Source organism: Lygodium microphyllum, chromosome 21 (assembly GCF_053477565.2).
Source record: "Lygodium microphyllum isolate KBCC chromosome 21, Lygodium_microphyllum_v1.1.10, whole genome shotgun sequence".
NCBI classification, from domain to species: domain Eukaryota; kingdom Viridiplantae; phylum Streptophyta; class Polypodiopsida; order Schizaeales; family Lygodiaceae; genus Lygodium; species Lygodium microphyllum.
The window spans coordinates 38,029,408-38,101,496 of NC_141155.1; the positions used below are offsets into that span (position 1 = coordinate 38,029,408).

Sequence of the window (72,089 nt, forward strand, 5' to 3'; positions counted from 1 at the left end):
ACCTCAATACCAAGGAAGTATCTCAGCTCACCCAAATCTTTCATCTCAAACTTCTTCTTCAAGAAGTCCTTAACTTCAGCAATCCCATTGTCACTGTCACCTGTAATAATCAAGTCATCCACATAGATAACTATGATGACTAAATATGCATCTCCCTTTCTCAGATAAAGTAAGTGATCAGCATCAGAAATACAAAATCCAATATTGACAAGATACTCTCCAATCTTGTCAGACCATGCTCTAGGTGCTTGTTTCAGCCCATAGAGCACCTTCTTTAACCTCCACACATATGTAGGATGCTCTAAATCCTCATAACATGCTGGTTGCTCCATATGCATTTCTTCTTGCAATTCACCATGCAAGAAGGCATTCTTAACATCCATTTGCTGCAAACTCCAACCTTTGACTGCTGCTAAGGCAATCACACACCTAACAGTTGCCATCCTAGCAACTGGACTGAATGTCTCTTCATAATCTATGCCATATGTTTGAGCATAGCCTTTTGCAACTAGTCTAGCCTTATACCTGCTAATGGAGCCATCTGCATTATGCTTGACTTTGTAAACCCACTTACAACCAATAGCTTTCTTATCCTTAGGCAAGGGTACCAAATCCCAAGTCTTGTTGGCCTCTAATGTAGCCATCTCCTCATCCATTGTTGCATCCCAATGAGCATGACCAACAGCATCATCAAAACAAATGGGCTCACCATCCTCAACTAGTTTCACCATGTAAGCATAGTGGTGAGCTGCATAGCCTTCAAAACCAAATCTTTTAAAAGGGTATCTAACCCTGCTAGATTTACGTACCACCGGATCACTCAATGGAGCCTTTACATTACTATGAGCTCTCTGTACACCTGGCGTCCTGACTAAAGCTCATCATCCAAACTCTCCGAACCACTAGAATGTCCATCAAATCCCAAATGACTGGTAGATGCATTATTACCATCCAATACTTTCTGCTTTCCTTTGTCCTTCCCTGCAACACTTATAGATCCACCTGAAGGTGTGGGGCTACTCCTTAGTCTCCCAGACCAAGGGCTCACTGTAGGTGTAGTACCAAATGATGTTTCTGGTTCACTAAGACTTTGTGATTCTTGTTTATCTTTCTGCACATAACTGTCGTGATCATTATAATCATCCCAAACATCACTAGCAAGTGTACACCAACTTCCCATCTCATCAAAGATAACATCCCTACTCACTCTGGACTCACCTATGATAGGGTTATAACAGCGATACCCTTTCTTCTCTAAAGAGTATACAATAAAAACACATTTTTTTGCCTTTGGATCAAGCTTTTTCCGTAGCTCATCTGGCACATGAACGTATACAACACAGCCAAATACCTTCAAGTGCAATACATCAGGCTTCTTGCTAGTAAAGCATTCTTCAGGAGTCATCCCACGAACTACAGATGTGGGAGTTCTGTTCATAATGTAAACAATAGTATGAACAACCTTAGACCAAATTTTTTTGGGCATATTCTTTTCAGTTAATGCCCATGGAGCTTCTGCAATACGCGTGTTTTTTCTTTCTGCAACACCATTTTGCTGTGGGATATACCTGCAAGTAAATTGCCTCTTTATCCCATGAGTCCTCAAGAAGCCACTGAACTCATTAGAGAGGTACTCTTCCCCTCCATCTGATCTCAAGCACTTCACTTTTAAGCTTGCTTCTGTTTCAACAGCTGCCTTAAAAGATTTGAAGTGCTCAAACACATCACTCTTTTCCTTCATGAAGTATATCCATAGCTTCCTTGGATAGTCATCAATAAATGTGACAAAGTATTTGTTGCCACCAAGAGATACATTCTGTGTAGGCCCCCAAATATATGTATGTACTACATCAAGTATATTTCTGCTCACTTCTCTATCATGCGAGAAGGATTGTCTTGCCTGCTTACCAAACTGACATGCTTCACAGACTTTATGCAATTCTATAACTCTAAAAGAAGGCAACCCTGTAACCAATCCTCTGGACTGCATTAATTTCAGCCTTTGTACATTTGCATGTCCAATGCGTTTATGCCGAATTTCAATATCTGCAACAATACCTTTTCCTTTAGCATACATAGCAGCATTCATAGTAGAAATTCTAACATCCAAAGTAAACATATGTCCAACTCTACTTCCCTTTTACAACCAACCTGCACTTGTCATTGAAGGCTTCTACAAAGCAGCCCTTTGTATTAAATCTGACTTGCAGCCCTTGATCTACCATCTGACCAACTGACACTAAGTTCTTTGTAATAGATGGCACATGTAATACATCTGGAAGAATCTTTGTTTTACCATCATGCAAGGACAAGGGAACTTTTTCAATGTGTGAAATTGGGAGGCATGAAACATCACCCGTCTGCACATAACCTGTATTTTGCAAATCATGCATCTCTCCAAACCATTCTGCATGGCTGGTCATATGATTGGATGCACCTGAATCAACATACCAAACATCATCATGTGTTCCCTTTCCTATAACAGCATTCATCATATGCTGCATAACAAACAAACGTTCATTTTTGTCTTCATTCTGTTGTGAAGATGATGCATAGTTTCCTTGTTGCAACTTACCACTGCGAATATAATCTTTCTTAGCATAACATTGAGCTGCAATATGACCTGTTTTACCACAGTAGTGACACACAATACTAGAGTTGTTAGAGCCTCTGTTCTGCCATCCACCTCTTCCTCTAAAGCTCCCCTTGCCTCTAAAGTTTCCTCTGCCTCCAGAAACCTGCATTTCACCAAACTGTTGATTGAACCTGTTTTGTTGGTTATCGCCAGCATGTCCCATACCACGGCCTCTCAAAGAGAATCTTCCACGTCCCCTTCCTAAACTCGAGTAAAATTCTTAGACCTGTTCACCATTTCTTTCTGACAAATCACCCTGCATATTAATCTCTTCAGTAATCATGAGAGAGATCAGCTTATCAAAATCTAGAAATGGCTTCCGTACATATACTGAAGTAATAAATTATTTCCATGCCTTCTCATTGTTAAGGCTACTCAAAGTGGATGAAACCAAATCATCATCATCGGGCATTGCATCAATTGCTGCTAAGACATCTGCAATGCTCCTCCCCTTCAAAACATACTCATTGATAGAAATTTTTCCTTTCTTGAAGGCATTCAACTGTTGCTTGAGTTGAATCTTTTGTGCCTTTGTATTTACTGAAAACATGCTCTCAAAAATTGTCCAAGCTGCATGTGAAGTTTCTGCATTCCTGATATGTCCCAGCATAGTATTATCAATTACTGTAGATAGCCAGTACATCATCTTTTTGTTTTTCGCATTCCACTCTTTTCATACTTTTAACTCATCTACAGTCAGAGGGATACCCAGCTCTGGCTCCTTTTCTTCATCTGAGACAAACTCATAAAGGCCCTTTCTAATGAGGAAGTTCGTCACACGGAACTTCCATGAAGGGTAGTTGTTCTTGTCGAGCTTCTCAATAATGGGATTCTCACTATTCTCTGCCATTATCACAAACAAGGATATAACACAGCAAGCTAGTCTTCTTCAATCTTCCACAACACGTGCACAGTAATACACCAAGCAATCGTTTTCACTGATTGCTCAATAGTTTATGTAATTTGCAACATGTTTGCAGATAAACCTTATGTTTTCTTCCTACAAACACATCAAAAATTACAGATTCACAATCTGCAACATGTGCACCCACTTTCGATCAAAACAGTCGAAATTATAATGTACCCTAAAACTACTGTCCACAACCTTGCGGCTCTAAACCGGGGCCTTGAAATGGCCTCAGATGCCCAAAATATCTGCAAAATGTACATTGATCTGCTTGCACACTAAGTCTCACAACAATCTGAGATTTTTGCTTGACCCTGCTTCCAGTGCCTCCACAGACACTATCTAAGAGAGAGAGTGAAAGAATGGGAGAGCTTCTTACCCGTGGCTTGCTTACTTGAACCTTGCTTCTTCTCCTTCACTTCAGCCTTCAAAATCAACCTCTCTCAGTGGTGCGGTTCTGATACCATGTCAAGAATCGCATGGTGGGGAGACTTGCTTGAGTTGCGGCGTGAAACACACACTATGTACACAAGAGGAAGCTCACTCAAGAACACAAGAAGAGAGATGGAGGCCAAAACATTTTCTTGCTGATTTCTTCTTCTTCTTCCACACACTATACAATGTACACAAATTATAGATAAGATACAACATAAAGAAAAGTAGCCTACTAAGTCAAACAACACATAGCTGACTATACTAGTCGACTGGTGCTATAACTATACCAGCTATAAATAGGTGTAATAACCTGAATATAATAAGTAATGAGTCAGTGGCCATGTGAGAGTCATAATGACCACGGACGTGCTAAGTATAAACGTGTGGACCCATCTAGCCAGGCGGTCCATCATCAATGTCTGCACATGTTGAGCTTGCCATCTCAACACAAACTAGGGGTTAGACATGAAGTCACATTGATCAGGGTATATAAGATGTAAGAGTCCCAGATTAGGGCAACCAATTATTATCAAGAACATACTCTTCACCTTCATCCTCAACTTCCATGGCTTCCTCATCCCTTCTCCTCCCTTTTTTGTCTTTATCTCTCCTTTTCCAGTCTTCTTTCCTCTTCTTCTTGCTCTCTCTCTCTCTTCAGCTCCTCTCCTCTCTCCTCTCAGCTTCATTCAGTAAAAGTGGTATTAGAGCTTCAAGATTTGGTCATTTTCTTATTTCCCCTTTCTTCCTTCTCAAGTCCCAAAAACCCTAGTTACACAGCTTATAGGCACAGGTACAACGGGAAGGACTACAATTAACTTCAGCTTTTTGGAGCAAGCAAGAGTTATGACTAGAGATTAAAGATTACATAGGCTTAGTAGTTCAATCCCTCTTGTATGCGTGCATTATAACTTATACTAAAATTCGTTGTATTGGCTAGCATTAACTCCATCTTGTCTGGTGACCTTAGATAAGCCTCAAGTGAGTAATAGTAATTGTAATTGGGTAAGTAGTAGCCAAAGAGTCATTGGACTACTAAGGTAACCCCTACCCCAACCCTTGTTTATTCTTGGTATCTCATGAAAAGACCCAATATCTTTTTTCCAATTCGTCTCATGCTAATTGCTTAATAAAAATGTCTGCCATGTATACTCCTGTTGAGGAAAAAGGTAGATGCTAGGCGAGGTAGTAAGACAAAAGAGAGGTGACCCTCCCTTACCACTTAAGACCCTGAAGGGGTGCAAAACCTGGCCTAGGGAGAGATTTTTCCAGCTCTGGGTGATCCAAATCTTGAAACTTTTAAGGAGGCATAGGTACATCTCCATGATCACCACCTCCCCTAATTAAATCATCCCCTTTGGACACCCCCTCAATGCTAATGGCACCCATATATGACACTTGAATTGCATGGAGTGAGAAGAGATGTATGGAAATAAATTCACTTATGCATTGATGATAGAGCAAATGGATATGAAATGTTGCTTGGGATAATGCTCAGTATGCCATGCTATTCATGTTACTGATCACATCTCTCAACATATGCTCTATCCATATAAGGCTTTTTGCAATAAGAGACACACACTATTTTTTGTCACAATCCTGTAGGACACTCATGAATATCATATTATAGACAATTCTATATTCAATCTAGGATTATACCCTATAGCTCACCTTGAAGAGGTATTTGTCCCCTCTAATTTGAATAAAAAATATCCCCAATCTAAACTACAATTTGGAAGTTATGCCCATTTTTGTGCACTAGGGTCACTGTGGACAGGGTACAAACCACTCCAGGACAGACACAGTGATTCCATTGCAAAAAATTATGGTCATTTTATATCACAAAGATTTATAACTCATCTCGAAGAAGACCTTGTTTTCTCTGGCTTGCATAAAAAATCTCACCAATCGAAGTTACCTACAAAAAGTTACGTTGCATTTACTAACAATAGGTCCTGGATTGCATCCCAATGGCTAGCCAAAAAGGCAAAAGCAAGGCCCATGAGAAACTATAGAGGGAGAGTAGAGACTCCCAAACCTCCATGAATGATGAAACAAGCTCGACACAAGATTACTATGGTCATATGTAGGAGGAAATGCCCCACGGATACACCCTACTCAATCACACCCTATGTTAGCATGAGCTTCGTCACATGGAATGATATAATAATATGGTCACCAACCTCCACCAAATGATGTCCAAGTTTGATAAAATATACTGCACCTTTCCTTCATAAAATATACCCACATATTTCTTGAACAATCATTAATAAATGTGATTAAATATTTGCTATCACCAAGATATATGTTTTGTGTAGGCCCCCAAACATCTATATATACAACATCAAGTATCTCTCACATCTCTATCATGCAAAGAAGCTTGTCTTGCCTACTTACCAAATTGACATACTTCACACAATTTATGAAATTCTCCAACTCTAAAAGCAAGCAACCCTATAACCAATCCTTTGGATTGTATTAATCTTAGCATTTATACATTTGCATGTCCAATACGTTTGTGCCATATTTCAATGTCTGCAACCAAGCTTCTTTACCTTTAGCATATATAGAAATATTCACAATAGGAGTTCCAGCATCTAAGATAAATATGTGGCCAACTATGCTTTCTTTTGCAATCAACCTACACTTAGCATTAAAATCTTTCACAAAGTAGCCTTTTCGATTAAATTGAACCTGCAATCCTTGCTGTACCATTTGACTAGTAGACACTAAATTCTTTGTGATGGATGGTACATGTAATATATTTGACAGACTCTTTGTCTAGCCATCATGCAAGGACAAGGAAACTTTTTCAATGTGTGAAATTAGACGGCATGAGACATCACCCATCTACACATAATCGAGATTTTGTAAATCCTACATCTTTCGAAACCATTCAGCAAGATTGGTTATATAATTAGATGCATCTAAATCATTATACCATACAACATAATGCGTTTACTTTTCTATAACATCATTCATCATATGTTACATAGCAAATAGACGCTCATTTTGTCTTCATTTTTTCATGAAGATGATGCATAGTTTCCTTGCTATAATTTACCATTTTCGATATCATCCTTCTTAGCATAACAATGGAATACAATATGACCTATTTTGCTACATTAATGACAAGCAATAGAAAATTTTCTAGAACCTTTGTTCTGCCATCCACATTTTTCTTTTAGAGCTCCCCTACCTCAAAAGAATCTATAGCCTTTTGAAACTCACATTTCACCAAATTGTTAATTAAACCTATTTTTCTAGTTATCACCAAAACGTCCCATACCATAGTCTCATGAAGAGGATCTGCCATGTCTCCTTCTCGAACTTAAGTAAATGGACCTATTCATCACTTCTTTTAGATAATTCACCATACACATTGATCTCTTCAGTGATCTTGAGAGAGATCAAGTCATAAAAAAATGGAAATGGCTTCAATACATATATAAAAGTAACAAATGATGTCTAGGCCTTCTCATTATTGAGGCTATCTAAAGTAGATGAAACTTAATCATCATCATTAGGTTTTGCATCAATAGTTGGTAAGACATTTGTAATACTTTTTACTTTCAAAGCATACTCATTTACAAACATATTTTCTTTATTTAAAGAATTCAACTCTTATTTCAGTTGAATCTTTTGTGCCTTTGTATTTACTGAAAACATATTCTTTTGTGCCTTTGTATTATCCTCCACTCGCAAGCCTATACCCTTTTTCCCAATTGGCCCCGGCTAATCGAGTACAAGGCATGGAAGTATTGTGAAAATCTAGAGGAGACGAATATTGAGAATGGCCTCTAAGCGGAAAATGTCACGTGCGGATGACAACCTCACAATGAACAATGAAGCCTCAGGCAAAGACATCACTGCTAATCCAATTGCAGTACCGGTTGTAAGTAATTTATTTCCAAATTGACGAATGCTTGCTTTGATTCCCGCATAAGATGCATTAGACCCGTACTATGCCACATGAGAATGGTTTAACTGAAAGGATAAAGTTCATCCCAAATATTCAAAAGATGAAGTTTGCAAAATACTTGTATCAACAGAAGTAAAAGTGCAACTAGATGCCACGCGATAAAATTCATGCATAGCATAAACAACATGTAAATTTCCAATTAGTAGTAATTTTTTTCACCCCACTGAAGGTATGTTGTAGCTTGCATGCTTAATGGATTGCATGGTAGGCAGTCCAGTCTAAAGGAAATACATTCCCAAAAACTCTAAGTTCTTTGCCCAAGCTCTTGCTCATATCATGAGATGATAGCTCATGTTTGATAGATTGGGATCTTGACGATGTGCATAGTAGTACAAGAAATTAATCATAAATATTAAAACCAAGGTGTCTGGAGATTTGTTTGATAACTACTTCTTCCATCAAGCTAATTTGGGGTTACAGCAGATACGAACAACAACTCCAGGTCTCAACGGCAAGTGGAGAGCTCAAGAATTAGGAAACCTCGAGATAAAGTAAAGACCGATACTTTTTTACTTGTTGGAAAGAAGGTTGGGTTATCGACCAATGTAAGTGATTAATAAAACTTATGCCTTATACAAGGTTTGAAACCTTAACATATGCCTTACTTGAAAGAAGGGAGTGTTAAGTGTATTTTAGATAAAATTGCAATTTGATTCCAAGGGGGAGAGTAGATATGCCATGGAAATGTTATCACATCTATTCTTACATTGTTTGGAAATATAATTGGTTTTGTTGGTTGTTCAAACATGCTTTTACATTTAGCAGTTTGATGGATTGTCATTTGGATGATTATTCCAAGTGCCTGTGATTGTTGGAAAATGCATGGTAGGGGTCTCTAAGAAAATGATATGAGGGATGATTGCATTGATTGTGCTTGATTCTTCATTGGATTAATTAAGGAAAGGATATTTTGCATGTGTGGATCATCTCAAGGGTCACACCATGCTTCAACCCAAGAGGGCACTGCTCGATTCAGGGGTCGATGGTCGAGTGGTGAAAAGGCCAACCATGAAAATTGTGGTTCACTCCTAGGTTGCTTAGGGAGCTCTAAACACCTCTTGCCTACTTTGGAACGGAGTTGAAGATTGCCGTGAGCCCAAAGTTCCTGGCATTGGAAGATCCTATTCTAGATAATGGATGGAAATTATGGTGCCATGTGATTTGGACTTGATGCTTCTGCAGGGTAGAAGGGATATATAATTTCTCTTGTATGGGGCAAGAGACAAAGATTAAATTGAAGATAAGTTAAGCAATTTGTTTTATCAAGAGGAGTGCTTGCTCTATTTTCATGTCTGTACTGTAAATTACGCTAACAAACGCCGTTCCCTAAAAGGTTTACTTAAGGAAGATGATTTTGAATGTCACACATAAATGTGATAGGACCTAATTAGAAAACTAAATCTATCAAGGAAAGTGGGTGGGCAGAACCCCTAACGGGTCTGTCCTACAGGCAAGGTGGTCCTAGAGAGCTGGAAGGCTTCTCAGAAGGTTTTACCATAATTCTGACCTTTAGGCATTGCTAGGTTAGAACCTAATTCATCCTGTTTTAGGGGACCGAAATGGGATTAGGCCCGGCGGGCAAAGAGGTTGAGTAGTGCATCCCTCTCATTTTCCATTCTCTTTGAACCACGGTATAGATCTGCTTCGGCTTGGGTATCTCTGCGTAAAGTAGGATATCTTGGACCCAACGGTAGAATGCTGTTAGGAGACCTTGACCACTAGGAACCTAAGTTTCAGGTCGATCCTAGTTGGTTTGGTCACGAATGTTCTATTGCGAGGTGGAATCAAGAAACACTAGGCAATAGACCCCGTAACATTCCCTGGAGTGCCAGGTGATGTTGCTTAGATGTGTTTGGACAACCGATAGACATGCATGTTACACAAATCATCATTCTTTTGAGTTTGATACTTATCCTCCTTACTATAGTATACTCCTTGTTGCACCCTTGTAAGCCTATCCTTGGACAATGTGGGATTGCCATTGAGTTGGCTTACCAATGTAGACTTAAAAAGAAACCTACTATCCTGAAGCTCCACTATTGGGCTCACTTCATTCATTTCATCCAACATAAAGTCTACCACATGTCTTATCTCACTTGTAGACACCTCATCCTTTGAATCCACTCCATCATCGACAAGAACTAAAGATTCCTCTTTTGTATCAAAATCTTGTAGATCTGAATTGGCATAAGCCTCAAATAAGCCTTCAAACCAAGGCTCTGGCCACCATTTCTTATCCTCTTTACCTTTTGGCTTCATTTGCAAATCTTCACAAATGTGTTGAGCACTTTGTAGTCCCATTTTCAAGGCATCAATGATCTTTTCATCAGTCAAGACACATTTGTAATCACCTAAATCTGCTTTCTTCATGGTCTCTTTGAGATTTAACTCTCTCCATACATGTTCTGACTTCTTATGGGCCCATCAAAATTTCACACCATCCTCCTTGCATTCAAAATGTGAAATCCTATTTAAGATCCCTATACTGTGCAACATGTCCATCGAGTCATTAGTACGCTCTTGCCCAACCATGCTGCCAACCTTACTGAAATATATTTTATGAGCAATACAATGAAGTGACATGAGAGCTGCACATCTAAGAATGCCTCCTTACCGATAAAAATCTTTCCTAGTGTATAGGAGACGTGTTTTATAATTCAAGATCTCCATATTTGGAAGAAGAATGCCACTTTTGTTGCTAAATGGATTCTCTCCACCAAGCTCAAGTGCAAGGACAAGAAAATATCAATGTAGTCTCCAGTACTTTCAAGATAAGCCTTTGTTCCTATCATGCCCCACTCTTTTCTATGTTTTCCATTGCTTGTTAACTCTCCAAAACACCATTGGACTTGCCTACTACATATCCTTTGTGCTACAACCCAATTTTGATTATCATATCATCTGATATCTCCTTCCTTAAGAAAAAGAATCATATACAATGGTAACATGATTCAAAGTAACCTAGACATCACCAATCACCAAGAGACAATTGATGCTTTGGTTTGTCAAGAATGTTGACTAGCTTTTTTCCATTGTGTATAAAATCTTGATCATATAGGCCTGAAACCTCTCCATTTGACAAGCTAGTTGAAAGAGGCCATCTATCCCATGTTAACTTGTATCTATTACCATGATTATTTACATAATCAGTCAACATCAATTTTCTTTGTCAACTATCTCCATTTGATGCATGTCCAATAATCGTACCTACTATCCGTTTGAGCTACTCATTCCACAATGCCAAAATTTCAATCCATTATTTTTGAACAAAACTTGCATCAAATCAATTACAAGTGCAATGAGAAACCATGACTAAGCATGAAAGTTTTTCATGAAGTGGATTTTCAACAAAGACTATTGCATAACCACCAATGATACAAGTGTCAAATGCTTCAGTAATCACATCATATGTAACTTTTCCTTCTTTGACTTTTATCATGGATGAAGTCCCACACTTATGGCTTGAAGACTTGTATCCATAAAGCAATAAGAGTATCATCTTTCGGGTTCCACCTACAATGAAAATAGTAAATTTAAATTTTATAAAATATAAAAGTTAATCGATAATACTTTTTACGTGCCAAAAGAGAAAATATTATACATTTACCTTATTCGCTTCTTTATGGTTGTCTCGTCTTCCACTATAATAAATGGAATACTTTCTATGATGCCATGTTTTTCTTTCTCCTTTTGATATATTTGAGCAATGGCATCAAATATATATCCATGTATCCTTGGTATAATGTAGGTGCCTTGTCTATGGCCCCTCTTTATTGTTAAGAGTGAAGGGCCATTTACGTTATTACCAAGGAACTCATGCAGCCTTGGTCCACCCCACATCTTCGTAACCTCAAACAAAGCCTATGTATTTGCACTGTATCGTTGACCTTCCTTTGATTGTACCATGTTTGTAGATATATCTTGTAAAAAGTCCAACAAAGCAAGCTTTCCACTGAAATTTCCCAATCTATAGGCTTTTATTATATTGTTACAAAATCTTTGGACATCTTTTCCAGTTAAAGTCTCCATGTTGGCCTCACATAGGCTTCTCATTTTCACTTAAAGAACTACAATCTAAGACTTACTCATCCATAAATTTAGAGTAAGCTCTTTTATATGTTTTTTGGCATCAATTGTTGTATTCCTAAGCTCTTGTCTAGTGAGATAGTCTAATCTTCTACCAAATCATGTTCCCTTATTTCCTCTCTTCTGTTGTACTAGTTTCTCCATGTATACTCTCATCCTAAAGTCATCAAGCCTAGATATACATTTGCAATGGCTACAAGAGAAGTCTATAAATGGTTTCCCATTATTTGAAACTCGTAGACACTCAGTATGCTAAAATCAACCATCTATTTGGAAGCATGTTTTTCCATCCTCTAGATTTGCCCTAGTAAAAGGCTCTTAAAAACAAAGCTTACCACTGCATTGATCATCTAATAAAGGTTTCACATTCATTTTCTTGTTGTTCACTACAATAATTGGACTCCATAAACCCCAACATAACAAGCTTAAACTTATTAATGGATTTCCATTGTCTTCATGGTTATTAAGAGAGTCCAATGGTGGGCTTCCCACCTTTGTAGAGAACACAAATTTGCTAAGAGGTGTTTGGTTTGGGTCATGTACTAGTCCCTTTCGAGGATGTCCATGTGACCCTGTAACTAATGTCTTGGATTTTTCCACCTCCTTTGAAATGCCTTTGTGTGTAAAATTGACTTTGTGTGTTCAGTCAAAATAGTATATAAATCAGACCTTGGAGGGCTCAGATGCAACCATGTATCATCATACTTGCACCTTACACTAGAAAATATTTTGCCTTTAAAGCTGTGAAATGTAGCTACAATCACCTCGAAATTCCAACCTACATTTATTAAAAACTTATATTACGTAACAAGTCTAGTATTATAGAGCCTCTATCCCAAGCCTCTATCCCTTTCCTATCATCTGATTCTTGCTCAATCATTGTAAATTCTATATTCATCTTTTTAAGCCCTCAAAACATAAGATAGTTTTTTTCATGCCGTTTACCATCCAAAATGTGTGTTCTCATGAAGTTAGATAAACAAATATATGCGGCATTCTTCCCTCCTGGTGTGCCCTTTCCATAAAATGACTTACACTCGTTACACCATATTCAAACTTGAGGTTCTCCATCAACATCTTCATTGTGTAATTCAAACGTATCATCCCTTGAGATTGTGGATTGTTTTAATTTTAGCCATACTCTACAAAATTCTTATTTCCAAGTCTCAAGAATGCTTGGACTTAGCAATTTACTTCCTAGCTTTGATGTGAGATGTCTTGGAGTATCATTTTGTTCCTCATCAACATTGTCGCTTATTTGAAGAAGGAAGTTCATTTATGATAGTATAACTCCTCTCGATATGAACTTGATGATGGTCACCAAGAGTCCATCGCTCCTCTTGTTGTTTCTTAACTAGATAGTTATCCTCGATGAAGTCAAAAGATCCATGTATAAGCTCGTCACCCTCAATTTGTTTATGGATTTGAGAAAACATAGGTTTAGGTCCATCTTTTCTTAGTTCACAAGACTTAGATCTTTCTCACTTTCATCGAGGATCACTTGAATCTTGTGAAAAGACCCCATGAAGCCCAATTACCAAGTCTATTATTCCTTAAGTAGGAATTGCATTCAACATTCAAAGGATATTATAAAAAGAGGAGTTCATTAGATGAGAAAACTTGATATTCCTAAGTGTCATGTTTACTTGATACATTATACTAAACACTCCTAAGTCTATGATGTAATATCATGACATGATTAGTAATTCTTTTGTACATGCACTAGGGTTATTAATAGTGTTTTGAATTACTAACACTCTTGTATATCGTGACATGGAATCTCAAAGTGATTTCTCTTAAAATTTATAAACACACAATTAACTTAACCTTGAAGCTAAAAAAGCACACTTGAGTACATAGTCTAATGATACTCAACCAAACAATCCATGATGATCAAAGTGAAATAAGAAATTCAAGCTATCTACACAAATTCAAATAAAGATAGTCCCACTAAAGAGAAACTTGGCTTAGAAGAGATATAATACCATCATTTTAAAATGATACATAAAAAATAAAGAGCACACTTTCTAACATATGAAAATTTCCAAAAGGATCTGTATCTCTGGACAATAAAGTAAAACTAGTTACAAGTCATGCTATATGGTATTGATAATGTAAAATAATATTTAGATAAAACTTGGCTCCATTTCTTCCAAGGAAAGCATAGCCAATTCACCATTCATACGAAGGCACTCATTTATCTTGTTAAATGAAACCCTTTTGGATGGATCTACATTCATCATTTTATCTCCAAAAACATCAAACAAGTGTCTAATCATTATTAAGGATAGAGAGATAACTTTTGTTACATCAAAGTAATCAAAAGCATCCTCATAGAAATAACAAAGCTCCCATAATATCCAGTCAAGGGCATAAACATTAGTCTATGGGCTATAACAACCCTTTAATGTAGTGCCTTTCAACTCAGGCGCGCTGTCGTATTGCTGCGCATTCGAGATGTGAAAACCACCTGAAAGTTGTGTGTGCGATTTAATACTTTATGCACACTTAGTTGTTGTGATTACATTTATTCTCTGCGTATGAGTATAGATGCTCACATGAAGGGCTTCACTTCAGATGTTTTTGTTAATAGCACACTTATTAATATTTATGGAAAATGTGGCAGCATTTTAGAGACAGAGGCGCATTGCAGATCGTTTGAGGAAAGAGAGGTTTCTTAGAGTTTGGAGAGACTAGCAAACCGTTCTATCGTCAATTCGGCCTCGGACAACCATACCAAGTCAACCTTTGGTGGGAATTTTGCAGCCAAAAACCCCCCAAGAAGCAAAAGTTGCACCTTTACTTGCAAGAAGTGATATTATAGTTACACGAAATATTGAGTGGGTCAATCTTTTGGTTGGTTTTGAACAAGCAAATCGATATGTTATCATGGACCCTCGAGAAGGATTAATGATGGTTGGGTACATAATTGAATCAAGCCATTGGCTGCTTCGTTAATTTCTACACCGAAGGCGGCCATTCACTGCTTCTATTATGGATGCATCAGGCAATGTCCTATTTACTGTGAGGAGATCGCCATGGTTCATTAACAGCATGATTTATGCTGAGATAGATGGAGGAGTTGTGGGCTTTGCCAAAAGGAGATGGTATCTCTGGAAACGTATCTATGACCTTTACTTGGGCAAGAGGCAGTTTGCAGTTGTAGAGAATCCTGGTTTTTGGAATTGGACTTTCACTTTGAAAGACGAAAATGGAAAAGTTCTTGGTGAAATTGATCGACATTTTCAGGGCTTTGGTTATGAGATGCTTACAGATGCTGGCCAGTATGCAATTCGATTTGGTGATATTGCCCCTGCTTATCACTCGAAATCTGCAGTAGATGCAATGTCTGCAGACAAATCTGTTCTGCCACAAGGAATTAATGTGAATCATGAATATGAGGCTGAAACATTCAAAGTAGATCGCCCATTATCTCTGTCAGAAAGAGCGGTGGCACTTGCACTTGCAATCTCTCTTGATAATGACCATTTCTCAAGGCATAGTGGATGGTTCTTTCCTATACCATTTATAGGAGGTGAAGAGTAGAAGCTGAGAACTCCTAAAGCCTGACGGGAGAAATTTTGACCTGCCAGTTGAAGCAAAAGCACTCGAACTAATATGGTTACATACGCGTGGCAGTGTGGAAATCTTAAAATAATACATGGATCTGGCATACGATTTTTTTTGGATGAGGAATCAGAAGGCGGAAAAAGAGAGGAGTAAACGACAAAAAAGCTGGAGAAAGCTCTAAATCTGGAACCGAGTGCGAAAGTCTTGCGAAGGGGGAGAGACAGACGGAAAGGGGAAAAGAAACTTGAAGAAAGGGAGTGCTGGTATGCTGGATTTTGAGACCGAGAGAGGTCTGTGTGGTGGTGTGTTTGCTACAGAGACTTTGTGTGCCAAGAGAAGTAGAAAGAGAGAGTGCATGTTGTGAGAAATATCAAGAGACTGTGTGGTGAGGGAGATAGATAGTAGGCTATACGTTGTGAGAGATACCGGGAAACTCTGTGTGTGTGTGTGTCTGCGGCCTCGAAGGAAACAGGAGAGACAGAGGGAGCGAGAGAGCGATGTCTCTAACGGGTGCAACAACAGCTTTAAGGTTCCCTCGTAGTGGTTGAACAAGCGGAGCAGCAAGGCAAATCCATGTTATTGGAGGTAGGGCCTTCTTCACGGAGAGAGAGGCATGCATTCTGCACTGCTCAGCAGGTCGCAGTCTCTAAAATTGAAGCACACAGTCACCAAAGATTCCTTGTGGATTGATGGCTGTTGCATCACACATAGGATTCGCAAAGTGCTTGTTCCCAAAGGGCTTGAACCAGCAGTGAAATCAGATTGATGACGCTGTGGTTATCGCGTGGATTCTAGAAGCTGTATTGGTGGTTCCAATTCTGCAAGTGAATTAAGTACTGGCAGATTTCTGGCTACACTTGGTGAATCTTTTTCTTTAGGATTTGATGAAGCTGTTGCGCTCTCTGCTGAAACAGGAGAAGGCCTGACAAATCTTTATGAAGGGTTAATGCCTTTGTTTATAAAAGCCCAAGAAGACATAAATGCTGCCCAAGAACTGAATTCTGAGGATGAATCTGGAGGTCCTTTGGTAATGCAGCTGGTCACCCTAATGTTGGCAAATCAACAATACTGAATTCCCTACTTTGACAGGAACGTGTGCTAACTGAGTCAGAACCAGGTCTAATTCAAGACGCTGTTTGTGTGAAATTCTGTTATAACAACAAAACTGTTTACCTTATGGATACTGCAGGTTGGATGTAGAAGGCACAGCTTAAACAAGGTCCATCTGCTCTTAATGCTATTCATGCAAGCTTTGTATCTATGATAATGAAGACATTAAAACAATCTATAATTGAGGAAACAGAGTTGTGACCTTATGAGGATGTTTGTGATAAACACGAAGGATTGAATTCATAAGAGATCATTGACAATTCAGAGATTGATCCATCGAACCACTGTAATTAAAACTTGTGGAAAAAGCAACTCTCCTTTTGTTCTTATAGACTTTATTGAAGCAACTATGGAGCTGAACAAGAGGGTGGAATCCCTTTTAAATACTCAAAAGAATGTAGGGTGTCCTGAAATTATAACAGATTTTACTTCATTTTTCTTGCTGGATCTTCTAACCTGAAATTATCAAGGACTTCTGAAGTTGCGACATTGCTTTCCAAACTCTTCGACATCTTTGGTGAACCCGACGTGAAAGCGTCGCAGAAATTTCGGGATGGGAGACACTTCAGCCTCTATTTCAGCTTCTTCTACAGTTCTAGCTGCCTCTACTTCAGCTCCATCAATGACTGCTGCGTCAAGTACTTCAACGGAGGATCTAAAACAGATTTTGCAGAATATGTCCATGTATATGCAGCTCCAAAATCAGCAAACACAATTGTATATGCAGCAGCAACAACAATTGCATCAACAGCAGTTGTCTCAGCAAAGACAACTCTATTCAGAGCAGGAGAATGCAAACAGCGTGACTAAGGCTATTGAAGCACTTGAGAGTGAGAAGAAGCTATTTGATGGGCGTAATGTTTCGGCATATTTGAAGACATATGAGATCAAGATGGGGTTTTTTGGAGTTCCTGCTGGACTTATGAGTAAGTACTTCCTTCGTCTTGTCACACCTGCTTTGAGGACAAAAGTGACTGATCTTTTTATTCAAAATACACACTGGTAAGATTTTAAGGAGGCCTTGAAAGAAGAATACTTCCTTGAGGACTTTGGTATGGCTACTCGGCGGTCATTCCGGGAGTGGGTCTACATGCCAAACAAAGGTCTTGCTGCTTCAGAGTTGATTCGAGAATTCGAAGAGAGGTACAGTCAGCTTGATGCTATTGAACAAAGAGCATTGGATGTTGAAAAAGTTGAACTTTTCTTGCAAGCTGCAGATCCTGCTCTTCAAGAAGAATTGGGTGAGCTTCTTGAAGATCGCACGAAGCCTATGGGTCTTAAAACTGATTGGCAGGATGCTCAGGATGCAGTCTCGACTTTGACCAAGAGGAGGATATGGAAGACTCGCCTACAGAATGGTTCCATGACACCTACACAATCATCTGCTCCTATGCCTACTTCTATCCCTGTTATTTCTTCTCCTCCACAGCCAGTTTCTTGGCCTATGCCAGTGCCTACTGTTTCTACTCCACCTATTCCTCCTGTTCCACGACCGATGCCTACACCTTCTGCTCCAAAACCATCCGCTCCATCGGTGCCTACCTCTATTGATGATATAATCAAAGGCATCACAGATTTGACACCTGAGTCAGTCAAAGCGGAGTTAGTGGGAAAGTTGAAGGAGCAGTTTGCTTCAACTGTGCCTACTACTTCTTCTAGTGCTCCTACTGCACCTAGGAGTGCTCCTAGTGCACCTAGGAGAGATCGGCGGAGATATATTTGGTGTGATAGTACGGAGCATCAGCATTGCAGGGATTGTGACTCTTTCCAGGATGCAAGGAGGCAGAATTTGGTATATTGGGAGCAAGATGGTAAGATTTGGTTGACTGAGACAGGAGCTCCACTTGCTACTAACTTTGGTAAAGGTGGAATGAAGAAGTTAGTGGAGGATATGGCTGCACGTACTTCTTATGTGACAGCTAGAGGTGATGCTTCTGCATATGGAGTACAGATTGAGAAGGGATCGGAGACTCAGTCCGCACTATGGACTTATGCTATGGAGACTGCAAACAAGGGGAAAATTCAGCAAACTGTTTTGACTAGTTCAGGCTCTAGCATCAGATCAGAGATAGGTTGGGACTCGCCTGTTGACAGGTATTCTATTTATGCTTATTTGGCTAAATCTCATGGTGCAGATGTACTTGTTGAGGAGAAACGTAAAAGGGATGAAGAAAATCCAAGTGCAGCTAAGAAGACTAGAGGGGGTGAGTTTGTTTCTCCACCTACTGCAGGACCGTCTTCAAGACTAGGGCCAGATCGACAGATGGAGGATGCTCAAAAGAGAGAAAAGAGGCAAGAGCCTAGAGAGAGAAAGTAGCCAGGATTCAGATTGAGGTCCGATATTGAGACATCTACAGATATGAAGAAAATCTTTAATGATAAGATACTTGGCAGTGAGGTGACTTTCACTATTTCTGAGATTTTGGGCATCTCAAAAAGAGAGTTTCAGGATCAGTTTCAGGAGGTCCCGAAGAGGAAGAGACATGCATTGGCTACCACTGACACACAGGGAGTTTTGATTGGAGAGTTGGATGAGGATGATGATGAGGTTATGGTTGATAATGCTTCTGTTTTTCTGCAGGTAGAGAAGAGGGTTCAGCCTATGCATTATGTTGAAATTGATGAGCCTGTCATGATACCGCGTAGTCACTTTTCGCGGAGCCATTGGGCTAGGGCAACTACAGAGACGATGGTAAAGATTGGAGAGAAACAGGTGCCTTATGTTGCATTGGTTGATCATGGTTCAGAGATGGCCTATGGATGTAGAGCATGGGTGGCGTATGAGAGCCGCCAATAATACTGCAGGTGATTTATATGCTGCTTGCCCTAGTGTCAGGGTTTCTATTGGTGATGTAGAGGAGGATTTTCATTTTTTTGTGCAGGATTCATGCTCTTATCCCATAATTCTTGGTCAGCCATTCATTACAGAGATGCGCATGGAGACAAAGGTCATGGATGATGGATCTGCTTATGCACGGATTCGCAGTAAAGATGGTATGAGAGCAGTTCAGTTTATGACTGTATGTGTGAACCATGTTAGAAACAGAGATACTCTCAGAGATGCACCCTTGCCCACTGTGAGGGATTCGGGTTTTCATATCCGAAGAAAAGAGGCGGATTACCTTTGCGAGTTGTCTGCGATAGAGAGACACAGTTACAGGTGATGAGGGAGTTTCATGAGAGTCCTTGGGCTGGTCATAGAGGAGTATGGGCTACTTATGAGAAAATCAAGGAGAAATATTGGTGGAAAGGCATGTACAGAGATGTTTCTCACTTTGTTGAGACTTGCAGAGACTGCCAGATGTATTCAGTAGTGCGTCATAGAGATGAGCTTCATCGGACCTATCCACTATGCATTCATTATAAGTGGGTAGTTGATTTGGTTACCATGCCTATGGGTCTATGGCAGATGAGATACATTGTTTTGGCTAGAGAGGATCTTACTAATCATGTTGAGGGCAGATCTTTGAGAACAAAGACCACTAGTGCAGTGTGTAAGTTCTTATTGGAGGAAATTTTCTGCAGGTATGGTTGTGTGGGTAAGATCACTGCGGATCGTGGTGAATTGGATGCAGATGAAGCTAGGGAGTTTTTCTCTTAGCTAGGAATCAAATTGGCTCTAACCACAGCATACAATCCAGAGGGAAATGGGAAGAGTGAAAGAGGGCATCCGCCGATAGTGAAAGCGTTAGCCAAAGCATGCAGAGGACGGATTGGAGAATGGCCGAGACTTCTACCATTTGCTTTATGGGCTGATCGTACGACTCATAGTGTTACCACAGGATATATGCCTGCAGAGTTGATGTATGGTCAGAAACCTGTTATGCCGATTGAGACTTGTGCTTTGACTTGGTCAGTTTTACCTTGGCAGGAGGATTTGACGAGAGAGGAGCTCTTAGCTCTTCGGATTCGATAGTTGGAGAGGAGACCTGAGGATATTCAGCTAGCTATTGACAAGTTGAAGGTTGCTAGACTAAGAAATAAGGACAGGTTTGACAGCAGGCATTTCTTACGGCCAAGAACAATAGAAGAGGGAGATTGGGTATTGGTCTTTGATAGCAGTCTTGAAAATCAGCATACTGCACTTCGGAAGATGGTGAAAAGATGGTTTGGGCCATACATAGTCAGACATGTCTTTGATAATGCAACATATGAGCTGACAGAATTGGATGGAACAGTGCTTAGAGTGCGTATTGCTGGAAAAAGAATCAAGATTTTCAAGAAAAGAGATGATGAGGATTATGCATTGGAAGAATTTTCAAGAGAAGAGCAACGACAAGAAACTCCAATGGAAGAGACAGACGATATAGCTGATAACCTTGTTGATCTACCGGAAATGCATAACGAAGAGATTGATTTGTTTGTGGATCTTGATGATAATGATCATGGGTAGTTGGCCCATCCGGAGGATGCACAGGATTAGAGGGGGTGGATGTCGTATTGCTGCGCATTCGAGATGTGAAAACCACCTGAAAGTTGTGTGCGATTTAATACTTTATGCACACTTAGTTGTTGTGATTACATTTATTCTCTGCGTATGAGTATAGATGCTCACATGAAGGGCTTCACTTTAGATGTTTTTGTTAATAGCACACTTATTAATATTTATGGCAAATGTGGCAGCATTTTAGAGACAGAGGCGCATTGCAGATCGTTTGAGGAAAGAGAGGTTTCTTAGAGTTTGGAGAGACTAGCAAACCGTTCTATCGTCAATTCGGCCTGGGACAACCATACCAAGTCAACCTTTGGTGGGAATTTTGCAGCCAAAAACCCCCAAGAAGCAAAAGTTGCACCTTTACTTGCAAGAAGTGATATTATAGTTACACAAAATATTGAGTGGGTCAATCTTTTGGTTGGTTTTGAACAAGCAAATCGATATGTTATCATGGACCCTCGAGAAGGATTAATGATGGTTGGGTACATAATTGAATCAAGCCATTGGCTGCTTCGTTAATTTCTACACCGAAGGCGGCCATTCACTGCTTCTATTATGGATGCATCAGGCAATGTCCTATTTACTGTGAGGAGATCTCCATGGTTCATTAACAGCACGATTTATGCTGAGATAGATGGAGGAGTTGTGGGCTTTGCCAAAAGGAGATGGTATCTCTGGAAACGTATCTATGACCTTTACTTGGGCAAGAGGCAGTTTGCAGTTGTAGAGAATCCTGGTTTTTGGAATTGGACTTTCACTTTGAAAGACGAAAATGGAAAAGTTCTTGGTGAAATTGATCGACATTTTCAGGGCTTTGGTTATGAGATGCTTACAGATGCTGGCCAGTATGCAATTCGATTTGGTGATATTGCCCCTGCTTATCACTCGAAATTTGCAGTAGATGCAATGTCTGCAGACAAATCTGTTCTGCCACAAGGAATTAATGTGAATCATGAATATGAGGCTGAAACATTCAAAGTAGATCGCCCATTATCTCTGTCAGAAAGAGCGGTGGCACTTGCACTTGCAATCTCTCTTGATAATGACCATTTCTCAAGGCATAGTGGATGGTTCTTTCCTATACCATTTATAGGAGGTGAAGAGTAGAAGCTGAGAACTCCTAAAGCCTGACGGGAGAAATTTTGACCTGCCAGTTGAAGCAAAAGCACTCGAAGTAATATGGTTACATACGCGTGGCAGTGTGGAAATCTTAAAATAATACATGGATCTGGCATACGATTTTTTTTGGATGAGGAATCAGAAGGCGGAAAAAGAGAGGAGTAAACGACAAAAAAGCTGGAGAAAGCTCTAAATCTGGAACCGAGTGCGAAAGTCTTGCGAAGGGGGAGAGACAGACGGAAAGGGGAAAAGAAACTTGAAGAAAGGGAGTGTTGGTATGCTGGACTTTGAGACCGAGAGAGGTCTGTGTGGTGGTGTGTTTGCTACAGAGACTTTGTGTGCCGAGAGAAGTAGAAAGAGAGAGTGCATGTTGTGAGAAATATCAAGAGACTGTGTGGTGAGGGAGATAGATAGTAGGCTATACGTTGTGAGAGATACCAGGAAACTCTGTGTGTGTGTGTGTCTGCGGCCTCGAAGGAAACAGGAGAGACAGAGGGAGCGAGAGAGCGATGTCTCTAACGGGTGCAACAACAGCTTTAAGGTTCCCTCGTAGTGGTTGAACAAGCGGAGCAGCAAGGCAAATCCATGTTATTGGAGGTAGGGCCTTGTTCACGGAGAGAGAGGCATGCATTCTGCACTGCTCAGCAGGTCGCAGTCTCTAAAATTGAAGCACACAGTCACCAAAGATTCCTTGTGGATTGATGGCTGCTGCATCACACATAGGATTCGCAAAGTACTTGTTCCCAAAGGGCTTGAACCAGCAGTGAAATCAGATTGATGACGCTATGGTTATCGCGCGGATTCTAGAAGCTGTATTGGTGGTTCCAATTCTGCAAGTGAATTAAGTACTGGCAGATTTCTGGCTACACTTGGTGAATCTTTTTCTTTAGGATTTGATGAAGCTGTTGCGCTCTCTGTTGAAACAGGAGAAGGCCTGTCAGATCTTTATGAAGGGTTAATGCCTTTGTTTATAAAAGCCCAAGAAGACATAAATGCTGCCCAAGAACTGAATTCTGAGGATGAATCTGGAGGTCCTTTGGTAATGCAGCTGGTCACCCTAATGTTGGCAAATCAACAATACTGAATTCCCTATTTTGACAGGAACGTGTGCTAACTGAGTTAGAACCAGGTCTAATTCAAGACCCTGTTTGTGTGAAATTCTGTTATAACAACATAACTGTTTACCTTATGGATACTGCAAGTTGGATGTAGAAGGCACAGCTTAAACAAGGTCCATCTGCTCTTAATGCTATTCATGCAAGCTTTGTATCTATGATAATGAAGACAGTAAAACAATCTATAATTGAGGAAACAGAGTTGTGACCTTATGAGGATGTTTGTGATAAACATGAAGGATTGAATTCATAAGAGATCATTGACAATTCAGAGATTGATCCATCGAACCACTATAATTAAAACTTGTGGAAAAAGCAACTCTCCTTTTGTTCTTATAGACTTTATTGAAGCAACTATGGAGCTGAACAAGAGGGTGGAATCCCTTTTAAATACTCAAAAGAATGTAGGGTGTCCTGAAATTATAACAGATTTTACTTCATTTTTCTTGCTGGAGCTTCTAACCTGAAATTATCAAGGACTTCTGAAGTTGCCACATTGCTTTCCAAACTCTTCGACAGCGCTAACCATTTTCTGTGTATATGGTCTACTTTGCTTTGCTCTAGTAATTTTAGTGTGTAAAAGGGGGGTAATGTTAATCAATGTAAGGGAAGGATATTAAAGAAAATAAGTGTGACTTCATGGAAAAAGAAAGGGGTTGTTTGAAATTCATTGAGATGAGAGGAGGCATGAGAAATCTTGGGAGGAGGGGGCACCATCAATCACTTGATTGAGAGAGGGAGAAAGTGTAGATTATTCACAAATAGGAAGAGGATCATCAACGTGAGTGAGACAAAGATCATCACCTATCAATCTTCTATGTGGACAACAATTGCCATCAAATGCCATGATTGTGCCTAATCATCAATCCATTGTATGCACCTTCTCATCTCTTTATTTCCTTTCAAAATCATCATTTTGAATCCTCCCTTTCAATCTATCTTCAAATGGTCAACAGTTGGATGCATTTTGTTCTCTTCATGGCAGCCCTTTTCTTTTACACGATAATGAAAACAGAATATTAAACCAAGATTTAGACCTTAAAATAAAGGTTTAAACATAGGGGTAAGAGACATTGTATACATGGCCATTCGAGTATTCCAGAGAAGTCCACTTATAAAAAATCATCTATATAATGTGTGTTCAAATGATATTCGAGTGTTATAATGTTTATAGAAGGGGACCTTGTTTTGGGTTTCTTCAACCGCATGGTCTCTATTGAGGGTAGACATTATCAAAGTACTATGTAGGCAATAGACAAAAGCTTCTCTCTTGGTAATTAGACTCAAGGAAAGTGGCAGCCTGGCTTCCAACATTTATAAAACAAGTGCCAGGTGCTATCATGGTGGCCCTACCTAGAGGTGACAAACTGCAGTGATGGACAAAGTACATTCTCACAAGACGTAGTTCACTACCCTTCTTATCATGTAGCCATATGTGATCACAATAATGACTTTTTATAGCTCCTTATCATCTATTGTTGGTGCTTTTTTTTCTCTCCTCTATGTAGTTTGGATCCTCTTCTCTATGTTCTTCAGTGCTAGCATGTATGCAATATAAGTAGTTATTGTCAAAGACCTCACCTCTTGCCACCTTCACCAACTCTTTTTGTTCAAGTTGTCTACTTCCTCTACAAATACAATGCTGCAGATGATAGATTTCTTCCTTATAGTGCTTGTCCTCCCTTGTTCCATCAAAATCTCATTTTGTAATGCCTTAGTTGCCTTCCCCGCATTATATTTTCTTTCCTCTTAATGAAGATGGTTCTAGAAGCATGCCCTTCTAGAACCTCTTTGAAAACTCTCTCTCTCCTTCCTTTTCACTTTACATGCTCCTCCCTTGTATATCCCATGAAATTGTAACTAGAAAGCTTGCCTTTTAAATTTTTTTTCTTTATGCATGGATTTTTATCTTGTTTTCCTTCTCCTAAGCACCAAACTTATTGCTTTATGAGGTATCTATCCATGAATAAAGCTTTAGCCAATGATCTTATACCAAAAAGGGGTTTTTTTATATTCCAAAAAGCAACATAATATGCATTTTTCATGTACATACCTTCACCTTGGCCACAAGTATCCCTATCTTAATGCATCAATGGATGTCACTCTTTTCTTGCACTACACCATCTTGTTGATAGCCCAACTCCTATGTAACACTTGGAGATTTCATATGGCCTCAAGCACTTCAAAGCATACTACATTGTAAAAATTACAAGGCGTAGAGAATAGAATCTGAGAAAGAGATAGAGATAGAGAGTACACAACAGATAAGAGGAGAATTAGAAAATTTCTTTAGCTCCAAACAACTGATATAGAGATGTCTCTGCCCACTCATGCGCTTCCACTGTAAATCTTAGATGGCGATCTAGACAGAAGATAGGTGAAGAGCTTAAGGCTAGTTGGAACAACTTTGATTGGGTGAAAGATAGATAATTGATGGTTGTGAAGGGGTTTAGCTTTTATAGCTTGTGAAGGTGGTTAGGCCACCCTGACCGACCTACCATATGAGCCTCCACTAGTCAGCCCCATGGAAAACTCCCTTTACCCTGCAACTCGATGCAATGTGCCCCGAGTTCCTACCAGCTTAATTACTCAGTCCAACCAAAAGATTAGACCCACAATGGTCACCTTTTTGCTAGTCGGTCACATAGACCTCATCTGATATACAAGCCAGGACTCAACCAATATTTGGGCTCACATTTGGCTTCTCCTCATAATGGGGGCCTTACAACTTTGAGCACCATGGATCATTGGTCGTACCATATGAGGGTGGGGCATTGAGCATATCTAACACCCCCCCTCAATGTCCACCCATAGATGAACTATCTCCTTTGCCCAATGCTAAGTCTTTGAAGATGAAGCAAATCCTTTGTAAGTGCCTTGGTGAAGATATCCACTCCATTCTCCTTTGTTGGACAGTAGACTAGTTCCACTATCCCATCCTCCATAAAATCATGCACATAGTGATACTGGATCTCTATATGTTTGGTATGTGCATGAAACACTGGATTTTTGGCAATGGTGATGCAACTTTGATTGTCACATATCAGCACAGTTGGTTCTTCATCCTGCACTCCCATATGCCATAGAATCCTTCTCAACCATACTGCTTCACATGCAGCAAAACAAGCTGCCTTGTACTCTGCTTCGATAGAAGACAATGCCACTATTGGCTACTTATTACTAATCCAAGAGAAAATTCCTGAACCCAAAGAGAAAAAATAACCAGAAATTGACTTGCTGGAATCACTGTCTCCTGCCCAATTTGAGTCACAATTCCCCACAAGAGAAGTTTCGGAACTGTATGTGATACCATAGTTAATAGTTTCCTTTAAGTATCTAAGCACCCGCATCCTAGCCTTCCAATGAGTCTTATGAGGTTTGTTTGAGAACCTCTTCAAAACACCAGCAACAAAACTGATATTTGGTCTGGTGTTACACAAGTAGATCAGAATGCTGACCATCCTCCTGTATCTCCCAATGTCTGCCAGTGCTGATGTATCCTCAACGGATAACTTTGCGTTCACCTCCATAGGTGTAGTTAGCTCCTTGCACTCGGTCATACCAAATGACTTCAAGATCTCCCATGCATAGTTCTTCTGAGAGATAAAGATCTTTCCTGGCTCTTGCCAGACTTCAATTCCCAAACAATAGTGCAGCAAGCCCAAGTCTGTCATTTCAAACTCAGAACTCAAAGCCTTTTGAGTTTGGTTGATCATATCTTCATAGTCACTTGTAATAAGAAGGTCGTCCACATATAAGACAATCACTACAAACTTTTCACCATCCCTGTAAACATATAAGCTAGCATCTGAGGCACATCTTTTGAAGTTTAAGCTTAAAAAAAACTTATCTATCCATTGGTACCATGCTCTGGGGGACTTGTTTCAGCCCATACAATGCCTTCTTCAGCTTACACACTTTGTTCTTAGAATGGGGGGCCTCAAACCCTAGTGATTGAGCCACGTACACCTCCTCCTTGAGGTCACCATTTAAGAACGCTGACTTAACATCCATTTGGTAGACTCGCCACTGCTTGTGGGTAGCCACTACAAGTACTGTGCGAATAGTGGTCATTTTGGTAGTTGGGAAAAATGACTCTTGAAAATCAAACCCTTCAACCTTTGAAAAACCTTGTGCAACCAGTTTAGCTTTGTATTTTTCTAAAGTAGCATCAGCCTTGTACTTTACCTTCAAGATCCACTTGGCACCAATAAACTTGCACTTTGCTCGCCGATCCACTAGGTCCCAAGTGTCATTCTTCATTATGCTATCATACTTGGCTTGCATAGTTGACTTCTATGCTAGATCTGCAAGTGCTTCTTCTGAGTCAGTTGGCTCCTTTACTTCTCCCATAATCTCAATCTTCAAGGCCATATTGAATATGTGAGCAGAAGCCCTCCTTTGCTCCTCTATTCTCTGAGACCTCCTTGGTTCGTCTGCCTTTTTCTCAACAAATGTGGGCATAGGATTATTGTGGTCATAGAGCTACTTCACCCAATGCGGCAATGGCTTTTCCGGTGGGGTGATGTCAGGTTGGTGAACTTATTCTTCATCATCTGAAGATGATGCTTTCTCCTCCTTAAGGATAGGGACAACTCTCGAGATAGGTTCATAGTGGACTACTTCTTCGCTTGATGATAAAGTGGAAGAACTTGCCTTCTCCTCCTCCACTATATGTAGTTGCTCCTTGAACACCACATCACGGCTCGTGGTGATCTTCTTTGCCTCTTGTTCATATAATTTATAAGCCTTTTGCTCGTCACTATAACCCAAGAAGATACATGTTCTGATTTTGATTGTAACTCGTTTCTCTTCTCATCTGGAATATGTGCATAACATTCACATCCAAAAATTCTGAAGTGTGAGACAGATGGTTTCTTACTAGTGTAAGCCTCATGAGGCATTTTTCCCTTGAGAGCCTTTGTTTAGCTCTGATTTAAAATGTAGACTGCAGTATTAAGAGCTTCAACCCAAAAATGGTTAGGCAATCCCTTGCCCTTTAGCATGCATCTTTCCATGTCCACAATGGCGCAAGTCTTGCGTTCCACAACATCGTTCTGCTGAGGTGTGTGAGGTGTTGTCAATTGACACTCGATCCCTTTGCTCTTGCAAAAGTCTTCAAACTCCTTTGAGTTGAACTCACCACCATCATCTGTTCTAAATTCCTTCACACTTTTCCCTGTTTCATTCTCAACAAATTTTAGCCATTCCTTAAACTTACCAAAAGCTTGAGCCTTATCACGAAGGAAGTACACCCACATCTTCCTACTGTAGTCATCGACAATCAACACAAAATAAGAAGATCCCCCCAAGACCTGTATAGGCATCTTTCCACAAAAGTGAGCATGTACCAACTCTAGAAAAGCATGTGCTCTATTCTTGATTTCTTATGGAAATTCCTTTCTTTGTTGCTTTCCCATCATACAAGCTTTACATGGTTCCTTCAATTCAGTCATTACAGGTAGGTGAGCAACCATACCTTGCTTGTGCATCTCCTTCAACACTGCAAATCCAATGTGTCCAAACCTTTCATGCCAAAGCTTACTTGTGCCCACTCCAACGGTGGCTGTAAGAGCACTTAGCTCATATATGTTGTTCCTTCTTTCTCCTTTGCCAACAACTTTGCCATCACTGTCAAGAATTTCTGCACCTGTCTTCTTGAACCTCATTTCATGACCAAGATCAGTTGTGGTAGCAACTGAAAATAGATTTCTCGTAATTTCAGGAACATACAATACATTTGAAAGCATTTTGACATCACCATTTGCAGCAACAAATGAAATAATACTTGCGCCCGCAGCAAGGCATTTTGCATCATTTCCAACCATCACAGTGATGGATTCTTATAGAGGCTGCATAGAACTGTATAGATCTTTGTTGTTTGTCATGTGACGGGAGGCCCCACTATCTAATACCTATGAGTCAATGGTAGATTCTTATTGCGCCGAGGAGCACAACTCCTCAATGGTCGCCATGAATAAATCCAACTCTGTTTCATCTGTATTGGCTATCTCTTTCCCTTTACTTTTAAGGGTACCATTCTTTTCATTTGCCTTCTTGACATGACAATCTGCGAATCCATATCCTTTCTTCTTGCAGTAGAAGCACTCTCCTTGAAACTTCTTCTTACCGCCCTTCTTCTTTTTGTCACCATCATTTTTGGTGGAGGAACCACCTTTGCCTTTTGCATTGGTGGAGAATGCAACATCTCCATTGTTGCTTCCTTCTCGGGCTTTCAGCCTCAACTCCTCCTCTAGCAATAATGCACAAAACTCCTCAAAACTCAAAGCTTGAGGTCTCACCTAAGTATTAAGGGCAGTTACTACTCCATTAAACTTTTGTGGACAAATCTGAAGACACCTCTGAGCTAGCTTCTCACTAGTCTTTTGTATCCGAGCACCAGCCATCTAGTTGCGTAGATTCTTAATCCGAGAGATGAATGCTTCAGTTGTCTCTCCTTCAGCAAACTTCTCCGCTGCTAGTTGATTCTCCAAGTTTTGAATCCTTGTTTGGTTTCGTGTTTCATACTGACTCCTTAGTACATTCCAAGCCTCTGATGCTTTGGTTGTATGATGTTGAATCAAAGTCAGAACAGTGTCAAAACAGCTTGTAACTAAGGCACACAATGCATTCACATTCCTTCGTTTCCAAGCTCGTAGAAGATCTGCATTCGGAGGAATCATCACACTAGGATTTGATGGGTCGGGGGTAGGTTGTGGTTTTACATCAATGCCCAGCATAGTCTCCAAAAGCTCATAAGAATCAATGATAGTTGTAATTTTGAACTTCCACAAGGTGTAGTTTGTACCATCTAACTTTCCTTCGCTGAAGGTTGGTGGATGAATGCTCAGTGTTTGAATAGTTGGTATAGATGAACCACCTCCTACATCGATTCTTGATGTGCCAGAACAGCTTTTGGAAGACGAAATTGTTCCTCTTTGCTGTTGAAGCCTTTTCCTCTTGCGCACTCTTCGATCTCTAGAGCCCCCTTGGCTCTGATAACGTGTAAAAAATACATGACACAGTGAAAGAGATAGAGATAGAGAGTACACAACATATAAGAGGAGAATTAGAAAATTTCTTTAGCTCCAAACAATTGATACAGAGATAGCTTTATCCACCCGTGCGGTTCCACAGTGAAGCTTAGATGACGATCTAGCAAGAAGATAGGTGAAGAGCTTAAGGCTAGTTGGAACAACTCTGACTGGGTGAAAGATAGATGATCGATGGGGCTCTGAAGGGGTTTAGCTTTTATAGCCTGTGAAGGCCATTAGGTTGGCCTAACTAACTTACCATATGAGCCTCCACTAGTCAGCTAGGGAATATTCCCTTTACTGTCGAGACGGGGGCACTGCCCCTAGACCCCCACCATAGGGGCCAATGCCAGGGGTCGCTTTCGCGGCTCCTGGACCCCAAAAAAGGGGCCCCTTTTAACTCCCTTACCCTGCAACTCGATGCAATGTGCCTCGAGTTCCTACCATCTTAACTACTTAGTCCAACCCAAATATTAGAACCACAATGGTCACCTTTTTGCCATCCGATCACATAGACCTCATATGATATACAAGTCAGAACTCAACCAATATCTGGGCTCACATTTGGCTTCTCCTCATAATGGGGGCCTTACAACTTTGAGCACCATGGATCATTGGTCGCACTTATGAGGGTGGGGCATTGAGCATATCTAGCAAACCTCTTCCATGTGAACCCTATCCCTATGGTCCATTTTTCTAGCTTACATGGTAGGTCCAATGATGCAAGATAAAATGTCAACTACTCTCTTACTCTCGTGCAATAGTAGCCTTCACAACTAACATGAACCCGAGTGTACTAAATCAAGGGTTTTTTTACATAAACTACTTAGTATAACTAAAAGTGATTTATTTTTTTTGCATTGTTCCCATCATCTTGAAATTGACTCAACACATGATACATCGACCCCATGTGAATTTGCACATCCTTCGAATGTGCCACTCTAGGCAACCACTCAAGTCAAACAATCAAATAGGTAGCTCTTCGCCATACATGCACAAAATTAGTTGTTCACCTAGATTATACAAGAAAATGACAAGTAGACATTGTATTGTATATCTAGACCAAGCAACCCCTCCTGGATCATAAGGCCTCCCTTGGATCTCATATGCTTGAGGTTTTAGAACCTCCATATACATGCTTACAATGTGCCCATAAACAAATGCATAGCAATGTTCCTCTTCTCTTTTAATCCATTGCACTAGAAGCTACTCCTGTTTCCACTTTCTTTCCACACCCAACACATTCAAAGTATCACTTACATCCAACATGTTGAAAGCATCTAGACGTTCACTATCTTGAAGCACATTTGGCTTTCCTATCAAGGGATAAGAAGAGGGCACACTTTCATCTGTCAAAGCATATGACACATTCTAAAACTATGTAACATCACATCCATGTCTCTTTGTGTGCATATCCTTTAGCCTTGAGTTGTCTCATAGACTGGAATTTTGTCCTCCGTATGATGTCCATGCATCAATTCCTCAATCTCTCTCTATTTCATTCAATCAAGTAGCAAATGAGCATCATAGGCTTCCTTATAAGCACTCATAAAATGTGCATATGCAATGTGAGTCTCATCAACTTCAAGTTCTTCTAAGACATCTTTTGCCTTAGTAGCCTCAACGTCATAGGTATCCTCTATATAACTAATGTTAATAGTCTCAGTATAGGCATCCTCTCTGTAGTAGGGCTAATCAATGTCTTAGTAGCCTCAACATAGGTATCCTCTATATAACTAATCTGTGTATGGCTAAGAATTTCCTTAGTAGCCTCAACATAGGTATCCTCTATATAACTAATCTATGTATGGCTAATCACTACCTTAGTAGCCTCAATGTAGGTATCGTCTATATAATTATCCTCCAAGACATCTTTTACATGGATATTCAAAGCATCAATAGTCTCAGTATAGGCATCCTCTATATTGCTAATCACTACCTTAGAAGCCTTAACATAGGTATCCTCCATCTAACTAATCTCAACCTTGGTTGCAAATAGTGTAATTTGAGTGAAATCTTGTGCCTCTTCAATAACTTTAGCATCCTCTTCCTATATTCCTATTTCATCCTCTTTCTACAATCTTATAACATCCTCCTAATGTTTATCTATTTTTTGTTTGTGCAATGAAACCATTCTGTAACATGAATCTAAAAGATTCCTCACACAATCGAAATTTGCATACCCAAGCTCAACAACCATCTACAAACTATAATCCAATACGTATTGTACATCCTCCAAAGAAAGCTTATTTGTATCCATAGAACATGTCACACCAAAACCTTCATTGGGTTCACAAAAGGTATTAGAGCACTATGCGTACAATGGCAAAAAAGAGGTGGCCTCTTATGAAGTAAGTATGGCAAGGTAGGAGCTGGTACTTGTGTACATCAAGAAAAGAAAGCTAGAGAAACTCTAGAATATAAACCTTGTCAGATCTTATGAGCAAGTAACTCAAAACTCATAAGAAATACTCTAGGCAACTAGGATTTCTCTCAAATTCTTTCTTGGAAATTAGCCTCAAGGAAACTCTACTCAAACTCTAAATAACTCAATATAAATAAGAACCAATATTGATGGTAACTCTAGTTAGCTACATAACTTTCTCCTTCTCTAACAGTAATCCTCATACATAAGAATGTTTGCTAGTGAAGTAAGGTATCAATTTAGCATGTGAGAGAGTGCCTTTGCTGTCCATCTCTTCATCTACCAATGAAGATTTATCATTAATAAAGATTCTCGTGTGATATTGATTGTAGATCACACACAAAACAAGCTACAAGTCCAGGATCGAGTCCATGCTCAATTTCTATAGCCTTTCTCCTCATGGTTGCCACCTAACATTTCAATACAAGCCATGTTTTTGAGGTATAATTGTGTGGTCTAGCTTCCACCACTTATAAACCAAGTGGAAACAAGCATTGGAAAAATCAAAGAAATAATAAAAATATGAAGGTTTATGTGTCTTTTGGGGAAAAGGTGGGGTGGAGTGCACGACTGATTATGTACCTCTTTCTCTCCTTTCTTCCAGGACTCATACATTCTCCTTTTGGATGGTGGCAATCTATCTCTCTCCTTCTTTCCTCTTTCTTTTGTTCATAAATTCATCTTTTCCCTTTCCTCTGTTCTCTCGTATAACTGAAGCTATGGAGGATGAATATGAAGATGATGATTCTATTCATTATTAAGAGAGAGATTTATGGTTTCTTTTCAGTTTTGAGATTAATGGTAGAGTCATACACATAGATTTTGTGTGCTATTTCCTCGGTTCTGTGGTTGTTTCAATTCATGGGAGGGTTGCTTTCATTTTGGTACGCACCCGCAGGAATAGGCTAATCTCAAGACTTGTAATGGTGGTGCAAGAGATTCGTAAATTTTTGGCAATAAGCACTAGCAGTGGTTCCAATTCAATTTCAAGAACCTACTTCCTAATTGACCCTTCTCAACCATGTTGCAAAAATCCGTTTTTCTTCATGCAAGAGGCAAGTATATATGGAAGAAAACAACACAACATATGAAGGGAGATAAGTGAGAATATGAAATAGAAGAAGAGAAAGCAGATGATAAGGATTGGTGATGCAAGAAGGCAGCACGAGAGATATTGGAAAATAGACCAGCGCCTTTAATCCTTTTTTGATACCTTCATCCATCATCAGTGATGCATTTCTTAAAGGCACATTGTTTATGGAAAATGCAATCTTTTCTGCATTGTGTGAAATCGTAGCAAAAGGAAAAGATGATTTGCAAATGTATATGGTGTAACAGATGAAGAAGTTGAACCGATGGTCATAGTAAGTCAACACGATCCAAGACATGAGTCGATGACCAGTTCCAAGAAATTTGAAGAAAACAAATTAGAGAGTTTGGGAAATGGTGAAGAGGGGGGCCCCAATTGGCATAGGTGCAATCATCGGAGAAGAAGAGCTTGGTGTCTTGAAAATGGAGGAGCGCTGGGCACAACCAGAAACAACTGCAGCCTGCACAAACCCTCATCATTGATGTACCTCATGCATTGAGTGAGCTGCTTATGTTGTTTGGCCCTGTGAAAGAACAAGAAGAAGAAGAAAAAGAAGAAGAAGAAGGAGAGCTCTCTCGTGAGGCCTCCTGCCTGGCCTGTTACTAGCAGCCCACCATCACATCTCACGAGATCCAAATGGCCATCCACTTCATCTTGCTCAAGGATCTTGCCAAACACATTGTATTGAGATCATCACGTTTACCTGTCGACGACCTCCATGCCACTGCTGGCTACACCGAGTCATTCTTTAGGCGCTTCATTTCCCACTTTGGAAAATTGTATGATTTGCCCCATAAGCACTCCCATTGGTTCCACATGGTGCTCCCAGCTTGCCTCTCTCTTTCAGTAACGTATCATCATAAAAACAATAAAAGAAAAAGAAAAAGAAGAAGAGAGGGTGCGAGGACGAGAAAGAATGGATGAAGACAAAGAAGAAGCCACAGCACCACAAATTTCTTACCTTATCCCTACACCTCATGAGAAATAAATTTTATCTTAATCCTTAGCCTTTTCAAAAAAAAAAGAACTTAAACATAAGCATTTAATTTAATAAAGTATCCTTTAAGAAACCAAGGGAGAATTGAAAATATAACATTTAAGTAACTAATGTATATAATTTAGTAAGGGTTGTTTCCATGCTCTACTCTATGCCTGTAAAACTTTTTCAAAAGCGTCCTATTACGAACCCTCACTAGCTTTACCTCCTCCTTAACTACCTCTCCCATAGACCTCACATACTCCCCATTCTCATTTTTCTAACATGGTTTCAACCCCTCTTTTCCTTCTTGATCTTTATGTCCACATGGCCAACGCTCAAGTCCCTTTTAAAGACAAAAACAATGACACAAATTTAAAATGAGACATAACACTATCAAAGAAACAAAAAGCTAAAAGTATCAAACCTAAGCACATATTCTAAAATTTTAAAACACACCCTTGTGATACCTATCACTAGCAATCACAATGCAAACCCTTTTGCAAGGGGATAACTAGCTAAAACAATTTTATCCTTGTAGATAACAATGCTAACAAAACTTGAAGTGTGTTTGAAGCTACATGATAAGATCATCTTTCTTTCCCTATTGGACCAAGGAGTTGTGCTCATGATCCCTTATTGAAGATTAAACAATATCCTTCAACAAGTATATAAGTTTTCCAGTGTGGGAGTATGATGGAGGCACGAGTTTTCTTACTCTGGTGGTCATGGTTTGGAGTCCCTATACCGTACCATGGCTAGGCCTTGTGATCAGAGTTGTTTTATTAACAAATTGGAAGTGTTTTTTTTAGATAGTGGTTCTTCTTTAACAAGGTTTGCGAGGATGCTTCATGTTTCAATGTGGGAGGAATATGATGACACCAAAAGAATCATAAAAACAAGGCACAAAAGAATTTGAGTTAAACTTGCAACCCTCACTAGAGGAAAGAGTTTCCCCTAGTAGTTGCAATTCTAAGGCTAATTCTATTCAAAGGAGAGGTCCATCACTTGGCTGGACCAATCCTGCTTGCTCATAGTCTATCACACCTAAGTAATCCAACCAATTGCGATCGCATTTTGCTATGAAGTCTCTCTTCTTGATTCTAAAGGCATTGACTTTTCATGGCTTGAATTCCACTCTTATATGTTTGATCACTTGGCCGTTTATGTCATATTGTATCATCTCAACCTCTTCTTCACTATCCTCATTCATCTTCATACTAGTCATCTGAAATTACTGCATTTTGACTCCCTATTGTTGTCTAGACCTCCATTCTCCTCCATGACTAGTTGTACATCAGGTTTAGGTCATGCACTTTATTCCATCACTATTCTGATTCATCCCTGGCAGATCCATGACTAGCTAGCTCCCTTGTCAAATACTCAAGGATTCCCTAGAGCTTAATTCTATTAGACATGATGTGGAAAGGAGTAGGTGTTGGTCTTTTTCTAGTGCTTTTGGCCATCATACAAAGTGGCACTAATGGTAGGGTCTTTCCCTTAGCTGAGATGTGGTAGCTCTATGGGACTCACTAGCTGTCATTGCAACCTGCTTATAATCCTATTCATTGTTGAAGAATGGCAAGTCGATGGTGGCTAGCACATGCATCCAATCTCACTCATCCTCAAGGCATGGAATATACGTTAATGATCCATAAGAATTCTTGGCTTGTGAGTCTCCCTTCAAGATAGTGGAGATGGCATCTAAGTCGACCAGCATGGTCTTCCAGGTACCCATCTCAACTCTTACTACATGCGATCTATTACCTAGGAATATAAGACCATTACCCTAATCTTTGATTACTTGTGCATTTTGCATCTAGGTTCGACCCAACAAAATATCGTAATCTACTCCCTTTATAATTATGAAGTTCACTGAGAACTAGACACATGCTATTTTCAAGGGCCAGTCCTTAAATACTCTGAATACAATGTAACCCTAAACCTTGTTGTCTCCACCATTGGTGGATTACCCCAAGCTTGTAGGACTACATAGCTAAGCAAATTGACTCCCATTTCTCATGTTCCTAGGATCCTCTTTTTTGGTTGTGTCTCCTACTACTACCACTAGTAGGAAGCATGCATCTCTATGCCCTCCTAGAAAGCATTTACGTGCAAGGACTTAGGCACTGAGTTGAGTGCAAGTCAACTACTCTCGACTCATTAGATCCCTCTACCCATTACTTTCACTCTTTCCATAATGAGAGACTTTGCCTAAGCAGATCCCCCATCAGCAAAGTTACAAGGCTTGATATCAATGTTGTAAGGAGACTACTAGCCACTTGCGTTTCATCATGCCCTACACTCTTTTGCCACTAATCTTGGGTGGTTTGCCTACCTATGGCATCTAGGTCTTGTCTTCATGGTGCTGCATGAGGTGTGGATGCATCTCTTAACTCCATGCATGTAAGTGAGATATGTGTGCTCACACTAGAGAGTTCATCAATCTTGTCTTCTAGGACAGGCTCGGCATCATTTAGATGCTCTTGGGTTTCTCTCACCCACTCCTTAACCTTGTCAACCACTTCTAATTGGTGCCTTGGATTAGGATATTCTCCAATATTAATACTCCCCTTCTCTATTGTGCTGGGTGTCGAAGTCTCAACCTCTCCATCAAGGACTCACTTCTCTCTCATTAGCATGGTCCCATTGTCCATTGTTAGTGTTATTTTGGCATTGGCCCTCTTTTTCTTCCTTCGCCCAGTCTTCTTTCCTATTGAGGCTTCATCTAGATTTCTAGGTCTTGGCAATAAAATGCCGGTGTACTTTGTTTGTGCTGTACTCATGACATTCAATGAGATGGGAATGGCCTTATCATCAAGTGTTTTGACTCCAAATAGTCCCAAAGGTATGGATGGCATGATAGCGGAGAGCAATTGGATGGTTTTCACTTGGGGCATTCCACATACAAATGAGTGATTCCATATTGAGGGCAATTGGGGTATGCCTTTTCTCAAATGGCTTGCTCTCGTTCAAGGTAGTTAGATGAGATGTGCCATGTGTGGATGCAAGTTGTCTAGCATGTGATTGGTTCTTGGTTTTGTCCTCCTAGGCCTCTACCCCTTCCCTGACCTAATGCCATCAAAATGAGGTTGTGTCCTAAGGGATATTAGGTTTACATATGTGCCATCCTCGTTCGGCTCCTCTACATAGTATATCAAAGTGTCACTCGACGGGTGGGTTTCAAAGGTTCCATGTGGTCTAGGTATGCATGTGGGATTAATGTCCATCCTAGGGATAGATGGCTTGGCATCATTAAGTGTTGGAAGAGCTGAGGGAGATCCCCTTCGAAAGTGTAGTGGTCTATCTCCTAAATAGTATGGCTGGCTATATGGCTGTGGCTATGGTAATATCGATAAATGGTAATGCATAGCATCATAGCCGAACCTACCACAATTAGCATAAGGTCTGGATCAATCATCCATGCACTCAGCTGCTAAGAGGTGGTTCCCTTAGCAATACATGCATTGCACATGAGATGGATTAGGTCTTCTTATCATCTCTTGGATATTGGCCAATTCTAGCTTTATATCCACCAAATCCTAGCTCAAGTCAACACTCTTTCCTTTCTCTTAGTTACTTTGGCTAGATCTCTCACTAACAATCGTAGCTCTCTCTGAGGTTCAAGAGGCTACACTATCTCAGCTTGTGGCCCTTGATCCTTTGTCTTTGAGTAGTTTATCCATGTGTATGGCTTCTTGGAAGACCCTAACTAGCAGGTCTCCTTGCAGGTTTGAGTTGCTCATCAAGGCCTTGTAATGCTCTTCACTTATAATTCTACTTATGAATAGAGTTGAGAGACCACTCGCTTGCTAGGTTGCTCTACAGGATGGGATTCTCTTAAAGAGACTCCCTACATGGGTTACATAATCTCGAATATCCTTGTTGTCTTTTTGATTGATATGCATTAGTGGGAGGATAAGGTTATCCAAGTACCCTACTGTAGCAAATCTCTTGATAAAGAGACTTTTTAGATTGTTGAAGTTGTGGCATTGTGCATTGTCTAGACTAGTGTACCATGTCCTTCCTTTGTCCCCAATGTGGAGACCAAAAGCTTGTGCATGTTGAGTAGGGTCAGAGTAGATGTGTTTTTGCCAATACAAGGGGATCCAGCTCAATATGGATGGGTTTTGTAAAGGGGACTATGATGTGGGTGTTTTAGACATTTGTAACTATACGTATAAACAAGAAGCAATGGAGAAGTCGATGATAAAGTGCTTGAATTGGTCATAAAATGGAATCCAATTGATTTAATAGGTGGAATATATATAAATACCTTAGAATAAGGAAAATGTGACTATGTGATGTTCCACAAGATTAGACGAGAGTGAATTTTAAACATATCATGGTCAGTGAAATCAAGATGCATGTTTGAGACATAGTGTCAAGATTGTGGGAGAGAAGGAAGGAGTCTCACTTGAAGCTTTCTTGCTTGCACAATGGGGGAATACACACAGAGATGGAGGCTGAAAACAATTTTTCTCTTCTTAGTTGTGTAAGCCAAAAAGAAGTCTAATACAAAGAAATAGAAGAACCCTATATATGGGTCTCAAACCAAACTCAACTAACTAAGGTGGCATACTAACTGAGCCACGAACTAGAGTAGATAAGGATAGCTGTCATCTAGCTATTATTCATGGGCGGTGTACCAACCGCATCTGCAACTAACACATCGGTGACATAAATGCACAACGCTCACCCTGGCATATCACGAGTGGAGCTCGATATCTCAACACTCCCCCTCGAGCTCAATCCCAATTCCTGCACACCAAGCAGGTCTCTGAACTTGCGCAGCTTCTCTGCGCCCAATGCCTTCGTGAATATGTCAGCTACCTGATCCTCTGTGCTAACATAAACTAGATCAATAAGACCTAGTAAAACCCTCTCCCGCACATAGTGATAATGCACCTCAATGTGCTTTGTTCTAGCATGATAGACTGGGTTATTTGCTAAGTGTATACTGCTCATGTTATCACAATAAATGACAGCTGGCCCATCTGTAGGCTGATGCATATCATAAAGTAGCTTATGCAACCAAGCTACCTCACATGCAGTCATTGTTGCACCCCTATACTCAGCCTCTGTGCTGGACAAGGCAACAGTAGGCTGTTTCTTGTTGCTCCAAGTGACTGCAGCACTCCCAAAAGAGAACACATATCCACTGGTAGATCGTCTATCAAAAATACTACCAGCCCAATCAGCATCAGTGTATCCATGCAACTGTATCTGAACCCCAGTCTCATAAAATAGTCCATACTGCAATGTGGACTTCACATACCTGAGTATGCGTCTAGCCGCATCCAAATGCGATTTCCTTGGAGCCTGCATAAACTGACTTACCAATCCAACAGCATAGCTCAAATCTGGCCTGGTAATAGTCATATAGATCAAACTTCCTACTATGCGTCTGTACATAGTAGGGTCTTCCAGAAGCTCACCTCCATCTGCGCTCAGCTTCACATTCTGCTCCAAAGGAACTGAAATAGGCTTATAGCCTGTCATCCCATATTTGGACAGCATGTCCAATCCATACTGCCTCTGCAAGAGATGTATCCCACTTGGTGATCTAATCACCTCAATGCCCAAGAAATAACGCAGCTCTCCCAAATCCTTCATCTCAAACTTTTGCTTCAATAGCATTTTCACATGAAGGATATCTTCATCACTGTCACCTGTCATAATCAAATCATCAACATAAATGATAAGTAGCATAATACCTTTCTCTGTTTTTCTCACATAAAGTGAGAAATCTGCCTTGGAAATCTGAAAGCCAATAGTGACAAGATACTGCCCTATCTTGTCAGACCATGCTCTAGGTGCTTGCTTCAAGCCATACAAGGCTTTCTTCAACCTGCAAACAAACTCAGGATGAACAGCATGCACATAACCTGGTGGCTGCTCCATATAGACCTCTTCTTGCAAATCACCATGCAAGAAGGCATTCTTTACATCCATCTGATGTAAAGACCATCCCTTTGATGCAGCCATAGCAATGAGAGCTCTTACGGTTGCCATCCTTGCAACCGGACTGAATGTTTCTTTATAGTCAATGCCATATGTTTGTGCATACCCCTTGACTACTAATCTTGCCTTGTATCTGTTCACAGAACCATTTGCATTGTGCTTTACCTTATAAACCCACTTACAGCCAATTGCATTCTTACCTTTAGGCAAAGGTACCAATTCCCATGTGGCATTTGCTTCCAAGGCATCCATTTCTTCATCCATGGCTTTCTCCCATTTTTCTTTTCCCATGGCTTGCTCAAAAGAAGTGGGTTCTGGTTCCTGTATCACTTTGACCATATATGCATAGTGAATGGCTGTAAATCCATCATATTTCAGCCTATCCACAGGATACCTAGCTCTCGTAGACCTGCGCAAAGTAGGTTCACTCCCAGGTGCTCTCAAAAAAACCCTAGTCTTCCTTACTCCAGGTGTAACAATAGAAGGAATACCCAACTCATCATCAACGCTCTGTTCTGAGCCACTGGATTCACCATCCACATAAGAGTGACCTGCATTCACATCAAACATGGGCTGATCAACCTTCTCTTTTCCTTTTCGTGATACCTGCATACCACTATCTGCATTGCTTTGAGAAGATTCTCCTGATCTCAATCTGCCTGTCCATGGCGAAGAATGTGAACCACTGCTAGAGGACGCTCCAGGTCCACTAATATTTTGTGACTGCTGTTGTGAATTCTGTGCAGCATTACCATTTTGTGCATCTACATCATCAATCACATTTACTAGTTTATACCAGCTGCTCATCTCATCAAAAACAACATCTCTGCTCACTGTAAACTTACGAGTAGAAGGGTTATAGCATCTATACCCTTTCTGTTGCAGAGAGTAACCAATAAAGATGCACTTCTCAGCTTTTGGATCCAACTTGGATCTCAACTCATCTGGCACATGTACATAGGCAATGCAACCAAAAATTTTCAAATGAGAAATATCTGATTTCCTACCAGTATACCTCTCCTCTGGGGTCATCCCATGTATTGCTGCAGTGGGAGTCCTGTTCATTATATAGACTGTTGTAGCAACTGCCTCAGCCCAATAAAAATCTGGCAAGTCTTTTTCATTGAGCATGGCGTGAGATACCTCTCCAATATGCCTGTTTTTCCTTTCTGCAATTCCATTTTGTTGTGGGGTATGACTGCATGAATATTGCTGCTTTATGCCATGCTCCTGTAGGAACCTTGCAAACTCATTTGAGAGGTACTCTCCCCCTCCATCTGACCTTAGGCATTTTATTTGCAGGCCTGTTTCTTTTCCAACCATAGCTTTAAGAGTTTTGAAATGCCCAAAAACTTCACTTTTCTTTTTCATAAAATACACCCAAAGTTTTTTGCTATAGTCATCAATAAAAGTGACAAAATAATGACAGCCTCCAAGAGATGCAGCTTTAGTAGTCCACACATCAGAGTGGATTAATTCCAATGGCTTCTTACTCTCTTGAACATGTCTAGGAAATGGTTTCCTTGCCTATTTTCCAAACTGACAGGCTTCACATACCTTATGCATTTCTGCAACCTTGAATTTAGGCAATCCTGCAACAATATTTTGGGCCTGCATTGATTTAAGTCATTGTACATTAACATGACCAATGCGTTTATGCCAGATATCAATATCTGCAACTACATCGGTTCCATGTGCAAACATTGCTGCACTCAATTCAGACATGTCTGCATCCAACGTAAACATTCTGCCCTTCTTATTTCCTTTTGCTATCAAGCGACCTTTATTTTTCATATCCTCAACAAAGCATCCATGAGGATTAAATCTGACCTGCAAGCCCTACTCAACCATTTGACCAACAGAAACCAGATTCTTGGTGATATTCGGGACATGAAATACATCGGACAGGTATTTCTTTTTTCCATCCTGTATAGACAAAGGAATTTTTCCAATCTGCACAATAGGATGTGCAGTATCATCACCAGTCTCCACAAATCCTGGTTTTTCCATTTTCCTTGCATCCTCCATCCATTCTGCATGACCTGTCATGTGGTTTGATGCACCTAAGTCAACATACCATACATCGTTGCTTTTTCTGCACTTGTCACATAATTATTCATGTGCTGCACCATAAACAAATGCTCATTTCTGTCATCACCCTGTCTACTAGAAGATGCATAATTCCCTTATTGCAGTTTTCCATTCATGATGTCATTCTACTTTTTATAGCAGTCTTTAGCCATATGACCCATTTTACCACAGTAGTAGCATTCAACATTGTTGTTTGCATTTTGGCCTCTTTGCCATCCACCACGACCTCTTTGGCTCCCCCTGCCTCTAGAGTTACCACATCCTCCTCCATAGGACTGGTTTTCTTGAGTTTGCTGCATATTCTGATTTCTACCACGGCCTCCAGATCGGCCTCCTCTACCTCTGCCTCTACCTCTTCCAGCATTTGAGTAGAAGATAGCTTCTTTTGAAGTTCTTCCTGAATAAGATGCACCACCATTTCTCTACTCCTCAGAAATTAGAAGAGCAATCAACTCCTCAAAATCAGGAAATCTTTCACGGACGGAAATGGATGTTTGAAACTGTGCATAATCCTTTCCTAGACCATTCAAGGTCACAGAAACTAAATCATCATCTTCCATTGGCGACCCAATGGAAGCAAGTGCATCTGCAATCTTCTTCACCTTCATGTGGTAGTCATTGATGCTCATATTTTCTCTTTGCACATTATGCAACTCTTGCTTGAGCTGCATTTTCCTGGCTTAAGTATTTGTGCTATACATTTTTGACAAAGTATCCCATGCCTCCTTTGGCGTACTTGCATCCTGAATATGCACAATCATAGAGTCTGAAATACTGATAGACAGCCAGTACATAACTTTCCTGGCTCTCTCATGCCATGCTTTAAATGCCTGCATTTGCTGTTGATTGGGAACATCAGGAAGAACTTGTTCTTCTTCATTTCCTGCAAAAAATTCCCAATATCCTTTTCCCATAAGGAAATTCGTCATTCTAAACTTCCATGCTTGGAAGTTGTTCTTGTCAAGCTTTTCAGTGACAATCTGTGAGAGAGAATCAGATGCCATTACAGAACACTGCAAAAAGTTCTGTCACTGCAAAGAACACAGCTTCAGCCTCACAAGGGCTAATCTTCAAAACCGACGAAAGTGGTATTTGACCACACAGTCACTTCTTAGTGACGATTTTGCATCAACAGGCAACAAGGATAATTCTGTAACTCCCAATGTCTCTGCACACAAGCATACGATGCAATTTCTACAGTAACTTTTCACCGACCTGTAGAACAGTGGTCGCACCGCATAAAACTGGGCCTTTTCCTGAGTGCGTGCAGAAAACTTCCGCCTCTAAAACAGGCCCCGAAATGGCCTCAAATAAAAAAAACAGGGTCTCCCGCAGCATATACTGCCCTCTTGCTTCACCGCGAAGGGCGTCTCAACCTGAGACAATACACTCTTGCAATTTCCGATTGTGCTACCTGTAGAGATCAGCTCCCAAAACAGAAAATGAAAGCAACACTGCTCCTCTTACCAGAACACCCCGAGGTTGGCTTGCTTTCTTGAGCTCCTTACCACGAACAAGGCTCTAATACCATGTCAAGATTGTGGGAGAGAAGGAAGGAGTCTCACTTGAAGCTTTCTTGCTTGCACAATGGGGGAATACACATAGAGATGGAGGCTGAAAACAGTTTTTCTCTTCTTATTTGTGTGAGCCAAAAAGAAGTCTAATACAAAGAAATAGAAGAACCCTATATATGGGTCTCAAACCAAACTCAACTAACTAAGGTGGCATACTAACTGAGCCACGAACTAGAGTAGATAAGGATAGCTGTCATCTAGCTATTATTCATGGGTGGTGTACCAACCGCATCTGCAACTAACACATCGGTGACATAAATGCACAACAGTCACCCTGGCATATCACGAGTGGAGCTCGATATCTCAACACATAGGACTAAAACATGGTACATCTTGAGAGAATTTCAAGAAAGCTCTTAAAGAAGAGTATTTTACAAATCCTCTAGAGCAAGACAATAGACTTTAGCAAGTCACTACAAGCTCTCAAGAATTTGTGTTAGACAAATTATTACAAGAAATGTAAGAGGTTGCAACTATGCAAATTGCACCACTTTAAGAAGACGATTTACATTAGGATGCAATAATGATTATGAAAAATAAACCTAGGGATTCATCTTGTTGCTTCTTTGGATTGTGTTTAGGATGGGAAAGATGCATATCACTTCTTTGATGTGTTATTTGATGTTGCAGATATGTTATTTACATATATTTTTGCTAAGGGTACAAATTATATAGACGCTTTGATTCATAATGCAAATGTCCTCTTTGACAATCCTATTTAATCTAATATAAAAGAGGAGCGTGAAGCATAAATTTAAATTGAGTCACAACTTATGACTAAATAGACAATGATACATTGTCTTTACAAGGGTTTTCTGACTATGTAGAAAAAATGCAAAGCACCAAGGCAAGAAAAATGACTCTCTCCTCCTCATGCCATAACTAATGTGCATCATGTATAAGCAAATGGATACTATTTTTTTTGTTAAATCTAGAATCATGAGTAGAACTAGGAGAAGTTAAAACACGTGAGGACTGAGATGATTTGCTTGCTAGAATAGTTCTAGCATGCTTTGAGAAATCCTTAGAAACATGTGAAAGGCCAAGGACAACTAGGCCATGGCTATGAAAATAGCCACTATCAGTCCTTCCACTCCGAGAGAGAGAGAGAGAGAGAGAGAGAGAGAGAGAGAGAGAGAGAGAGAGAGAGAGAGAGAGAGAGAGAGTGTGTGTGTGTGTGTGTGTGTGTTTGTGTGTGTGTCTATGTGTGTGTGTGCATGAGCAAGTGAGTAGTAAAAGAGAAAGTGTGTGGATTCTTTCCTCTTGAAGCACAACAAAGCATGTGAACTAGGGATGAGACTTGACCACATCTACCCCCTCTCTCTTTCTCTCTTTATTTTTGTGGAGTTATGAGTCCTATTTTTTGCAACATCATAGCGAACATAATAATTTATAAGACTCTTGATTACATATGTTAAACGATATCAAGCTACTACTCATGTGACTTATTATGTTCCATTTGACTCTTCGCCTCTACAAACATCATAGTCAAAGAGTAGAAGTAACCACCAAACTACCACGGAAATAGTGTTGCCACAATGAAGCATATCTTAAGGCCTTTTCCCCCACAACCCCTCCATGACACTCAACTCCATTGAATAATTTTCTCATTTCATAAGCTAAATACATGAGGCCTAGGAAGGCATACCTATAGTCTCAAAATGAGCTTTAAAATATAAACATGGTATGAGCTTTTGCACACCTTGATTATTTGGTGGAATATTTTAATTTTGGTCAGTACAAGCGGAGCCTCTCTTTGGTGGGTATTACACTATGAAAAACTAAAATCAATTCATTTAGCTATGGAAAAAGATAGTGGGTCCCACCATTGCATGTTTCTAACTATGATCTTCCCCTTCCATATCTAAAAGGTAGGCATGCTTTGATAGTCCATGAATAGGGATAAGTTGCATGCTTTTGTAGTTCATGAATAGGGATAAGTAATCTTGATAAAAATAGCTTTGAGTTTAATAGTTGGCAATATGAACTCTTAAATTTTTTTTAATATCTAACAATTTCATCTTTTTATAGTTTCTAAAAATCAATGTTGCATGGATTACAAGCAAGGTGAATGTAGATGATTGCGAGTATGGTGAATTGTTATCATCTTATTAAGCATTAAGTGCAAGCTATAAATAGAAAGCATGGGTATTAAGGTCTCCTTTCAAAAATTTATTTATTTTTTGTAATGTATTTTTAGCAAAATGCATGATAGTTAAGCATGAGAAAGCACTTTTTTTCTACAATTATCGAGTTTACATGCAAGGAGGATCTGCCACACAATCTAATACATTGAAATCACCATCATAAACTGTGTTAGGCACATCTTGAATAACAAAGTGAAATTCACTTTGCAATAGATTCTTGGCATTGAAGAGTTTTAGAAAGTGAGGGAAACTTGGTGATTATCAACATAGATTTAGATAAGGTCTACGATATGGTTTGGTGGGATTTTTTTGCTATAGTCATGGCTAGACTATGAATGGGGAGACAATTTTACCATATGGTGAATGTACTCTTCAAGAATGTAGCCACAAAAGTGGGGTTCACTGGATACATAGCCCACCCTTTTAGTTTAAGGAGATCACTCAAAAAAGGATGCACCTATTCTCTTTAGCATAGTTGGTGATCCTCTACTTAAGGTGGTGGATAACAAAGTGTAGAGAGGACTAATCCATGGTCTCCCTCTAGTAATAACTCCCATATGTAGTTTTCAGGCATAATAATTAGTAAATTTAAGACACATATTCTTTATCTAGGTTTGGAAGATACATGTGATTAGATTTCTCAATGTAATCAAGGCAAGGGAATTTTTTTGGTATCTAGAGTGCCCTCTAGGGTTGGACATATTGATTAGATGTTAGAAAATATGGAAAATATATCAAACACGTTTTGTGCATTGTCTCTGACTGTTTGAGGCAATTCAATAGTGGTAGGTAAGTTACTTTGGCCTTCCTTGATGTTCGTAATATTAGTAACTCCATTCTCTAAGGTGCAATGAACAGAAGATGAGAAGCTACTGCAAAGGATTTTGTGGAGCTTTGGACCAAGTAGTAGGTGGAATTATATTTCTAGAAAGTGATAGCCACAATAAGGAATTGTGAAAGATAAGCGCTGTAGAAATCTGAGGAGAAATCAAGTCAAGGGCCAAAAGGTTGATCTTCAAATTCCTTTACAAACTCAGTGAAGAAAACCATGGGCTATCATGATTAACACATGTGAGACAAGGCAAATATATATGTGGAAAATGGACATCATTTACCCATAAGCCAAAGTTACATGGGGAAAAGTGGCCAAAACTTACATGGGTGAGTGAGGAAAACCATGGGCTATCATGATTAACACATGTGAGAGAAGCCAAAGATATATGTGGAAAATGGGCATCACTTACCCATAAGGCAAAGTTACATGGGGAAAAGTGGACAAAACTTACATGGGTGAAAATGGACAACACTTACTTTGGAGGATAGTGCTTTCCAATGGGAAAATCTAGCTCCCAATATCTATCACGAGAAGTGCTCATTGACCAATGGAGATAAGTTGTGTCCAAGGTTCAACAAAAATTTGGAAAGGAGAGTTATATGAGAGGCAAAATGTTTCTACAAAGTGTCTATGGTTGTTTCCCCAACCATATGCTATGAACATCCCCCCATCACCTAGGACCTCAAAATGGAAACAAGGGAATAGTGAGATGGTTGGATATCTAGAACGCTGACATATAGGGAGTACTTGAGTTCGAGGAAATAACATGTAATTTGTAGCTCGATAAAGAAGATCAGAAGTGATTGATTGCACTCCTCTGAATCAAGAAGAAAAAGTGGTTGCTAGACACAAAGGTTTTTCTAGAAGATATGTGGTGCTCTATCATCAATACAAGGGGAAAATCAACATGAAAAACAAGCAAGAAGTAGGACTTATACAAGAGAAGGGACACATGGTTGCCCACATCAAAGAAGCATGGAAAACATGTTAATTACACCATTGTTGACACTTCAAGAAGAAAACTACGAAGAACTTGAAAGGTGACACCAAGTGTTGAACTTAACGCTATGGAAAGTAGGTGCTAAAAAGATACCTACTAAGCTTAAGATTTCCAAATTCATAATAAATCAATGATTGATGACTCCTCTGTATTGTACACGGTGAGATAGTCACCCATCACTTTTGGCACTATCTGGGTGCAAGGGGGTTGTGGGAAAGAGTGAGAGAATGGATCCATCTTGTTGGGATAAATAATACCATTATGATGCACATAGCTTTGTTTGATTGATAAAGGATCCCTAGATGAGGAGTCTAAAGCTTTGAAAAGTAGTAAGGGCAATTTTTCTAAAAATCATTTTGACCACTAGGAACAAGGTTTTCATAAAGAAAGAATATAAATTTCCAAAATGTATTATGTTTAAAAATAAAAATCAATTCTCTAGCTCTACTTAGGGCTCTTAGGAAAAATGACCAAGTCATTAGGGTTGCCTTTAAGCACCTAGCTAAGAGTTGATGCATTTTGGCTTTGCCAGATCACCAAATTTTATGTTTGTAAATATTCAATATAAATTCTATTTCATAATAAAAATAACATATTATATGAATCTATCTTAGTCTAAAATCATAATTAAGGAAGGCAAGGAGTCTTTTACACTAACTTTTATCAAGAACCATAATAGATCATTTACTCAATCAAAACATTGTCTATAATACAAAAAAGGAACCAAATTCAATTGAGTAATAGCAACAAAATAACTTCCAACTAATCCTCATTAGAATCTTTCTAATAATTCAATTTCATCGAGTCCATATCAAAGACAACAAATTGTTCCTTCCTACTGATCAAACTATCATGTCTACTAGTGTTTACATGTATTGAGCTACTCAAATGCTAGCTAGTAGTTAGTTAGTCATATGTTACCTTCACATGGCTTGTTGCACCATTAAAATAAACTTTTGAATGAGTAAGGAGAAAAAGTTATCAAATTAACAAAGAAAAAAGAAGAAGCATTGTTACACTAGATGGGCATGAATTAATGAACAAAATAGAGCTACGTTGTTTAGCCCAGGATTGAGAAACTAGCTTGAGGCTACCCATATGTATAGTATGGGGGACCATTTCCAACAATTTTTCTAAAATTTAATACAAGGAAAACAAGTCCACAATTGCATCTAGATATGATTTTTTAACTAGGAGTGGAGTGGGCATGTGTGTGTGTGCATGCATGTATACGTGTGTATATGTGTGTAGTTGGGATAGATGGCTCTTAGACACCTTCATATGGTCAATTTAGACTTTAAAAATTTTATAATTTTGTTTATAACCTGGATCTTACAGCAATGCTTGAATTTTGTATATTCTTCTATATAGAGATTTTTGAGAGAATGTAGGTAATTCTTCATATATACATATAATTCCCTATTATTAGAAGTGGGGAATGATATACTTACATTCTCTTATGTAGTGAATTTTGAGAGAACATATGAATTCACTACAATGATCTATAATTCCCTACTATCAAAAGTGGGAAATGAGATTATCTTATTCTCTTACATAGGGAATTTTGAAAGAATGTAGGAAATTCTCTCTTTTGATGTGTAATTCCCTACTAGTAGATGTGGGTAGATTGATTCCCTAGTTATATGTAGGAAATACATGGATACATATATAGGAAATATCAATGAATTTCCTACATTTCATAAAATTTCCTATATAGGGAATGATTAAAAGTTCCTTGTGGATAGCAAGAGGAGGATCATATTGACCTTATGCATAAGAAGCTATTGGATGCAGGTCTAGAATATTGTTTCCATGAAAACGATATTTGTCAAATTGTTTTCCAAATACACATATTAATCTTGTTTTATTGTGGTAGAATAGGACAATAAACTAGTGTTACATGTGCACCTGTGATCTTCAAGACACGACTTAGCAGTCCCTCAGAAAGGATATCTAGAAAGCTCCGCCCGACACTCCCATGGAATGTCACGGGGTTTGCGATCTAGGTCTTTCCGCGTCTGCCACATAGCGGAAGTATTCTGGCCATTCCCACTTAGGATCGACCTCAATTAGGGTTTTTTCCTAATGGTCATTTCCTAAACGGAAACTAGCGTCGAACCCCAAGCGAACTACTTTACGCAGAAATGCCAGGTCCGAAGCAGATTCATGCTGCACTTGGTTCAAGGAGAATGGGAAACAAGAGGGATGCAAGGCTCGACCTCTCTGCCATAAGGCATAGGCCCATTCCGTTCCCCTAAAATAGTGTAAATTGGGATAATTATAACTTAGATTCTAGGTCAGAGCCCTTGTTGTTGTGTCCTTTGAATGATCTTCTTACTGTCCATCATGATTGAGAAAAGTTCCCGGCCAACCGGGACCACCCATCCATAGGACGGACCTCGGACCTATGGCAACATCCTCCGTACTTTCCTCAGGTTGTTTTAGTTATTTAATTACCTAACATATTTAGTTGGACATGTATCAATCAGCTTCCTTAATTAGCCCATTAGGCACAGGTTCCTTCACGTAGTCATAGCACTTGACATAGAAAAGCAATGTCAAACAAGCTCCTTTTCAACACGTTATCATATTTATCTTTGAAATACATAAAGTTCAGCCCGTAGGCTAATCCATAATCCACCCGAAGGCTATCCAGCAATCCACAACGATTACTAATCCAAGATTCCGCCCATAGACTAGTATGTGGGCCTCGAGATCCAAACTTGAGTCACGTTGGCCTCTTGTGCAGGGCCCAGAAGGCGAGGGATTTACGGCCAGATCCCCCTCTGGCACCCAAGCGTCCTCTTGCACCAAGTAGCACTCAACGTAGAGATCTCTTGTGGCGGGTTTGGTCCATCTTCCCGGTGCGGTTAACAACCCCCTTGGTTAGGGTCAGGCACGCAGTCGGGGGTAACTGAAGCTGCCTCTCCCTTCAGGCCTTCAACTTGAAGTATTAGATATATTTTCATCCTTTAATTCTTTGAGCAAACAAAGCAAAACAGTGCTCTTAAAATTGTTACAAGCACAATCATTTCCATTGGCCATTAATTTCTGGCCAACTGCTAAGGAGTGAATCCTTCTTTCCGAATGCATCCAGCACTCGATTCGGGATCAATTGTGGCTTGACAAGATTCCCAAGGTTTGTCTGTTAACCCTTATCCCTGGGTTAGGGCCATACCCTATTAATCCAACTTAACCAATAACTTAAGTTCTATTAGCAATAAATATGTTATTCCAATTCATTGATTGGTCCTTTTCTTCCAAGAAAATATCTAATCCCCGTATCTTGGTTACTTTACCTAAGAAAGGTACTATATGAGGACAATTATTCATCCTCTTGCAAGATAAAATTGGGTAAGAATCTACCAATCTCATTCCGAGGAATTGGCCATTCCCTTGTGATCAAATCACAAGATCATGCGACTCTGCAATTTGTTGCACAAGTGTCACATTGAACTATGGGACTATTTACCCATCGAGTGGAATCTTATAATCACAAAATCATGATTAGATATAACAATCCGTTTCTGATTTCATTAGGCCGACATTGTCGATCCTAGGGTTCCAAGTTCAAACCGAGTTTCTTCTTTTTTAGCGAGAGATCCTTAGGGTAGAAGCCCTAGATCGTCTCTCGCAAGTACGTCCTATTGTCCCTACATTCTGTGAATGTGGCCAAGTCTTTAGGTTTAAGAGTTTAAGCTTTAGCAATAAGAGCAATTAGGTAATGTCCTCAACGTGCTAACCCTAGTTAGCTCTTTGGGATATGTTGCATTGAATTAACGCTTCCTAAACAAGTATCTCGCGGTTTTAGGTGTTTAGGTTTAAACCAATTTAACTTATATATTCTTGAAGATAATTACGATACCATCTCCGTAACCACATGATTCATTGTCTATGTATAAGTTGATTTACAAGCCCTAACTTTTTGGGTTAAGATCAAAGCATAGGTTAAGTTATAGCACAATTCCAATTGATCATCCTGTAACATGCAAACAAGATTCATGCTACTAAGCTTTAGGATTTTATATTTAAACATGTAGTCTTTTTCTACTTTCTTTTTCGAATGAATTTGTCATATGCTGAACTTAAATACCCTTTTGTTGATTTAAGTTTTTAGGCCACTTGCCTAGAGTTAAATCTTCTTCATGCAGCCCTAGCAATTTCCTACAGTTGCTAGTAACTTTCCTTAAGAATCATTTCGAAAAAGATGTTCAATAATGTGATATGCGGTTTATTCCTTCCATGCTTAATCGAAGTGTACTATCATAATTCCGTTTTGTAAAAATGGACATTAACTAATCTAATTTCATTACTTTGCAATGCATAAAAACGACTTGCTAGAAATGTATAGAAATATTATGCTCACTTTATTTTGTTCGTTTTATTGAAAAATACTAATGACTGAATCCCTCAATTGTGATCTATTAGCCAAAGTATTTTCAATCAAAAAAATATGCGCCCTTATTCCTCAAATGATCCATGCATAATTGAAATATTACGACGTTAATCAAATTTAGGAAGAAGAACCTGGACTTGTGGTGAAATGTCCACATGGATGTTAGGAGACAATCCTCCTGCGGTTGCAGCTTGTGCTTTCTTAGGAGCCATCGTGAATGCGGCCTTTTTGTCTTGGATGTAGATTTATGACCTTGGCCTTCTCCTTCACACGCGAAACTTCCTTTGTGATTCAGCCTCCTTGATTAATTTCTGTGTCTTTTGGAACTGGCTTTAGAAGGCTTTATAGGTTTCCTCCTTAAACTCAGACTAGTGGAACCTTGTGGGGAACCCAAAGGGGGGAAGAAGGCCTTAACTCCCTAGTTAAATGAGCTTTTAAAGGGCCTTGGGTGAAATGGAAAAGGGGGAAAGAGGGTGTTTTGAAAAGGCCAATAGAAAGGGGATTCTAAGGTACCCCGAGGTTAAAATGAACCTTGTGTAAGAACGCAAGGGGGGGGGGGGAACTTAATGGCCTTTTACAAGCTCCGATGGGACCCCACGCGTAAAAGGGGGGTACTAAATGGACTTTAATGGATTGGAAAAAAGGGGAAAAGGAAGGGGTGTAAAAGACCTTCTAAAGGAAGGCTTTAAGGAAGCCACATGAAGGGGCTCTTAGCTCCTCCCCTTAGAAGCTTCCAAGAAGCTTCTGGGGTTTTAGTAACCACGTGGGGAAAAAAAAAAGGGGATCATTATTGGTGAAATGATGGCGGCCAGGAGGCAGACCCATTCAGTTACTTGGGATGGCGTACGCGGTTTCAGGCGGCAACTCTAGATTGCAGCACGAAGTTCCCACCTCCTTCACGGCCAGCCTTACGCCCTTTCTCAACGGCAGCATCAGCAGTGTGTCAGCTCCTTTTCTTCCTACTCCCCTCCCACAGGCTTTTATAGCTGAGGGGAGGGGATCATTCCCGCCCCCACGCGGCCATAGTGCATGGGGTTCACCCCCCTCTAGCATCCAGCAAGGATGCTCATTCGATCGCCTTTGCTCATCCATGACTTCCTTCGCAAGGCTTACATGCCCGTGCTTTACTCTCCCACCTCCAACACAGCCTTCGACTGGGGAGGATAAAAAATATTTAAAGGAAAGATTTCTCCATAAATCTTCTCAATTTCCTCTTGACCTCCTCCCAAGAGGAGGTTCACACGGAAATATGCGGTTTCATTAACCAAAGTTTCGGTTCTACCAACGATACATCGTGTTTTAAATTCGCACCATCTATGACCCAATGCCGGCATTGTCTTTTTCTCGAGAAATCGCACAGCTTTGTAATAGCTGAAATATTACATTCTTTCCCCCTTGGAGGAATCGAGATGTCCTCATCTCGAGATAAACTGGGGATATTGATGGTTGAGAGTGCATTCATCTATCCAAGTGGCATCCCCCTCGGGATAATCTTCCCACTCGACGAGGCATTCTCTCAAGGTTTTGGATCTCAGTTGTCTCTCCCTAACATCTAAGATCTTGTCAAGCCGTAGTTCAAGGACTCCTTGACTAGGCATTACAACTTGTTGGTCATCAAGTACATGGTTAGGATTAGGTACATACTTCTTCAATAGGCTGATATGGAATACATTATGAACCTTTAGGTTCTCAAGGAGTTGCAGTCTATAAGCATTAGGTCCTAGGCACTTGAGGATCTTGTACGGTCCACAATACCTTGGACTTAGCTTCTTGGAATCTCCTAAGGATAGGGAACTCTTCTTTGGGCGTATGTGAATGAAGACCATATCTCCTTCCTTGAAGATTCTACCTTGATGCTTCAAATCCGCGTATGCCTTCTGTCTATCCTTGGCAACTTGGATGTCCTGTCTTATTGACTTTATTTGGTCATCCATCTCTTCCAACATCTACCTTGAAGCTTCAACCCTCAAGGATGGATCTGAGAAGTTTAGGGGACTTCGACAGTCATGACCATATAATGCTTGAAAAGGGGTCATCTGAATGCTTTGTTGGTAAGAAGCATTGCAGGCAAATTCAACCAAAGGCAAGTATTGAATCCACCTTTTTGGCTCACGATAGCAGTGTGCCCTAAGCATATCCTCGATAACTTGATTGACTCGCTCTGTTTGACCATCAATTTGGGGATGGTAAGCTGTGCTAAAACAAAGTTGAGTCCCCACAGCTTCAAAGATAGCTCTCCAGAAGTGTGACGTGAAGAGAGAATCATGATCACTAATGATTCTTCTGGGTAACCCATGTAGCTTGAATATCTCCTTGATAAACAACCTTGCAATGTCTGAGGCTTTATAGTTTGTCTTTACTAGAATAAGGTGTGCAACCTTAGTAAGCATGTCAACCACAACCATGATGGAGTTGTATCCCCCTAAACTTGGGGTAGGTCCACAACAAAGTCCATACTGATGAATTCCCATTTCATTTGGAAAATGTCAAGTGATTGCAACTTCCCTGGCATTTTGACATATTTGGCTTTGATAAGTTGACAAGACAAACATTCAGTGACATATTTAAGAACGTCGTCTTTAAGCCTCTCCCAATAGTAGCTCTTCCTAATTGCATTGAGAGTCTTGGCATAGCCAGGATGTCTTGAGAAAGGGGAATCATGAGCTTCCCACAATATCTTCTGCTTAAGTGATTGGCTTGCTGGTAAACATAGCCTCGTTCTCCCTTAGCATCTTTTGATAGGCTGGATCATGGCATGCTTCCTCTCTAGCTAACTCAAGTACTGGGTTGTTTGGCATGGATACCTTTGTGGCTAGAGATCTAGCTGTTGATGGATTTTGCAAGATTAGAGAATTAAGGAATGCCTTGCGACTGAGTGCATGAGCAACTACATTCTCTTTTCCTGGTCGATACTTGATTTCAAAGTCATACTCCTCCAGCACTTCAATCCACTGACGTTGCCTCATGTTGAGCTTGTTCTGGGTAAAGATCCACTTGAGACTCGTATGATCAGTCACTAGAGTAAACTTGTTACCCAACAGGTAGTGTCTCCAAAGCGTTAGAGCATGGATGACAGCTAACAATTCCAGATCATGGGTAGAATAATTCTTCTCATGACTCTTCAGTTTCCTTGAAGAGTATGCTATAGGATGACCTTTCTCCATGAGCTCACAACCTAAGGCAAGCGTGCTAGCATCAGTTACTACCTTGAACTCCTTATTGAGGTCTGGAAGTTTTAGGATACGTGCTGATACCAAATTTTGCTTCAATCTATCAAAGCTAATTTTGACCATGCAATGGATGTTTGCTTCTTCAGTAAGTCCGTCAGAGGTGCTGCAATCAAAGCATAGGTTTTGATGAAGACCCTATACCATCCTGTCAATCCAATAAAATTGCGTATTTCTTTGACAGTTGTTGGTATTGGCCATTCTAACACATCTCTGGCCTTGGCTGGGTCCACTGAGATTCCTTCCGCTGATATGATGAATCCTAGATATTCAATCTCTGACCTTGATTGGGTCCATTCTAGCACATCTCTGACCTTGGCTGGGTCCATTGAGATTCCTTCCACTGATACGATGAATCCTAGATATTCAATCTGATGTTTGAAGAATGCACACTTCTTCATCTTAGCATACAGCTTATGTGACCTCATTGTCTCCAGGACAATTCGAAGTTGGGTCTCATGATCTTCCTCCTATTTTTTGGAATAGACTAAAGTGTCGTCGAAGAAGATGAGTACGAAGTCATCAAGATATGGCCTAAGATATCCTGCATTAACTTGTTGAAGGTGGCAGGTACATTCGTAAGCCGGAATGACATAACTAGGAACTCAAAGTGCCTATATCTTGTGTTGAAGGCCATCTTTGGGATATCTTCGTCCTTGATTCTTATCTGATAGTAACCAGACCTGAGATCAATCTTGGAGAAGATCTTCGCACCCTAAAGACAATCAAGAAGTTCATCTATTCTAGGAATAGGGTACTTGTTCTTGACAGTTGATTGATTCAACCCTCGGTAATCAATACATAGTCGAAGTGTTCCATCTTTCTTTTTCTGGAACAGTACTCGAGCTCCCCATGGTGAACTGCTAGGACCGATGTAGCCCTGATCTAGTAGTTGCTTGAGTTTGATGGGACCTAAAATGGGCCGGCACTGGCTATAGCACTAGCCGGGCCTCATGCTCATGACACACAAACACCCTCACGGCCTCGCGGACCAGGAGCATCAATATAATGCTGAAGGACACATTGTCCTAAAGCTTAATCTGTGCATTCATAGTTCATAGTCCAACGTTTTCCTAAAACTCCTCAGAGGGAGATCCCAAAGTACTTAGGCATAACACCTCGTCACACACACATAAGAGGCACTCTGCCGACTAATAGTCGGAGCCCCACTGTAGCTCTCCTACATCTCAGGGATTGGCCCTTTGATGCACTGCTAAACATATAACACAAGGAACAGAAACTCCTCTTTTTTATATTTCTCATATTTCCAGGAGATATACCATGCTTCCTCACTTCACAGTCCCTTAGGAAACCAACCCTCTACCCTACGGCAAGGGATAACCTCACACTCTCAATCGTGGGTCAAAGTCCTAGGAAAACAATTGCTATGCAGTCCACGAGATTTTCCTTCGATACCATGAACCATGCATAGTGCATAATGTGAATGGTTTAGTGCACAAACAATAGAAAATCAGCATTGTGCATCGTGCGAAACCAATCTTTTCATGATTTTCATGCTAACGTTGATGGACCTAAAAACGGGCCGGCACTGGCTCATGCACTAGCCGGACCTCGTCACTACGCACAAGACAACCCCTCGGCCTCGCGGCCAGGAGCGTCTATCAAAATCTCTGCCTTCCTAAACATTGCGTTTGTAATACGTTGTAGTCCAACTGATCCTAACCCAATATTGCTCCTCAAAGGGAGTCCCTTTCACATAGCCAAAAGGCTCGAATCACATACACATGGGGTTCCTCCTACGGCTGAATGCCGTCAACCCTCTGCGACTCTCCTACACCTTGGGGATTGGCCCCTCGATGCGCCGCTCAACATTTAGACATTTCGCACAAACGTCACTCAAGGTACCAAATAAACGTATCCAGGAATGTACCATTGTCCTTACTTAATTTCCCCTTTAGGATCCCACGACTAGCCTACAGCATAGGAACCTCACACTCTCAACGGTGGGTCACAGGCCTACTGAAAACAATTGCTATGCATATCCAGGAGCTAACTCTGATACTTTTAATTTCCTCTAAATGATCATGCAAAGAGGTGGGTGCCTAGTGCTCAAACATCTTAAAAATCAGCAGCGTGCAAGTGCAAATCATCTCTTTCATGCTTTTCTTTCTAACCGCTTTGTGCTTCGTTGCAACACCTAGCACCGAAGTGATCTTCGTGCTACTAGGTTTTAATTTTTATCATTATTATTCCGTCCTAGATGCAATGCATATAAAATCAGCAAATTATTCCTCATGCTCAGCGGCATTTAACCATTTTTTCCACAACTCTACCCTTCCCCGTTGATAGGGCATCATTGCATTCATTTCTTTTAGGGTTTCCTTGTCATTTTATGTGGAGAAAGGAAGGAAACACGCACTAAAACATATAAACAAGGCTGAACTGAAGCATAACTTCATGCCCCAGCCTTGCTATACATCAACAAACATAAATCCTATTTTTCTATATTTTTCGTAGCCCCAAATGTATTTTTCCCCTATTTTTCATGGTGTTTTTTATCATTTTCCCGCCATTTTCTTCATTTTCTTGTATTTTTTAAATTGCTGAAAATGAAAACCAGTTTGTGGGCTGTGGCCCTTAGTTCATTTGCAACAAAATTGAAAGATTAGTTGATGTGTATCGACGGTTTTCCCCATTTATATGCCCAAAACCCTTGTTTTCCTTCATTTTTATGGTGTTTCGTGTCTCGGTTCCCTATTTTCTGCTATCCCACACATGTTTTCCAGATTTTTAAATGATGAACAGCTAGAAACCAACTCAAAGCACGACATACTCAAAACTCAATCCATATGAACACATTTTTATCAACCAAATTTGCATCAAAAGACCATTTTCCTTGTAAAAACAATTATTACCGTGTCTTGCGGGTTTTTCCATTAAATTTGGCACGTCCCACGATTGATTTCCAGCCATGAATTCTGCTTGGAATCAGCAATCTACAATGGTTTTGCATTGCTCTTTCATCCCGTCAAGAATCGGCATCCATCCGGCCGTCCATCTTCATCCTATTCCTTCAAGCACGAACGGGGGCTAAGAGGAGAGAGAGAGAGGAGAGAGAAAGACTGGTTTTCTCTCTCTTCAACCAGTCCACCATTGCGGGAGCGGAGACCGGCGAATTGATCGGCACATCATCTTCATCAGGCCTGGAGGTCCATAACCATGGCTTCTTTGTGAGCCAGCAATCGATTGTGGGGGGGGGGGGTCGCGTTTTTTTCGGCGGCTGTTTTCAGCCGCCGCCCCCCCTCCATATCCACGATTTTTTGAGGGGGGGGTGCCAAAGGTCACCCCCCCTCCTTCACACCTTTTCAAATTTCCATTTTGGACCCCCTCTTGGGCACCCCGGCCGGTTTCGGGCCATCTTCCGCACCCGGACTCGGAACTTCGATCTGAAAATTCCTATGAGCTCGTCTCAACATCCCGGACAGGCCTGCAGCTTCACTGACTGGCACAGGCGCACGGAAAAATTATGAAAATTCACGGAGTGTCGCACGGGCGCCCGTCAAGCACTTAATGCTTAAAATCGTCCTAGGTCGAGCTGCCGCCTTCGTGGTTGAGCATTTTCCCCCGCATTTCCATATTTTTCCCCTATTTTTAGGCATGTTCCGGGGCCTAAAATCCATCCTTCATTGGCGACCACGGGATAGGACGACTCAGTCCGTCGAACCCACGAACATATCTGCACATAAACAACCAAAGAAGCATCAAACTGATACAAAACAATTATCATCATAAAACTCAGCACAATGCTCCCTCTACCCCTGACAGAACCAAGGCATAACATCCACAAGGAGTAGGCCTAGCATCATCTAATAGAAGATCCGAAGTGAGTCACGAACCAGCTGCTCCAACACAGCCAAACTAAAAAGAACTGTCAAAGAGGTTGCCCTAAATGGTAGCCTGAACTACTTACCAACTAAAGACAACGCAACTAGGAGCTCCTACAAGGCGAGGACTCCTATAGCCTGAGCAAAGGATATTTTCTTTCAGTATATCTCTTCTTTGAGGGTTTTGATTGGATGAACATACTTGGCATGTAAAAAGGAGGGAGCTGAGCGTAGTGACCCAAGGAGAACAGGGCATCGGTCTCAGGACCTGTCTCGGCACCCAAGAACCTACCAAGCCCTCGCAAGGCGACACTTAATCCTTTTCTAACGCTCACTTTTATTTTCGCTCCAACCTTCCTTGTTTTGATATTATTTTTCCAGCAAGAAGCCACCCCTAGGAAGACAAGGTATCGGCCCCGGGTCTGACTCGTCCCCAGGAACCTACCAGGCCTTCACAAGGCAATGATCAACTGCTTATATATTTTTATTTCATTGCTTTTCTGTGATAGGGGTTAGAACCCCTTTTTACACACCTTCGTATTGATATTCATCTTTTGGGATGTTCAGGATTTCTTGGCATCATTATTATTATCTTCTAGCAGGCTTCTCTAACTGCCTCACTACTAACAAGAACGCCTAGAACGGCTGCCTAGCAGGCTGGCAGAACAGGGTCACTAGGACTTCTTTCTCAAACAGGTCTTTTAATGTCTAACAATGTCTTTACAGGAGGTAATGACTACTCCAACCTCCCTCAAACATACTTAGCCTAAACCTGGGACTTTATGCCTTGGTCGCCGGTCCCCAACAAAAAGTATCCCCTCAACAAGTACAAATACACATATAACAGGAAAGAAAGGTACTTGTAAAGGAGAAATATCACCTGGAGTGGCCACAAGAAGCTTCCATCGCAGCAAAGGCTCCTCCAGGCTCCACCAAATTCCACGAACCACGAAACCTGTCCAGCACAACACTCAACAAAAACCCAATTAAACGCACCCGCACTAGACAGGAAAATGGCCCTCTTGGCCTAATGAAATCATACATGACTTTGCTACAAAACTGAATCGGCCCTCTTGGCCTAATGAAATAAACCAATACTAGGCAGAACATCCACCTGAAAACAACCATGATAGACATCAAAGCATACTATTCCCAGGGGAACAGGGCTGGTAGCCCTAAACTAGGTGCATTAAATTATGACCTATCCCTCCTGCGTATATCGCAAGAGGTGTTCGCATCACATGTCGTCGAATCAGTCTATGGGTCCGAGATAATAAAGGTAGATGAGTCTCGCTTACCCTCTGCATCACCCAAATCAACCATCGTCTGCCAAAGAGGGCATGTTCAGAAAGCATACCCCACAAACGACCAGGTCCTGTATCACCATCAATAGATATATCGGGACAAGGGCCACAATTAAAGAAGAGGTCCTCTTCATACGCAAGATTAGCCAATGAATCGGCAAACTGATTCCAATTCCGTGGAATCAGCTGAAAAGACACTCTATCGAATTCGTCTAGCAGGGCTATGGCAGTATGATGGTACATACAAAGGATGGGGTTCCGTACCATGTACGTCCCATTGAGTTGATTTAAAACCAACTGAGAGTCCCCTTTCACCAACAACTGGCGGATACCACCCTTCTTTGCAATATTCAAACCCATAATCAGGGCTTTGTATTCTGCCATATTATTGGTAAAATTCACCCCGAGATAAGCAGCTAACTTCATGACAATGCGTCGTCGGGGGTCGCGGATGACAACTCCTACACTTCCTTTTTTGCATGCACCCCTGGACGCCCCATCAAAGTACAAGGTGTACGTCCATAAAGGGTTTACATATCCCGCCATCCAGAACTCTACTCGTAATTATGGTAATCGAAATTCAGCATTTTCAACGGGTGGACTGTAGGCTCCATCCCTCCATCATCATTGAATTCAACAGGGATGCTCGTCAAAAGTTGTAGGCAGTGATGGCAGAAGACCTTGATTTCCCAAATGAATGTCCCGCCTTCTTGCTCAATCACCTTGTATCCTTTGCTCCACCAAATGAGCTTTCCCTGATGATATCTTTGTTCCAAATATGGGTGTTCTAAATAAGGGATCAGACGACCCATCAACCTCTATCACGATTTCCTTGCAGATGTTTGATCGATCTTGCCTAGACCTGCAAGGCAGTCATAGCATTAGTGTAATCAGAAGTAATAAGGTTTAATCTTATTAAGATTAACCTTATTTTTAAATTCTATCCCCTCAAGGTCAGCTAACAATACTGTAGATTTATTCTTTCCTATCCTAACGATCCTATAGGGCCCATCCCATTTGGGCTCTAACTTGCCTGGAAATAATTCTCGTCGTGCATCATAATACAGAACAAGCTGTCCTTTCTTGAAGGTGTATTTCTTGGCTTTGAGGTCGTGTAGCTGCTTCATTCGGCGCTTCGCCACTTCTTGGTGCAACAAGCTCTGCAACTTAAGCTCATCTAAATGTGCCAATGTCGTCAAGCGCTCAAAAAGAGCATCTTCATCGCTCAAAGAATGATTGATGGCAAACCGAATAGTCGGCAGCTCAATTTCTAGAGGCAAGACACACTCCTCCCCATATACTAACTTGAACGGGGTATGGCCAGTGGCTCGTTTGAAAGTCGTATTATAGGCCCACACTGCCACATATAACTTTTTATCCCAATCCCGTTTCTTTTCCGACACAGTTTTGGACAGGATGCCCACAAGCTGCTTGTTGGTGCTTTCAACCTGACCATTGGCTTGCGGATTATATGGGGTTGTCTTGTTATGCTTGATGTTCCACAACTCTGTCAAACCTTTGATCACCTTATTCAGGAAATGAGTTCCGCGGTCCGACACTAATTCTTTCGGTGGACCAAACCGGCATATTATCTGCTCTAAAAGGAAACTAGCAGTTTCTTTAGCATCATCTTTCCTTGTTGCACGTGCTTCTGACCACTTTGTGAAGTAGTCAGTTGCTACAATGATGTACCGCTTTTGCGTAGTCGATGACGGAGTAATAGGACCCACAAAGTCTATTCCCCACTTCTCAAATGGAAGTATCGCCATAATAGGGGTGAGTGGTCGTTTCCTATTCTCTCGACTATCATGTCGTTGGCAAATATCGCATCGCTTAACATACGCAAACGAATCCTGGAAGATGGCAGGCCACCAATAACCTGCTCTTAAAGCCTTTTGTGCTGTAAGCCGTCCAGCAAAATGGCCACCGCAAGCAGAATCATGGCACTCCTCCAAAATGAATGGCACCTCGTCAGGCATCACACATCGGCGATAGATATCATCAACCCCTTGCCGATATAATGTACCTGCGATCAAAGCAAACTTTAACGCTTGCTGCTTAATTTTCCTTTTCTCAGCCTTAGATAATTCGGATCCCGCCTCTCCTGTTGATAAATAATGCGTTATTGCAGCATACCAGGAGGGAATAGATGCCGTATCTATTTTAAATATCATCTCCATGTCACTACCTTCAGCCACAGATTCTTTCGGCTCCCCAAAGTCCACTAGACATTCCACGATGCCTTGCAACCTTGGTGGCTTACTCTTGATTTCATAATCAAATTCCTGCAAAGTGATCAACCACTTCGCTAAACGATCAGGCGGCTGTAACTTATTCATCAATAGTCGAAGTCCCTCCGCCTTCGTATAAAGTACAACTTTCTCATAGAGAATGTAATGCCTGAACTTCTTGGCCCCAAAGACCATCGCTAGACACAGCTTCTCCATGTAGGTGTAATTGATTTCGGATACCCCCAGCTTCCGACTAGCAAAAGCAATCGGGTGGTACCACTTCTCTTCCCAAATTTGGGCTAAACAGCAGCTGATACTATACAAGGTGGCTGCTGAGAATATATAGAACACCTCACCTCTTTTAGGTGCTTTTAAAACGGGCGCTCTGGCTAGCTCTTGTTTCACATCCTCAAATGCTACCTTACAAGGGTCACCCCATACAAACGAACAGCTAAAGGACAATAAATTTGTAAGTGGCAACGTTCTTTCTGCTAAGGCGTTAATGAATCTACGGTAGTAACCAACCGAAGACAGAAAGCTATGAACTTCTTTCGGAGTGCGTGGTGGACCCATGGCAATTATAACTTTGACCTTTTCGGGGTCTGTCGCAATTCCTACCGAACTAACCACATGACCCAACAATAGCCCATAAGGTACTCCAAAAACGCACTTCCGTGGGTTTAGGGCGATGCAAAATTGTCGACAGCGCTCAAAGCATTTTCTCAAAATGATCAACTGCCTTTCTCTCACGGTGGCGGCCCCTAAGTCATCAATAAACACCCTCAACTCTTCAGGGGATATGTCACCGAATGTCTTATCGGCTGTTCGTTGCCACGAACCAGGCGCATTGCATAAACCAAAGGCCATCACATGGTACGCAAAAGTGCCAAATACAGTGATGAAAGTTGTTTTCAACTTGTCCTCTTCTGCAATTGCCATTTGGTTGTATCCTGCAAAGCAATCCATAAACGAATATATCTCCCTACCCGCTAATTGATCCAAAATCTGGTCAATAAATGGCAATGGGTAGTAGTCCTTAACTGTCTGCTTATTCAGCTCTCTAAAGTCTACACATAAACGGATCTGATTATTCTTCTTCTTTCTAATCACAACTGGCGAACACCATTCCGTGTGTTGTACAGGGAAAATCAAACCCGCTTTTCGAAGCTTCTGTAACTCTTCAAACAACCCGTCCCTTAATTCGAAAGGCATACGCCTGACTTTCTGCCGTACAGGACGACTGCCCTCTTTCAACGGAATTGTATGAACAGCAAGACTGGGAGGGATGCCTCTCAACTCATCATAACTCCAGGCAAAGATATCACGGAATTCCTGGATCAAGGCCACATAGTCCTCCCTTTCTGCTGAGCTGAGCATAGAGCCTAATTTGATTGGCCGCGAATCATCAAGCGTACCAAGGTCTAGCTCGATAACATCTGCATCTCTTATACGATCTTGGGCCTCTATCGGCTCGTTCAAAGTGATCTGATAGATGTCCTCCGTGGTGGATCCCTCTTTGGACTCATCACTCGATGATGTCTCACTAGCAGATAAATCTTCTAATGTCTCCAATTCTGTAGAAGATAGAGGAGCTCTCTCACTCTGCGGGGACTCAGGATAAGCATCAACCACCACACGCTGGGCACCTCTGCCGAATAACAATCGACCGGCGGGTATATCCACTTGGCAATCCGCTTGCAAGATCCAAGGTCGTCCAAGTAATACTTGGTAACTTGGCCGCCCTGCAAAACGAATCACCCTAAAGTCCAACAGGCATTCTACATTTGCAACAGTGACATGGACCTTAGTAATGCAGCCTTCCGGCTGTCTCAAACTGTCATCTGCCATTCTGAGAATTGTGGAAGTATCTTTCTGAATCGCAAGACCCAACCTTTCCATCAGTTCAGAACTCATAATGTTAACAGATGATCCCGTGTCGACAATGGCATAATCTACTAATATCCCATCGACATAGGCTGCAACCCTTGGGCAATGCTTCTCAGCATGCTCGAACCAGTCATCACCAACTCGCGCAATACCCAAAGGTTCTACAATATACCCGGTACGTAGGATCTTTCTAAATTCCTTACGTACTCCTGGGGAAAGCTTAATAAGCTGCAAAAGGTTCACATCCGGCTTGACTTCGCAAAGAGAGCCCGCCAAATCGAATTCATGATAGTTCGATAGGGCTCGCTTTTCACGCCAAACCATCCGCTCTTTAGGTCGCTGAACTGGCTTCATTGCCTCTTTCCTAACTTTCACCTTCTTCTTTGGTGCTTCCTTATCGGCTTTACTCTCTACGGGCTTCAAAGGTCCCCCTTCTAGGGCAGGATCCAAAACTTGCGTTCCTTTGTCGCCTTGTTTAGGGTTTCCGTCGACAGGCTTATCCATGTCGGCTTCTCTACCCTTTTTACCTCTTGTAAGGACAGCTCGTAGATTAGAGGTTTCAGTATCATTAACGCGTACAGCCTCAATCAAACTAACCCCACTTCCACTTGGTAGCTCTTCCACTGTAGTCTTTGGTCGTTGAAGTATTTGTTTAGGCCCATCCTCTCGCTGGGAATCATTTCCTTGGGCACGATGATTAACAGGCCCTGGTTGCCGACTACCCCGCTGGAGGGAACTGATCTTACTCCAGCAAGTAGCTGCTAGATGGCCGGATTTTCCACAAATGTCGCACTTAACATTTGGGCAATTTCTTGGATAGTGCTGCCCGCCACACCATTTGCAACTAAACCTCGACGGTGCACCCTCCTCCGGGTATCTACTTCCTATCAAATTTTGTTGTTTTTTAAGGAAGTTGACATCAACAGCTATTTGTCGATACTGCTCCGTAATCATGTCGGTATAATGCTTCATCATGTCCTTAACCTCGCCAAGAACATTGGAAGAACTCGACTCATAGCCTTGGTCATTACCATGTCGCTCCATCGGCCTAACAATTCGATTAGGCACTGGTTGTTGAACCACAGGCATGGGATTAGAATTGACCGCCTGGCCTCCACCACTTGGAGCCATTTGACTGCCCGTAGGCATCGACATGCTAGGGGGAGCTGGTAATAAAGGCACATTCTGCATCATGTTCCCTCTCCCATTAGGGTTAGCCATCGCTATCCCTTGGCCACTACTGCCATTGGCTATTGCCATATTGTTTCCCAATACTAGACCCATGTTCGAATTGCCTCTAGAAGCATAGGCTGCTTGTAGTCGGGATTCCACCTCTTGTGCTCGTGTAATGGCAGTATCTATATCCCCCAAGGGAACACTACTCAACTGCAATTGGATATTAAAGTCCAAACCATGTAGGAAATATTGCAATTGGGCAGCTGCGGGGATAGGAATAGAGGTGTCCAACTTACGGAAGACCTCTTTTATCTTCTTCGCATAAGCACGAATATCCTCGTGTGGATCTTGGCGGGTCACGTTGAGTACACGCAACCAATATTGCCCACCCCTTTCAGGGGCAAACTCCCTTCGAAAAGCTCCATAAAATGCATCAATGTTCAATATGGTTCCGGCTTCTAAACCATGATACCATATAGCGGCTCTTCCTTTGAGAGTCATGTTGAAGAACATCATTAAATGCCCTTCTTCTTGAATGCGACAGTTAAACATCAGCTTTTGAAACTCCCTAATGTGGAGTTCCGCATCTTCCTCAACTAACCCATTAAAAATGGGTAGCGGGTAGCCTAGAGCCGGCAAATCCGTCGTTCCTGCTGGAATTGCAATAGGCTGCGCCATGACGAGGATTGGGTTTGCACGAGGAATAGGGAACGGTGGGGTTACACCTCCCGCAATTGACGTGGACTGGCTTAAGGAAAGAAGGGGAGCACTAGAGCTTCCACCTTCTCCTAACTTACTGCTTGGGGTCCTAAGACCACTAGATCCACTCCCTCGTAAGGGTTCAGCACCGCTCCGCTTAGGGGAATATCTCCTAAAGATTTCAGCACGTCGCCTAGCTCTCTCGTCTCTTTCTTGCTTTTGGATTTCTGCTAGACGATGCTTATCACTAAATAACGGATCAAGCTCAGTATCCTTTGGCATAAACTGCTAGTTGGTCCCTAGAAAACCAGGATTCGAGAACCGCCACTTTTAAGCAGCTCCCGGCAGACGCACCACTGATGGACCTAAAAACGGGCCGGCACTGGCTCATGCACTAGCCGGACCTCGTCACTACGCACAAGACAACCCCTCGGCCTCGCGGCCAGGAGCGTCTATCAAAATCTCTGCCTTCCTAAACATTGCGTTTGTAATACGTTGTAGTCCAACTGATCCTAACCCAATATTGCTCCTCAAAGGGAGTCCCTTTCACATAGCCAAAAGGCTCGAATCACATACACATGGGGTTCCTCCTACGGCTGAATGCCGTCAACCCTCTGCGACTCTCCTACACCTTGGGGATTGGCCCCTCGATGCGCCGCTCAACATTTAGACATTTCGCACAAACGTCACTCAAGGTACCAAATAAACGTATCCAGGAATGTACCATTGTCCTTACTTAATTTCCCCTTTAGGATCCCACGACTAGCCTACAGCATAGGAACCTCACACTCTCAACGGTGGGTCACAGGCCTACTGAAAACAATTGCTATGCATATCCAGGAGCTAACTCTGATACTTTTAATTTCCTCTAAATGATCATGCAAAGAGGTGGGTGCCTAGTGCTCAAACATCTTAAAAATCAGCAGCGTGCAAGTGCAAATCATTTCTTTCATGCTTTTCTTTCTAACCGCTTTGTGCTTCGTTGCAACACCTAGCACCGAAGTGATCTTCGTGCTACTAGGTTTTAATTTTTATCATTATTATTCCGTCCTAGATGCAATGCATATAAAATCAGCAAATTATTCCTCATGCTCAGCGGCATTTAACCATTTTTTCCACAACTCTACCCTTCCCCGTTGATAGGGCATCATTGCATTCATTTCTTTTAGGGTTTCCTTGTCATTTTATGTGGAGAAAGGAAGGAAACACGCACTAAAACATATAAACAAGGCTGAACTGAAGCATAACTTCATGCCCCAGCCTTGCTATACATCAACAAACATAAATCCTATTTTTCTATATTTTTCGTAGCCCCAAATGTATTTTTCCCCTATTTTTCATGGTGTTTTTTATCATTTTCCCGCCATTTTCTTCATTTTCTTGTATTTTTTAAATTGCTGAAAATGAAAACCAGTTTGTGGGCTGTGGCCCTTAGTTCATTTGCAACAAAATTGAAAGATTAGTTGATGTGTATCGACGGTTTTCCCCATTTATATGCCCAAAACCCTTGTTTTCCTTCATTTTTATGGTGTTTCGTGTCTCGGTTCCCTATTTTCTGCTATCCCACACATGTTTTCCAGATTTTTAAATGATGAACAGCTAGAAACCAACTCAAAGCACGACATACTCAAAACTCAATCCATATGAACACATTTTTATCAACCAAATTTGCATCAAAAGACCATTTTCCTTGTAAAAACAATTATTACCGTGTCTTGCGGGTTTTTCCATTAAATTTGGCACGTCCCACGATTGATTTCCAGCCATGAATTCTGCTTGGAATCAGCAATCTACAATGGTTTTGCATTGCTCTTTCATCCCGTCAAGAATCGGCATCCATCCGGCCGTCCATCTTCATCCTATTCCTTCAAGCACGAACGGGGGCTAAGAGGAGAGAGAGAGAGGAGAGAGAAAGACTGGTTTTCTCTCTCTTCAACCAGTCCACCATTGCGGGAGCGGAGACCGGCGAATTGATCGGCACATCATCTTCATCAGGCCTGGAGGTCCATAACCATGGCTTCTTTGTGAGCCAGCAATCGATTGTGGGGGGGGGGGGTCGCGTTTTTTTCGGCGGCTGTTTTCAGCCGCCGCCCCCCCTCCATATCCACGATTTTTTGAGGGGGGGGTGCCAAAGGTCACCCCCCCTCCTTCACACCTTTTCAAATTTCCATTTTGGACCCCCTCTTGGGCACCCCGGCCGGTTTCGGGCCATCTTCCGCACCCGGACTCGGAACTTCGATCTGAAAATTCCTATGAGCTCGTCTCAACATCCCGGACAGGCCTGCAGCTTCACTGACTGGCACAGGCGCACGGAAAAATTATGAAAATTCACGGAGTGTCGCACGGGCGCCCGTCAAGCACTTAATGCTTAAAATCGTCCTAGGTCGAGCTGCCGCCTTCGTGGTTGAGCATTTTCCCCCGCATTTCCATATTTTTCCCCTATTTTTAGGCATGTTCCGGGGCCTAAAATCCATCCTTCAAACGTTTATGTATTGAAACGAGGAGAGACACCGAGCCTTATGCTCATGCTGCCTTTTCCTTTATTTTAAAACAACATCCTATAGCCATGATGCAACACATAAATCAGGTTTAAGATTGTACTTTAACGCTCAAACTCCCCTCTCACCCTACCGTTTAATGTTTTGCAATCGTTGATAGGTGTAAGAGTCGTTTTATGTGTATTTCTTTGTAGAGAAAGCAATAAATAAGAACAAAAACATAGAAATGAGGTTAAATCGAGGCCAATCTCGTGCTCTACCTTCATTATACATTGCACAAACACTTATGTAATTTTTTAGAATTTTTCTTTTATCGTTTTCTAATTTTCTCCCATTTAAAACCCATTTTCCACCATTTTTTGGTATTTTTCCTCTATTATTTTTGATAAAAATGACTAGAAATTAAGATTAATTATGGGCTCTGACCCTTAGGTTCTTTGACAGCAAAATTTCAAGTTTTGTTGATGTTATATCTCATGTTTCCCCTTTATTTTGCAAAAAACCCCCATTTGCCTCTTAAACGCGTGTTTTACGGATTTTATATCATTAATTTCAGCCATAACACTTATGATTTTCTGATTTTCTGAGCATAAACTGATCAAACTCATAGCAAACAAAAACATTCGTGTCAGCCCTCATTCAATGTCCACCATCTTCAAAACCAGCATTCTTCATGTCTTCATTCACCCGGAAGCAATCCTGTCTCATCCGGACAAGCTTTCCTCCATCATTCTTCATTTTCTTCTTCCACACAAGAACAGCCCCTTAAGGGAGAGAGAGGGAGGAGAGAGAAAGACTAGAATCAGAGTTCTTCATCCAGGCCATCATTTCGTGAGCGAATAGCGGCGAAATGATCAGCATACAGAAGAGAATCAAGGCCCATGATCACTTGGGTGGGTTGTTTGCAGGCTCCATCCTCCATCTCCAAGAATTGGGCACAAAAATAGGCGCCATTTTTCCCACGCTCTCTTCTCCTTTCTCTCTCCACGTTTTTTGATGGCCCCCAAACTCAAAAATTGAAGGGGGGTTCAAATTCCCCCAAAGGGCACCCCTTTTGGCCCTCTCAAATGTCCACCTTTTCATATCTTGCCCCTTTTGTGGCCATTTCCCCGTCTTGGCTCCGATTCGAGCTCTGAAAAATCTTGGGCGTCCGGCTTGACATTCCGCATTGGCCGGTAACTCCTGACAACCCGCAGGCAGTCTGAAAAATTATCAAAAATCAACAAGTGTCGCTCGGGCGCCTTTAAAGCACTTTGACGCTTAAAATCGTCCTAGGTCGAGATGCCGCCTTCGACGTTGAATATTTTTCCCTTGATATTCGTAATTTTTAGCTATTTTTAAGCACTTCTCGGCATTAAAACTCCGCTCTCAGAGTTGTTCCTTCAGCTTAATTGCTTCCGGTATGGACATTCTATAAGGTCTCTTTGCAATTGCCGCTCCTCCTAGTACTAGCTTGATCGCATGATCCACTTCTCATTGAGGCAGGAGTTTTGTCAACTCTTCAGGAAATACATCCGCGTATTCCTTTAGCCAAGAAGGTCCTTCGCTAGACTCTTGCTTCTGATCTAACTTGTTGAGCATAATCAAGTAGACAGGTAGTCCTTTTTCGACTCCCTTTATAATCAGAGATGCTTTGACCAATTGAATTTTTGGCACTCCAGCCTCACCTTGAGTTGTGACTAATTCTCCTTTAGAGTTCCGAAAGGAAATTTGGCCCTTTCCACAATGAATGTGGACATCATTAGGTTTAAGCCAATCCATTCCGAGTAGACACTCATGGATACCTAGGCTCATGACTGTGAATTTGACCGAAGTCGTCTTTCCACCCATAAAGAATTTCACCTTAGCAGTTTGCCTGGTATAAGTAACCTCACGACCATTTGCCAATTCCACAAGCAAGATATGTGCTTTTACTATGGCTATTCCTAATCTTTTTGCACAAGCTGGTGAGATAAAGCAATGTGTACTACCACAATCAATTAAGGTCTTGAAACCTTTACCTTGATAGTCCGACGGTGTCTGAATCACCAAGAATTGGTGATTCGGCCATTTCTTGTGAAGAGCGGCATAGACTGTCGCCCTTTCAAACTCTGCGTCCATGGTCAGATCTTCATCTTCTTCGCACATTTACCTATTGGCAATGCAGGCGGTTCTTCCTCTGCCTCAGGTAGCGGCTCCTTGGCCACGGCCAGTTCCTTGGAAATGTGCTTGGCGATGTCCTCCTCCAAGCTTGGGACATTGCCTCTTGAAATGTCCTAGCTCGTTGCAGTGGAAATAACAGAATTTCCGGCCATTGCTT

General features: G+C 41.0%; 1 protein-coding gene and 1 pseudogene across 1 annotated transcript; both read left to right on the forward strand.

Annotated features, from left to right (window-relative positions):
• The first annotated feature begins 15,036 nt into the window (after nt 1-15,036).
• LOC148017897 (phospholipid scramblase family protein C343.06c-like) lies at nt 15,037-15,588 on the forward strand. The gene has a single exon (XM_087661514.1). It carries the CDS (start codon nt 15,037-15,039, stop codon nt 15,586-15,588), a length of 552 nt encoding a protein of 183 aa, XP_087517640.1.
• A 289-nt stretch (nt 15,589-15,877) lies between these two features.
• LOC148017898 (phospholipid scramblase family protein C343.06c-like) lies at nt 15,878-22,264 on the forward strand (annotated as a pseudogene).
• Nucleotides 22,265-72,089: the final 49,825 nt, after the last annotated feature.

Excerpts from the sequence above, each read along its gene's own strand:
- LOC148017897 (XM_087661514.1), top strand. The coding sequence starts at position 15,037 with ATGGATGCATCAGGCAATGTCCTATTTACTGTGAGGAGATCGCCATGG.